The sequence below is a fragment of the Medicago sativa genome, chromosome 6 (assembly GCF_051527215.1).
Source record: "Medicago sativa cultivar Bolivia chromosome 6, Bolivia_mono, whole genome shotgun sequence".
In the NCBI taxonomy this organism is placed as follows: Eukaryota; Viridiplantae; Streptophyta; class Magnoliopsida; order Fabales; family Fabaceae; genus Medicago; species Medicago sativa.
In genome coordinates this window covers 1,519,565-1,578,079 of record NC_140754.1, presented here as the reverse complement: position 1 = coordinate 1,578,079, position 58,515 = coordinate 1,519,565, and the positions used below count along the sequence as shown (strand labels likewise).

Sequence of the window (58,515 nt, the reverse complement as noted above, 5' to 3'; positions counted from 1 at the left end):
TTAAATAGGCCAGGCTAAGGCTTGCAAAAAAGCATATTAAGCCCATAGGGCCGGCCTATTAAGCTTTTCATATATAATATATCTTCCATTATTGATATTTTTGAAGTTTTTTTCCATAAACACAAGCCTTCATATGATTGGTTATTTAGTAGCTGATATATTGGTGTGATTAGACCTTCGTAAGAATTCATTATTTAGTAGCAAACATATTTGTGTGCTTTAAGCCTTAATAAGTTTTGGCCTATTTAGGAGTAGGCTTACATGTGTTGCCAGACCTTAGCATAAAATAGGCTTTTAAATAGGCTTTCAGGCTTCATCAGGCCTTTAAAAAGGCTAGGTCAGGCCTCGAAAATGAGCCTATGACGGGTAATAGGCCAGGCTCAGGCCTAGCATTTTTGAAGTAGGCCAGGCTTAGGCCTTACAAAGCCCGGCCCGGCCTAGCCTATTTCCACCCCTAGTTGCATGTGTTACAATTTGGGGTTCCCACTTGTTTTGTAAGGAAATTCATCATTGTTTTCATGTCATTAGGATGACTTATATTTGGATCATTTGAAAGAACGGAATTTCGGATTTTTTGCATCAAAATCTCATCTAATACATGGTGGATGGCTGAAAGTTCAGAAGCCTTACTTATTTTTTGACTTTAATGTATGGTGGTCTAATGTTGTGTCGATTATTCTATCGAGTATTATGCTTGATTGGGTTGTTTAATCGATATGTTTTTGGCTTCTTAAAGAAAAAACTAAATTATGGTTCATTGAACTATGGCAACCCCCTTGAGAGAAAAAAAACTTTGGCATACTTAACCCCTCCTGCGCTAAACTAAACATGGACCAATAAATTTCTAATTTTTAATGGGTATTATTGTACAAAATTTAATTAATACTCCCTCCGTCCTAGAATATCTGGTCCAATTTGGTTTTTCACACAGATTAAGAAAAATGTATAAATAAAGGGGAAAGTGGAATATATTGTATTGGGAATGATGAAAGTAGTATTAATTAGAGTTATATTGTATTGGGAATGATGCAAGTTGTATTGAAAATTGAAATGAGTCAGTTATTTTGGGACACTTTTTTTTAGTAAATGGGTCAGATATTCCGGGACGGAGGGAGTATGTTATGTAAATATACAATTATTGTACATATGTATCTAATGATGTGTTGCTAGGTCAATCAATGAATATGAAAATATATGTGACAACACATCATTTGATGCATGCGTAAAATAAATTTACAATGTTGGTGTGTAGTAATTAAACTCTTATTGTACTACTTTTTTTGTTCATTATTATAAATTATTAACAAAAGAGATATTATAGATGTGTTTTTAATTTCAATACATTTGGGAACTCTAGTGGTCATATATTTGGAGACCAAATTGGTTATGGGAAATATTAACTAGTGCCCCCGGGCACTGGTTAAGGACCTAAAATAATAATTTTTTATAAAAGTTTGTGTAACCAGTGCATTGAAAATTGAAAATTTTTAAATTTTGAAAGAATAATTACTTTATTTAGCATGCTTAAAGAGTGTCTCGGGGGCACTCGTTAACAAGACCAATTGGTTATTTACTCAATTGTGTATAGAATGTTAGTTTTCATAGTTAACTTTTGCTTAAATTGTTTTTTTTATCAAGAACTTTTGCTTGTGCTCCTATTTAAGTCCACAAATTTAGACATTTATTTTTGTATTGAGTAGTACTTCATAAATGGCTTTTAATGACTTTGAATGACATGAGTATGTGTCAGCATTCTTGTCTGCTACCTAAACACATTGAACTCAATCTACTAAGTCGAGAAATGCCAACAACTGAAGTTGCAAAAAGAAAGGAGAGAAAAATAACGCATAGTTAGTTTTTGCAACATGCAATGTGCCCTCTCAAATATAATGCTTTTATTTTGATTTTCATATGAGTACAATGATAGAAACCCCGGACCAGCAAATTAATTACTCTCTCCACATAAATTTGATACCAAACTGTTGTCTAGTTATGAAATATTATTTGAGTAAATGCATATACCTTCTTCAAATCAGTTAAGAACTATAAACAAGGGATCCCTATCGAGAGTACTATGTCGGATACATTTTGTTAATTATTTTAAAAAACCAGAGATCGAACCAGGGGCGGATCCAGACTTCAAGTATACGTGGAGCTAAAATTTCAAACAAACAATAATGCAAACTATAATAAAAATAAGAATTAACATTATTTTTTGTTGAAACGAAAAATTTTATTCATCGACAAGTTAGGTGTAAGACACACCACCAACTTGCGGGAAAACAGGAAAAAACAACAAAAAGCGCACCGTATATAGGCGGCACGTCAAAATCCCAAACCCTCTACCTATGATGCCGAAGTATAATACAAGAGGCCAAAAGAGAAAGGACACTCCCAACAGCAAAACACAACAGAAGGTACTGCTATAGAGTGCAATACATTACAGAGAAAATCGTCTCCTATACATCTGTTGAAAATGAGCTAAAATAACATCATTGTTAATTGTTAAAAAAACATCTCTTTCTATATAAGTTACAAGACGGTCATTTAGCCATTCATCACCCATTTTATTACATAGGTTACTCTTCACAACTTTCATAGCTGAAAAAACACGTTCAACACTTGCAGTTGCTACCGGCAGGAGCAAAGCCAACTTCAAAAGTTTATAAACCATGGCAAATGTGTTGCACTTATTTGTTTCCACAAGTTTTGCACAAAGTTCTGAAAGCCCTTTCAACTTAGCAAATTTTGGGTCAGATCGAACATTTGTAATATAATTCTTAAGTTGACGACGTAGCACCACTTCCGGCACATCTATAAAATCATTTGGATAAAACTCGGTCATCCTCAATAATTTGTTAGCATCAAAAGCTCCAAATGATTTTGCGGGACTCAAACATGAAACACACTGTACCTCATCTTGGATGTTAGGATGATAGCTTGAAATTGGAGACCTAAGTCCTGGATCCGTTTCCAACAAATTGTAATCAACAACTTGAATACCCTCATTGGCCGAGTTAGGTGTAACTTCATTTTGTGGTTCACTTGGATGTCGAGTATTTGATGGTTCTTGACTAGCCGAAGAACTAGCTTTGTCTCTAGAAAGCACGGGAAAAAATTTCTTCATCCTATAAAAGTAAAACACACAATCATTGTTACAAGTAACAAGAATATCACTAGTAATCATAAACAATTCTTAGTATAGTTTTCTACCTTATGCTCATTCAAATATAAGTATGCAAAATGTGTACGGGAGAAGCTATATTTTAATGTAATTTCAAATTGACAACCTTATCATTATATGATACACCTCTTTATGATGAAATGATTATATAATTGATTGAAAATGAATTTTTGGATACGAAACAGAGGCGCCAGCCTATGTTCTGCTTGAAGGATGCCAACAACAGTGTTCTTGCGATACCACTTATTAATTAGAAATTAACATTGCATACAACACGAATTCATTTCGAAAGGTAATAACATGAATCTGTAACAATTAATTAGTCGAATACCTACTCAAAATCAATATAAAACATTCTTAGTAAATGATTGATGTCACTAAGGAAACCCTAACAATTTTAAAACCCCAATTTTAAAAACCTAAAACAATCAATTGAAGAATGAGGGGGAAATTGCTTACCTTAGAGTGAGAAGTGAGAGTTGAGAAGTAGGAGAAATTTGAAATTAAGAGAGATGGAGAGCTGAGATTGAAAGAGATGGAGAGCTGAGAGAGAAAGGGGCGTGTTTGTTTAGTTACGGTTCAGCCTACAGGAAGGAAATTGGAATAGAAAATGAAAGAGAGTGAGAGTGAGACACACAGCTGTCTTTTGTTTAATATACCCTCCGGTCACTATTATAAGCAAATGTTTGCATTTTAGATTTATTCATTGAATGATGTATGTGACCTACAACAAAGACCATGTATATCATTAATTGTTGAATGAACCTAAAGTGTAAACATTTGCTTATAACAGTGACCGGAGGGTGTATATAAAAAAAAAAAGGGGAAAAGCATGTGGAGCTATAGTCCCACAATGCTCCTACATGCATCCGCCCCTGGATCGAACCAGTGAGATATCTACGTCGTAGTCTATTATGCCTTGATTTTTTTTAATAGGTCGTGCCTATTTAACTATCAACAATGTTATCTGAGGTTGATTTTTGGCATGAACAATTTTTTATTAAATTTTATTTTTAATAGGTCGTGCCTATTTAACTATCAATTTTTTGTCAAATTTTATTTATCTGAGTCGGATTATCAGAGTCTATTTTTCCTTGAAAATCGGAGTTAATATAAACAAATACTAACAATAATCCTAATTATAGCGAATTATGATTTCGCGAACCATATAGTGACATGTGTATTCCACAAAGTCATTTTTTGTTGACTGCCATGTTTCCATAAGTGCCCTTGAATTTCGCTAAGGACGCTTTCTCATTGGTTGAAAACCTTTTCACGATGTGTTTGTAGGATTTTTATTTCACGATTAGTTAAGGTGTGATTTTCTTTTCGGTCGGCTTCGGCCCTCTATTTATCCAAAAATAAAAATCAAATGTGTCCCCTCAAGTAACACATATAATTCTTGTATAAACTTCTATTTTTAGCCTAAAAAATTGGTGATCTTTTACCCCAAAAGTAGCAATTTGGTGTCCAAATTTTTGACATAAAATTACACATGAATGAAAGACAAACGAGTAACAAGTTGCGTCGTTAAGCCTTTTTTATTTTGAATATAAAATACCACTTGAAGTTAAAATCCACCATTTTTAAGTTGAAAAATCTATGTTGGAACCAAAATTATAACAAGATACTTGATAGGAAAAAAGTTTGATTTTAAACTTGACTTTTTATTTTATTTTATAAAACTCATGAATTTATTAAACCAAAAAGAAAAGAGGACATGCAAAAGTTGGGGACTAAAGCAAATACCCAACAAAACTAAAATTTGATTTTAAACTTGACTTTTTATTTTATTTTATAAAACTCATGAATTTATTAAACCAAAAAGAAAAGAGGACATGCAAAAGTTGGGGACTAAAGCAAATACCCAACAAAACTAAAAGAACCAAAAATTTGTTCAGCCAAGAGCATTTCTAACATGAAAGGATTTCATAAAACTAGGTATTTCACTCCACAACATGTCATCTGTGATCGAATGACCATGCTATATAATTTCCCTCTCTATGAATGTGTGAAATAATTCCAACCTTTGATGGTTGCAATGGATGACATAGTTAAACTTTGTCCAAAAAAGTGGTTGATTTTAAAATGGATGGAATATCATCACGCTTTTATACTATTTGCGTTTGACATTTTTGATTGTTTCATATTTTTGATTTCTTAACACTAAATGATATTGACCTTCTAAAAAAAGTTCAACTGATCATGCGTATACGGGATTTTATTTTTTTATAAATTCTTTTTATTTGAGGTAATCTTATATGTGAATACCTCTTTTGGTCAAGATTCAAACGTTGACTCGTTTTAACTTAAAAATTAATTTTTAGTCAAATCAATTCAAATTTATAAAACATTATTTTGTCGTCTCGTATATAATTACTTTAAGTGGAAATAACAATGGGAAAAAAGTTCCTTCAAAAAAAAAACAATGGGAAAAAAGTTGTTACGATTGGTCAAATGTTGACTTAAATTAACTCCATCTTCTGATCTTCATTCAATCCAATTCAATAACTTTAAAAACTTGAAATAATTAGTCAATGACATATGAGAGCTCAAATATATTCATTAATTAATTACTTAATGTTTCTAGAGAAAAAACATACTTGAGATTATCCATAGCCCAAATAAAATAATAGAGGTGTGGCAAGCAATTTTACAAACACCAATGGATAATGTTGAGTCATATTCCTTTCTAGTGGTGAAATTAGACAAGAACAATATTTAGTTTCATTCAGCATGTGAGGTTAATTTGTTTATTTTCTGTCTTCTACTGGTGCCCACAAAACAACAGTTTAACTTAAGATAATTCCAAAGTACTTGTTAAGAGATTTTTCAATATTGACAATTAACTCATTGTCATATTAATGTAGCTTACTCAACAACAAAAATCAATCAATGATGATATTGTACACTGGTTGTCCTTTAACTATAATAAGGAGTAAGGACTGTTTGATTATTGTTTGATTATTAGTTCCAATTAGGAAATAGAAATCAAAAGCTACAAAAATGTACCTTTATCATTTCCCTAGTGAAAGTAACTAGTAGTATCTAAACATGTGAACAAATGTTAATTTGGCGACACAATGTAGACATGTACGTAAATAATATCAAAGTCACTCACTCATGACTCAAACTTAGGTTTTTTTTACAAAAATAAAACGTTATTTATTCATTCAAATTGATAGAATACATTAGATGCAATAACATGGTCAACATCATTAAAAACGTAAAGAGTGAATGTGCGAACAAACTCACAGCACCCAAGTTAATAGCATACAACAAATACCTACGAATAATATGATCAAATCTAAATTACCAGAATATCCATGCTTTCGAATTTGTGCAACGTTGACTGAAACTGGTCTTTCAAAAAGAACCAAACCGAACACCACAACAAGACTCGAAACTAAACAACGCCGCACAAGATGACGAACAACACAATGCCGCACTCGAACGACGAAATCACGAAAAAAAACACAAAAGAAAAAGCTTGATATACGTGAAAATCAGTTATTTAAATTGAAAGAAAGGAAAAAAAAAATGCAAATGAGTGATTCTGTGTCAAAAAATAACCTAAAACAATCCTCTTCGATGAATGAAAGAGAACGAGTTTCTATCAATAAAAAACTAGAGTCGGCTTCCGTCAATCTCGTTTTTCAATAGTTTTAATTCAACAATTGATTCGACTCAAACTAAAGTTGAGATTGCTATGTCACTACAAGAATTTTCCTTATTACTGGTGGAAATAATCCCCCAGTAATGCAAAAAATCCCTCAGTAATACGCATTACTGGCGGATTCGAGTCCCTCAGTAATATGAGCGTCAGAAATGTTACTGGCGGAATTTTCCCTCAGTAATGGGGAGTTAGTTTTGACAAAGCATTACTGAGGGATTATTCCGCCAGTAATTACTGGCGGATTGCATTCCGTCAGTAATTACTGGCGGAATAATCCCTCAGTAATGCTTTGTCAAAACTACCTCTCCATTACTGAGGGAAAATTCCGCCAGTAATGTTTATACAGATTTGCATTAGTGACGAAAAATTCCGCCAGTAATGTAATGGACCTTTTTTTTGTGATCCCTTCCTACTTTTTAATTCTAATTAAAGAAATAAAATTAATTCAACACAAATAAATAAAAGAAATAAAATTTTAATTTAATAAGACACAAATTAATTAATCAATATATCATAATATTTGTACAATCCTTAAATAGTTTTCGTAAAAAATCATAAATATTTAAATAATATTCATACAATTTATAAAACTAACATAATAAGCTAATGATCATAATATTCAAACAATTTGTTCCTAGTCTCCCTCCTGGTAATTTGCTGCTCGTATTTCCTCCGGTGGCATCGGAACAAAGGATGAATGATGGATTGTGAGTTTAGGTCCTCTTCTAGTACAAAACCTGTTACAATGCCTGTTACCTAAGATAAAGTAACAAACTGAATAAGTCAGTTAACAAATTCTAACATAATAAGGAAACTAGATGAAATTACATCAGAGTACAAGTTAAAGCAAAGACGATCAGAATAAAAGCTAAAATGCGCGATCAAGCCGAATAAAGGAATGAAAAAGAATGAATGATGAAGATTGGCTAAAAATGATTCATTAATAGATAGAGCTGACATAATTAATCTTTTCCAACTAAGAACCTTGCCACATTATGCATGTCAGCATTTAAGGAACCAAGTCTGTTAGCAGTTGCTACTGTGAATAAAATGCTTATTATAACAACTTCTCACAAGTGATGCTCATTCTTAAAAGAATGTATGAGTTAGTATAAGCTCTAAATGTGTACATCAAGTTCTATTTATCAACTTAATTTTGGAAGGAAGACGGAAAATCATGAAGGTGGCATGCTGAACTATCAAGGTAAATGACTAATATCTAATTATTAAACAGATCCGAATTGCTAAGAACTTGAACTGGTCAGTCCCTAGCTTGTTTCCTGCTTTGATTTAACACAATAAGCATCATTTGCGGCAGTACCACAAATGTTCATGTAACCATAAATCAATGGATAGACTACATAATTTGCACACAGATGGACTTATAAATTCACAAACCTTTATATAAGCGTAATAGTGACCAGATTCAGGGGAGTATCCTGAATGTACAATAGTACCAAAGAGCTTATATTCTGGTTGCGGATCCTACACACACACAAAAATAAATAAAAAATAATTGTTAGAAAGAAGTGAAGTATAACATATGAATAGATCTATAATCAAATAAATATCACCACAAAGTATCTAGTAGTTGATAATTGTGTAATATTGGAGAGTGTAAAAATCATAAACATGAGCCATATGACTTCCCCTCAATTTGCTTTCAAAAGAAATAGGGGCATCAGGACCAATTAGCATAGCAATAGCAGCAGCTCCTCCGGTAGGTCGAGCAGGACCTTCAGCTCCTCCTAACTAAGTTATTTTTCTACTAAACCAATGTCACTTTAATGATTAGAATTGAAACCATATAAAATGTCTCTAGCCATGACCCTTTCAATTGATTCATGCTTATATAAATGCACATCTTAAATTAACTTAACTCCGACAAGCATGAAGCCTAAAATCCGTCATGCCATGACTATAGGCAAACCATCATCAACTTAACAAGGTGGGCTTCTAATACTTTAAAACATCAATTAGATCAAAACAAACTTATGAACACCGTTCTTTAAAGTGAAGGTAATACTTCAATTAAAATAGAAGGCCAAATTAGACCTTGTAATATCCATTGGATTTGTACCGACCATCTTTTGGAGCTAGAGAACAAGAAACATAAATATGGATGGTTACACATAAATTCAAATGCCCTTACAAGAACAAGAAACACATTTATACAAATCAGTTGACACAACAAAGTCTTGCTTTATTACACATATAATCATGATCATGCAAACAACCCAGATCAGCCATTTCTATTGAAAGTTCAAATCCACTCATAAATACCAAAATTAATTCCAAAAAACAATATAATCAAACATCGTTAATACTAACATCAGAAGAGAGAAGAGGTTTCCAAAGGCTGCGTCGGGCATCTCTGCAAAGCGCCACAAGTGTGACTTCCACAGAAACAGAACCACCTCACCATGAAACAACTCTTCACCCAATGTTTGATTCAATTGCTGAAAACATCATCACTGCCTTGTTACCAAAGAAGAAGAAGAAGAAAATGAAGGGGTTAACATTGCTTTGTTATTTAAAAAGAAGAAGAAAAAGAAGAGGTTAATATATGTGTTGTTAAATAGCAGCTATAGTGGCGCTGTAGCACTATAACGGAGAGATATTTGAACAAACCACTATTATTCTGAGATATGCTATTCAGTACAAAATATCAGCTATAGTGGCGCTATAGCACTATTGCATAGCAGAAGTAATAGAATGTATATGTTGAAGTTGTTTGTAAATTTCATTGAGACGGATCATCGGCAACCACAACAACACAGAAAAGCAACAACACTTAAACCAACCTTATTTCTCCGAGTGTGGATGAGCTTCACACTTAAACTAACAACTAATGAGTTAAAAAAACCTTAATTCTGGGTTTCAAAGGAAGGAGCAGAATCACCTTTTCTCAAACAATAGGCATACAAAAAGAATCTCAACATGGTTGCATACTTAAAAACCTTGCCAATACCAAGACTCTTCAACATATTGTCTGATCTAAAAGCTGAAAGCAACATCACTGCCCCATTGTGTCTTCTATCAAGAAACTAATTTCATACAAACCGTGAAATTCATCTGCATTTTGTGAACAAAGAAAAGAATGCAGTTAGCAAAACAAAAGAACAAAATGAAAAGTATGTGAAGATATAAAATACTGACCACCATTTGCGATTCGATATGGTAGAGCACCAAATAATTATATCAATAATCAACAAATTAAACAAAACAGAGAGAAAAAAACATACCTAGAAGTATCATTATCAGGATTATGACTGATAACAATAGCATAATCACCAGAAGCTCTACAAAAACACCACAGGTCCTTGATAGCTACAACTCGGCAATAAAGGAACACACCCAGCAGCTGACCGAAACAAACTCCCACACCCCACCAACAGCAGGCCGCAACAGAATTCCCACATCAAACCAAAAACACAAAACAGAAAACAACTGAAAATTGTCAGAGTTAGCAGTTATGTGATTGTAATTCGCTATTCAACTCTTTCTTCAAAAAAAAATTCGCTATTCAACTCAGCTACTTACAGGACCATAGCTAAAAAATGACCCCTTTATTTACAAAACAATCAAAAGTCAAATTGTTAATAGAAAAAAACATTCTTAGTTATGAATTAAACATTAACCTTCTAATAAATCTCTAATTAGGGATCCAAATCCCAATCTGAAGTTCTATATCGAAGCAAAAGCAACAAACTCATAAAGAAAAAGCACAATAAGATACGAAAAATAGAAGTAACTCACTGGTTTTGGACCCAGCTGGATGATTTCGAAAAGCTTAAAGCTTTGAAGCCTTCATGAAATGGATCCTTCTTCTCTCTGATTGTTGAAAGCGTTGGATTTGAGTTCAGATTATTCTTTCCTCCTTCACTCGGATCTCATGAATGGTTTTGAAAATTAGGGTTTGAAATTCAACACGAAGTCCGCTTCGAAGGAAGAACGGTGAGAGAGAGAGAGAGAGAGAGAGAGAGGACCTTCTGATTTGGATGAGGTAGCGGAAGAGGGAAATTGAAATTGGAGGAAAGTGAAAATGAGTTCTAAAATTGGGTTTTAGGGTTTGGTTTCAATACTGGCGGATTTGGTTTCAATACTGGCGGATTGTTGCTTTAATTACTGGCGGACCGTATGCGTTACTGACGGATTCGTAAATAACAACATTACTGGCGGATCTTTTGAATTACTGGCGGATTATATAATTCCGTTATACCATTACTGACGGATTATCTCCCTCAGTAAAGCAAAGACATATGTGTTTACATTATTGGCGGATTATATCCCTCAGTAATAATTCGTAGGTTCTTTATTGAAAATACTGACGGATTTATCCGTCAGTAATGTAACTCACTAAATTATTGTGGGATTTTTCCGTCAGTAACTTTATTAAGGGTTTTTTGGATGTTACTGAAGGTTTATTCCGCCAGTAATTACTGAGGGCCTAAATCCCTCAGTAATGCAATTTTGTATTGGTTAGTAGATTGGGGAATTCTTGTAGTGTGTACAGGGCTAGAAAGATTTTATTTTTACTTCTAACATTGTATATAAGATCATTTTTTTTATTGTCATGATTTTTTTAATTCTAAATTATATGTCCATCTTAGAAAACAAGATCATCCCAATATATAGAAGATGCAAAGCTAATAATTATTAATGTTTCTTTGGTAGGGAAAGAATGAGTAGCACTTTGGTGCCATAGCTTTGGTGCCATAGCTTGCATCTCCACCACACACACATCACACACACATCCCCACATACATCCACACACATCAATGACCAGGATTTCCCCAATGGCACCAATGGCACCAAAACTATGTCATGGAAGTATTTCCCGGAAAGAATCATAGAATGTTAATTTTTTGTCAATTCTTTTATAAGTGATATAGTAATTGCTCAAATTATTGAGGCTACCTATTTTGTAGGCTTAATTGGAATTTAAAAGGTGCAGTGATTTTGACAGTTAGAAAACAGATTTATACGTTATAAAGCTAATTGGTTTAATATTTTAGTCATGCTAACATAATTGACATGTTACTAAGAATGTGATTTTATAAATAAAATAGCAAAAAAATCTCAAATAAGTTGTTTCCTAGTAGGAAGCAAAGGGAAAAGTCCCAAGTAAAATGGGATAGATTCTTTTTCTAACAAAGAATCAAGAAACTGCCTCATGTGGTGTCCATTTAGGCCACCATATAGTATAGAAACCCATTGTTAATGACCACAATGTGACAAAGAATGACACTAACATTTACTACTACACCATTACTTTGTGCTTTCTTAAAAGGATCCTAATCCCTAGAAACCTTTCTTAATCTCATATTAGGTAAACTGTATCATCGTAATCTTCTAAACAAATCCCTTTGGTCATGCAAGCTGAATCCTGCCACTTTTATAAAATATTTGTGATTTTTTTAAGCATAAACTATTTGTATTTTTTTTAAGTATTAGGTTATTGGTGTAAAGTATCAAATATTGATTGACTTTATCAATGATTAATCTCTGTCGAACTATGAAACACAAATACACCGACACATATAAATACACTAAATTATGTGATTTTTTTCAAATTATTAGCTGTGTAGGTGTGTCAGTGTTCGTATCGTATCCGATGTCCGTGTCCATATTAGTGCTTCATAAGCAGGGGCGGACCTGGACTTTCAATACTAGTGGGGCAATTTTTTTTCGGTCAAATAATTAAATATTTTTTCTTTATAATATATTTTTCATTTGTTGAAAATGAACTAAAATTATATCATTACTAATTGTGCTAAGAACATTTCTTTCTATATAAGTTACAAGAGATGTCAAATGCTCTAGCAGGATACCCGTGCATACGGACGGGTGAGAGCGTTTCGCTCTTTAGTTGGAAGCAAGTCGCAATTGCATATGTACAAATTGTACAAAAAATTTTCGTATTAACTATGAGTAAAAATATAGACATGCGTATAACTTAAAAATTAAAATCGGTCTCCGTATTAATATACAAGTTAAAATATAAACACATGTATAAATTAAAAAAAAAAAAGTTCTCTTATATGAGTAAAAATATTGACACGTATATAAATTAAAAAAAATATGTCTTTGTATTAATATATGAGTAAAAATATAGACAGTCGTATAAACATAATAAAAATTAGATGTCTGTATTAATATACGAGTAAAAATATAAAGTGAATCGAACAAAACAAAATTTAAAAAAAAAATAAATCGGACCTGAACTGGTGTGGCACTTGCCACACCATGCCTTGTTCAGGTCCGTCCCTGTTCATAAGTGTCGAACAATCTAACCGACTACCTTTAATGAGGTCTCTTCTTATCTTCTTCCATCCACATTTTTTCCATCCATAAGATTCAAACTCAAGAAGTTGCTTAAGGGGTAGAGTATTGTTCCATTTGGACCTATATTTGTTGTTTTGATATGCAACAAATCTTATCTTTATCTACATAAATATAAAATCCAATAGGCAAATGATAACTTGTGCCCTCAAGGGCACATGTTAAGGAACTTATTATAGAAATATATGTATTAAAAGTCATGCAATTAACTTCTTAAAAGTTAAATTATCATGTTTTCCAATGCAAAATTTCTCATTTTAGGTTCCTTAACATGTGCCCTTAGGGCATAAGTTAACATGACCCAATCCAATACGATCAAGCTTTACAGAAAAGAGTAAATGACATTAATGGCATTACATAAACCGTTTCTTTTGGAACAACAATAAATAATCACATAGGATTCTTATAAGTAGCTCTTAAGTATTTTTCTCATTTAATAATGTGGGTGGTATAATGAGGGACTTGACCTTGGCTTAATATGGTGTGGTGTGGTGGGGTCTAAAATGGTTGGAATATATTTGTCACAGTCAATCAAATTTTTGTAGCATCTTAGTCATTAAAAAGATTTTCTTTTGCATGTGTAAGGAAACTTTTGGCTACTTAGTGAAACATTTTTGACCCGTGTGTGTATGATCCTATACACGGTTGTATTGGTTGAGAAAAATTATTGAGTTGAAACTTGAAATTTATGAGTCCCCATTTTCTATTTTGTATCTCAAAATTTTAAATGTTTTAGGAAAATAATGTACAATTAAACATGTTTTCCTTTGTACCTTAAAAAGAAGCAAAAACATGCATTAAATAAATTTTACTCTTATTAAATGAGTTAAGGGTAAAATAGTACTATACATATTTATCTAAATTTATTGTTTCTTTATATGTTTGCACAAACTTTAAAAGACCATGGCAAATGGAGGACAAAGAAATCACATATATCTCGATCATCTTATAGATCATTTATCTTTCTCCTTATTTTCTTCTATTTTTGTAAAATATCTCAATCATCTCAAGTTATCCCATCTTTCTTTTGGTTACTCTCTCTTTTCACTTTCCCTCCATTTTCTCTTTTCTTAGGACCTACACTCCTCCTGGACTCGTGGTCGAGACTATATCATATTAGCGCAATCTCAAGCACATTTAAATGATTTTAGCCTAAGTAGCTTCTATTGAACTCAAGGATTTTAACTACTCCCCCGGTCACTATTATAAGTAAAAATTCACTTTTTAGATTCATTCAATAAATAATGTATGTAGTCTATATATAGACCACATACATCATTTATTAAATGAACCTAAAAAGTCAACTTTTGCTTATAATAGTGACCGAAGGGAGTAATTTACATCACAAGCACACAACTTTGTTGGCGAGTTAAGAGACACAGAATATATTATTATATCAATAATACATGAAAACCCAAGACCCAAGGTTCGAACACCAAAAACCAAAACCCAACTCACTAATTTATTTACATACTAAGATTTTTTTGTGGTGGTCCGGATCTCGCATATAATTATGCATTGTCTCTACCAACTGAGCTAAGCTCGGGAGGACATTTACATACTAGGATTTGTCCGTCACAAAAACAAATTATCTTTTTCTAATAAAAGTACAAGTTTTCCAAAAACATTAAACATCCAATATGCAGCTATTTCACACAATGTTTAGGGTAAGAGTAAAGGAGAAAGATAATTTGTTCTCAAATAAAGAATGGATAAGAAAAAAAGCCACAAGAGAATGTCAAGAGCAATGTAGGTCATGTTATAGTAGTACATATACAAATAGGGCTTTCATCAAAATTTGTTACCTTTGTTAACTAACTCCATCTAGAAGAAATTTTAGGCTTTTTAGCTTGTCCCATGTGAGTGCATCAAGTTTCATATGAATCAATGATTAAAAATAAACAAGAATAAGGTATTGAAATATAAATATTAGGTTGTAAAATTAAACCCTTTTTTGGCTTTTGAGTATACCATTTTAGGTATAGAGCAAAGATAGAGACTACAACTACAATAGAATTATTGAACTAACTAACTTAGCTAAAATGATGTAAACAAAGATTTAACACAAAATTACTCATATACACATTCATCAAAATGTTAAGAAGAATTGCACAAGTATCGTTATCCAAGAAAACAAAATGTTACACTAAAATACTCACACATAGAAATCAGCACACAATTCCAAAACAACACCTTGACTATGACCTATAGCCTCTCAACTCATACTCAATCACTCTCCATGCATAATAAACTAAATTAAATAACAATATTAAAATAAAAAAACTTATCATTAATTAATTAAAAACAAAAACAGAACCAAACTACACTCCATAGTCTCTAATAATCCAAAATTAAAAAACACAAAAACAGAATTAAATTAAATTAAACTAAACTAAACTACATAGTCTCTAATTTTCTACTAACATGTAAATATTGAAATTGAAAATTTTCATTTATACATAGGTTCTTGTTTTTTTTTTTCTCTTCAAAGAGGAACATAACATAACAATAAGAATTAAATCAAACTCCATAAATTATTTTCCTCATAGAATATGAACCCTAATTTCTCAAACTTTGTTGTTAGTTGAATAAACCTCAAACAAATCAAACACTCTTCTCAACTCGAACCTTGAACACTGTTTCCAAATCAGGACACTTGAAAAACTCTCTACCACCAACAACATTGTTACACTTTGAAATTTTCTTCTTCCTTGGTGCCGGTGGACACGACATGTTCACCGGTATCCTAGCTTCTTTCGCGGTCGGTGTAGTTGAATTTTCTTCATCCTCTTCGTCAAAAACTGCGCCATTTTTTGTGCTCATCTTTGTGTTTATAGGCTTCAATGACCTGAGAGAAATTCCAGCAATTACCCATTTCTTAGCTTCAGATTCCAAACTCTTCTCCATTTGTGTTTTCTTCGAATTCTTCGAAAAACCCATTATGAAAATTTTGATAAAAATTGAACCTTTTTCTTGTGGGGGTGAATCAGAATCAAAGAGAATCAAAGAAAAATGAAATGGGGTTTGAGAAAATTGTGAAAAGATTGGATTTTTAGTGAGAGAAACTCAAAGGGTTGTTGAAAAGATTGATTTTTGAGAGAGAATCTGAAGGAAAAAAAAATTGATGCTTGAGAATAATGAAGAAGAAGAAGAACAAGGAATAAGGTAAAAGGGTTTGTCTTAGGTTGTTGTCTTTCTTAGTGAGAGAGAGAGAAATGAAAAAAGTTTGGAGATTGAAATGAAGAATGAAAGAGTGAGAGAAATAAAAAGGGAGAGATTTTAGAGAGAGAGAGAGAGAGAGAGAGAGAGAGAGAGAGAGAGAGAGATTTTGTGTGTAAAAATTGTGAAAAGGGAGAGAGAAAATAAAAGGGGGGAGAGAGAGAAGGGGCTGACCGAGAATTTACGGGCAGGGCAAGTGGGAAATGAAAATTTGGCGCGAAAATTTCATTGAATTGGGAAGCAACGGCTCTAATTCCCGCTCTATGAATTTTGAGATGGGGAATTACGATTTTAGCCTTTGATGTTTTTTTATTATTTAATGAAATAATGATGATGGCAGAGTCTGTGCGACGACGTTTTTGTAGCTGAATGTGTTACTCTTGAAAATGTGTATCTTTGTGGTGTGGGCCACTTAATTTAGTAAATTAATTTCAGTAAGGAGTTTGTTAGGATACACCCACTAGTTTTTATTAAGGTGTGTTTTAGTAAAGATATAACTAAAAAGTTGTTAAATACACCTTAAGGTGAATGTTGCTAAAACACACCTTTTAAAAAAATAAGTGGGTGTATGTTAGCAACTCCTATAGGCATTTGCTAGGATACACCCACTTATTTTTTAAAAGGTGTGTTTTAGCAAGTTATAACTAAAAAGTAGTAAAATACACCTTAAGGTGTAGCTTGCCAAAACACTCCCACATAAAAACTAGTGGGTGTGTTCTAGCAAATTCCTTTAAGTAAAGTATACTATGCTATGTAATATACTATTTATATTTATTTTGTACAATATCATACTGTTTTGTTTAGAGCATGTATATTTTTTGAGCACTGTTATTTTAACAACCAAAAACCAACAACTTTCCACACACCGTATCTTTTCCATTGAGCAATTATGGCTGGCACGCTTTTCAAGATTGTAAAGAATGATTAAAAAAACTTGATTTGTGCCCTTAACAGTAGGAAAATACGGTGTGGACAACCTTTAAGTTGTTCATTTATCATTTCCCATATTTTTTTTGTCAAGGTTTAGAGCGTATATTTGTTCTTGTATAAAAAAATAATAACATGTGACGAATTAACCTTCGAATTTCAGTTGAAAAACATACCTATACTTTTAGTGGAATAAGCATGTGAGAAATAAATAAAAAAAGGAAAAAAACTTTATCAAAACTAGATAACTTTGTACAAATAATTCTATTGGAACATGCATTAGGGTATATGAAATGTCTCAACAATCTCTCACTATATGAACTACATTTGCGTGACAATGCATATAAGAATGCAAATGGAAGAAGAAGAAAATCACACAAAATGTTGGATTCTCTTCGTATGTTGGTATGAATTTTTAGACAAATACACATGCATCTGCCTTATAAGGCAATAGGATGATTCAAGACAAAAATATCTCATGTAACAAAGAAATTAATTAAATCGTACTTTTGTTGTCCGCAATGCGACGGACAAGAATGAAATTGTCGTTAATTTTTTTAATACTAGTAGTTTAATGACTAGATTCATATAAATTAAAATGAGATTATTAACCGTCCGTTGAATTACACTAACAAGACGTAGTTAATGATTTATTTTTGGTATTTTGCAATGTGATAGACAAGGATGAAAATGTGGTTGATGTGTTTAATGATTTACTATTATAAAATGTTCAAAACAAAGAAAGAAATCAAGCAAGAGCTGCTCACATTATGTATCTTTATATTTTAGAATTCGTTCAACAACTAATGATAAATTGATAATTGATTTGAGATTTCCACTTTTTTTTAGAAATTGATTTAAGAACTTAATTCACGTATATTGTAACTGTGAAGATATTTACATATTATGATCATCAGATTATTAATATTTGACTAAAATCGTAAAAACTTTCAAAAACTCGCACAGTTATTAATCTTTCTTATGAATTAATCAAAACATGGAGGGTGAAAACTTTAATGATCTGAGAAGAAAAATATATTTGTAGTCATGTTTGGAAATCAAGCTTTGCGGCATGTCCATGATTTTAGAGCTCATATCTCCTTAATCTTTTAATCTCATATAGCAAAATGGATTCATAGATCGGTATCGTTAACTTTGGAAACCTTGAAGTGTGTGTGTGTTGAGAACTAAGTTTTTAGTAAAAGCAATAACTTTGTGTGCTTTTTACATCAACGAAATTACTTGAAGTATATTTATAAGTACACCACACTGATTAAAATTTGATCCGTACTGTTGGATATTTGTGTATTGGTTTCATTATTGATAAAACAAACATTCATGTATGATGTTGGATACGATGTTCCAACATCTTGGCATGGTTCATTGTGCTCTGTTTTTATGTCTTAGTTTATGCGCGCTCTATCTTATTAAAGAATCCATGCCTTATTTCTTGTTGGCAAGTAGCGTGTTTTTTGTACATAATCGGATGGTTTATTATTTCCTAAAGTTGCGTCAACAATTTAGAAAACTTTGGATGTGTTTGGATTGTTCCTAAAGATGTTCCGACATTTTAGGAGCTGCTTTATTTCTTCCTGATTCTTGTGTAGCGAGTCACCGCTTTGATCTGATTTGTTCTGAAGCCCAACAAGACTTATTAGCCTGTATTGCTTCAATATATATACAAGACTGCGAGACCTTATTATTCATTCAAGCCGTCATTGAAAATTAGAGCTTTTTAGGGTTTTGAGTCATTGTTACTTGCGAGCCTTTCTTGTATCACCTTGATACATGTTAAAGACTGTGTTTTATTGAGTTGTAAGTTGTGTGCTACTCCAAAGCTGTGAAGCATGGAGGTAGTTTGTGTTTGAAGGTAACTTCATCTTATTAATTTGTAATATGATAATCACAGGGGCTGTGATTGATCGAGAGGAAGTGAGATGGGATCTCAGATCTAAGAGTTCCTGGGTTGAAGTCAATACAGGTAGGTCCTAGGTCTTAAGTTGTAAACTGAGAGTTTGCTGAGAACTTAGAATAAGGACTACACTAGTGGATTTCCTTCCTGGCTTGGTAGCCCCCAGAGTAGGTGTGTTTGTCACCGAACTGGGTTAACAATTCTCTTGTGCCTTTTGCATATTTTGTTTGTTATTATTAGCGTGATGTTCTAAACATTTCATTCAACATTCGTAATTTGTGTCTGATGTTGGAACATCACATAGAACATTTGAAAAGCTAACGTGTCAGAATTTCACGTCTGGTAAGGATGGATAATATCAATGGTAACTGCATGAAGCTCTGGTGCGGGGGCGAAGTAATCCTACGGTGGGACGAAAGGTGCCTGCAGACACGTTACCAAACCGACGATTAAGTCTTTATGAGAAATGAAAAGATTGTGTAGGAAAGTATGAAAAAGTGAATCGTACATTTGGGGTGAAGCAAGGTCACCTTTTATACATGTGTGCGTGAGGGATAACCGTCTCCGTGTGATGTGGTGCCTTATCCAGGTCCACTGAGGGACACATGTACGATGCTTAATGCATGGGGCACGTTCTAGTGGACCAAAACGTATCGTTGTTGATGTGGTCTTTTAGGTGGTGCGCCTTAAGTTGGTGGACGTTTTATCCATGTGTCACTGCGAGATTGACCTTATGGCCGGTCCCAAACAAAACTATGTTATTATTTCTCAAAATGTACACGAATAATAACTTACCATTTTAAAAAAATAATAATATTTAGATCGAAATACACAATCAAAATCCATTAAAACATATTTTTAGTTTATCAACAATGAATTGACGAAATGGTTAGAGATTTAGGTTCCTAAAATAAGTTATCAGGGCTTTGGTTGGAAATACCTCATATATTTTACATATTTGTTGACTGAGGTTAATCATCATCAAATGTGGAAATTTTGTACTCATAACTGATAAAAAAAATATGATTTCTTTGTACCATTCTCCTTTTCTCTCTTCTTCTTCTCTCTTGTGTGAGCGTCACCAAAACTCTAGTTTCTTTTCCTTCATCCATTAAAGAGGTGTGATTTAGGGTCAATTTTTGACCCAAAATCACCCCTCTAACTCGTTTTTCTCTTTCCCTTTTATTGAAATAAGTGATTTTCACATCTATTTCGTTTTTCTTTCGTGATTTCGTCGTCTTAGTGCGACGTTGTGTTGTTCGTCGTCTTTGTGCGACGTTGTTTGTCTTTCTTGTTTTGTTTAGATATTTATTTGGTTCAGATTGTCAGATCAGCTTAGATCCAGTGCAGATCCAATCAATGACTTTGGCGTCGTCAACGTTGCAGATCCGGAGACATGGATGCTGTGAGTTTGTTCGCAGATTCATCTTTTTTGTTTTTAGCAAATTTGCATTATATCGATGTACTTTATCAATTTGAATTAATGAATATAATTTATTTTTGTAAAAAAAACTGATAAAAAAATAGTTATCAATGACTTTTATATTAAAAAAAAAAAAAAAAACCTTTCACAAGCAGGCTTTAAAGATTAAACGAAGATATCTTGAATGCCAATTTGCCACAGAAGCAACAAGTAAACAAACATTCAAGTACACGTGCGTGCACTAGAGTTGGTGAATGGTGATAGTAGAAATAAGTATGCTATCAAACCCAATGAAACTTTTTTATTCAAGTGGTCCTATCACGTGTACAATGTTTAATTTTTCTTTTAAGATTTTATTTTACTACCAACTTATTTGTAACATGACACTTTCCACGAAAACAATCTGAATTTGATTTATGAAGTCTAACGTTGTATTAAAAGAAAAATACTCCCTCCGTGTCAAAATATAAGCAAAATTGACTTTTTAGATTCATTCATTTAATGATGTATGTAGTCCATATTATGAACCACATACATCATTAAATGAATGAATCTAAAAAGTAAATTTTGCTTATATTAAAAAACGGAGGGAGTATATGGATGATGTTTGGCTGCCGATTTGAAGATTAGTCACGTAGTTCTTAATTAAAACACGTGTAATTTATGTGTTAGGGTAGTCTTTACCAGGGCCGTTCCTAAGAATCCGGAGACTCGGTTCTGTAAGTGAAAAGATGTTCGTAATAAAATAAAAATGTATTTTTTTTAAAGAACAATGTTATATTTAATTTTTTTAAAAGATAAATACAATGTGTCGTATATATGCGGTACACCCAAAGGTGAAAATCACTACCGTATAAATGAAGAACCTCAAACCAGCCTCCCAAAAAAACACCCACCTAGAACTTAGTAGTACTACAACCAGCCTCCCAAAAAAACACTCACCTAACACTTAGTAATACTACTGAATTATAATTTTTTTTCTGAAGCCTAGCTCCATTGAGCGGTTTGCACACCCAAGGTCCGACCGACCCTGGTCTTTACATGGTTTTGTTGAGATTAATCATTTGAGTAACTTTGTTTATAACTAGCTAGATTGGTATATATCTCACTTTACTATATGTGGATACAATTTTTTACCTAGCTAGGAACTTAAAATGTACTATTGATTATCGAACGTTGTTCATAATTTATCCATATCCAATAAAAACATGTATTGGAATAAACATGTAAACGTGACCCTATATAACTTTCTTGTAAAAGTGAATTGGAGCGAATGCAAAGGTAGGAGCGAATGCAAAGGTATATATAGCTAGACAAAGAGGGATTTTTTTTTAAACTCAAGTGGCAGAAACATCTCAAATAAATTGATACGAAAGGTTGAAATTATAAAATCCGAAATATCACTCACTACATAGAGTACGAGTTTTAACACATTATTAGACAAGTTCAGATTATATACTCCGAACATTTTTAGGATGGTTTCAGATTATATAATACAAATCAGTTTAAAGTGTGGATGGTGGTTTGCTCAACAAGACTAACTCGCTGAAATGATAACAAACAAGAGTATCCATAGAGACGAAGCAAATGTCGGCGTGCATAGGAATAAAACTAACAGAGTTTGTTTGAATGAAAGAGAGCCTTCCATCAAGAACAATAGGATCTCTATGGAAGGAGTCGTGTTGGTATGTGTTCCTCCAACAACGACGTAAGCAAAATGAAGATACTATATGATGAAGATTTGTTGAGTTTATTACAATTAATTAATTCCTTACACTGTCTAGTAGTTTTTAATTAATAGCTTGCACAATTTATTTATTTTTATTTGTTTTTTTATTAGTATTTCTAATTTATTTTAAGAAGTCAAACCAACTCATCAAAGTTATCGTCGATGAAAATCGACTTTGAAAGAAGCAATCTTCAAGGTCAAATGCCAACACCGTTAGACCAACATAGGCAGTGTTTCCAAATATTAGCTGTATTTTAGGGTGGTTTTGAGAGAACACTAATTTAAAATAAAGATATTGGTATTTTTGAGCATTGTTGAGAGTGTGTGGGAGTGAGATTTACAACATGTAGAGGGCGTAGGCAGTAATAGTCAAATTAGAGTTAACATTTAGGCATTGCAACGTTGAAATGAATGGACTTATACATGACCATATTGATAGACCGATATAACTTGAAATTTTAATTGGCACCCCCTCACTTTACCTCCATACACCCCAAAAAATTTCTTAAATCAATTAATATCTTAAATAAATAAATAAATATATTCCTGAAATTTTTAAAACTAAAAAAATCTAAAATTCCAGATTTTCACACTTAAAAACGATGAAAAAATTAAATATATTTGGTTTCACATAATTCATATCAAACAAGGCCTACAATAAAAACGTTGAAATGAAAGATTTAGCAAAAAGAAGTTATTTTTTTGTTACTATCACATAGTGGATCCTTTAAAAAATACATCTCATGTTTCTCAATTGTTGTACATCTTCCCATTAAAGGGAAAAATGTGATATTTTTTTTTTCATTAATATAAAAATTGAATGTAAAAAACTTTAATGGAGAAATTTGAGACAACCGAGACAAAACAAAATTTGGATCATCTCAATTTCTTTCTCTGAAATTTATCAATTGTATCAAATTTCTCAATTGATATGAAACAATCGAGATATTTATTATTTCCTCTGTCCCAAATAAAATTTTGTTTTGACAATTTCATAGGGATTAAATTTTTTAATTAATGTTGTATAAACAAAAATTCATTTTTCAAGTTCATTGAATAACTTAAATAATCAGTTTTTTTCAAATTCATTGAATATTTTTTTTTTCTTCAGGTTCATTAAATAACTTATGTATCTATATACATAAATTATTCAATAAATTTAATTTTTTTTTATAACAGTCGGAACAAATAGACAAATGATTTATAATATACTCGGTCAACATTTGAGTCAAAATATTATTTTTTTCCAAAAACACGAAATTAAAATTCCCGCCAATTCTCATTTTTCTGTAAATACCGCCCAAACTTTTTCACATTAAATTTCCATTTTTCATTCATTTTCACACTCTTCACTCTAAATCTCAAAACCCTAATCCCTTTTCTTCTTCAATTCGATTCAATTTTCTCCCAAAATCTCAATGGCTCCTCGAAAATCTCAATCCTTCTTCAACCTCACAACTTCACGCGAGCTCAATTCCTTTCAAGGTTCGTTAAAATTCATCACTCACTTTACACAATTTCATAATTTTCAAATTTCAATTTTCGATTTTTCTAACATTTTAGGTTTTTTTTGTTGCTGTTGTTGTTACAGTTCGAAAAAGACCTAATTACGATGGATGGGTTCACGGATTCTTCGATGTTGGAGCTGTAGCTACTCAGCATAACGGTGAAGACGTTGTTCCTCTTGCTCTTTCGTTCGCAAAGGTGTGAAAGATTCGATTTTGATTATACCCATTTGTTTTTACGCATAAAATATTATGTGGGTCAACCTTGTTTTTTGATTTTGGGATTTCTTTTTGTGCAGACTTCGAAATTTTGTCATATTCTTGCTTTGTCTAATGAGGAGGGATATGTTAGCTTTTTTGATACTCGTCGAAAATTCAAGGTGCCTCAGTGTCTAGAAAGAAATGCAGGTTTGTTTTTGATTTTTTTGTTTAATTTTGAGTTTTGATCTACTTTGTATTAATTAAATTTGAAGCATGAACACCTGATACGACGTGGACATTGACATGTTGACATTGATGATAATTTGAGAAAATGGCATATTTCAATGTAATCACATGTGTTAGTGTTGTGTTAGTGTTAGACACACCTATGATCCGATTTGTCGATCCTAACACCGTTTATAATTTGAGAAAAAGACACATTTCAATGTAATTACATGTGTCTGTGTTAGACACTTACGCATATCGGACACTTGGCACACCTTTGATAAGAAGTGTTGGTGCTGCAAAGGTTATATATATCAACACACTTTATGGTTTATGATTTACTTATGTGAAACTTTGCCTCTTTTGATATCAGAGGAAGCGAGGATTTGTGAATGGAGTTCGCATAATAATGCAGTTTTTGATGTCAATTGGATTAAGGTAGCCTTCAATTTTTGCAATTATATGTTCATAAAATCTACGAATAGGTTTTTGTTAATTTTTTGATTGATTGTAATTAGCTTGAATTGTTTATTGTCTTAAATTGGTTTACATTTGTTTGCAGGATGACACACAGATCCTCACTGCTTCTGGAGATCAAACGGTGAGTCATCGTGTTGATATTAGTTTACTATTGCCTGCTAAAACAATATACAGATTACATTGTTGTTCTTGCTATGCTTTGTTCCTGATTCTCACAGGATACTTGTTAAATTTTGAATCAAAGTTACCGCATTTTGAAACACTGCATTGAAATGTGATTTGAAGAGTACCCAACATCTGGGACCCCCTTTTAAATTGCAGAGCTTGTTGAACATACTTAATTGAAACATGAGTCAATAGTTATCATTTTCATAGCATTGAGTTAGAATTGGTTTTCATCATTTTGTAATTAGATATAGTATCACATGAGTAGTTTCCTTTAAGCTGATTTTATACTGAATGTTCTTATGGTGCTCATTTATAGGTTAAGGTATGGGATGTTCAAGAAAAGAAGTGTCTTGGAGTGTTAACAGGGCACACGGGAAGTGTGAAATCTATTTCTTCTCATCCAACTAATCCCGGTAAGATTTCTGTGTATGCATTTGTATGCTTCTGCAATGCACTGGATTTTATGTAATCACAAATAAACCCTTTTATCTCCAAACTTACAGATATTTTAGTCTCTGGTTCAAGAGATGGATCTTTTCGTCTTTGGGATTTAAGATGTAACTCCAATTCTAATAGACGTGGAGAAGTTAGCATATGGTTAGTTGCAGTTTTTTATTTGTAAAACTCTTGTGATGATCATTTACTGAACCTGTGAATAAGTTTTTAATGAATTGAATGTTCTCCTAAAGTATATTTACTATCTGTTTGCTTCTCTAGTTCAACAGATGTTGTCAATGGAGCACATATTCTGTATCAAGGACTACGACCAAGGAGGGGCAAGGTAAGTTGCTGGTGGTATGCAATTCATTCACATTTACTGAACCTGTTAATAAGTTTTGACCCTTCTAATAACAACTCTAACCTGTCAGGCTGCTTCCAATAGTGTTACATCTGTTCTTTGGCTCAAGGATCAAGTTTCCATAGCCACTGCTGGGGCAGTAAATAGGTTGGTTAAATGTATTACCATTCAAATTATAATTGAATTTTTTTTAAGCTTTTAGCGGTGTTAATTGATTTTACCATTTAATTGGTTTATTCCAGTGTGCTGAAGTTTTGGGATACCAGAAATTTAAAAAGTATTGTCACACAAGCATGTCCTGAACCAGGAAAGGTTAGTTGGAATGGAACTGAGATGTGCAGTGGTAGTTTTTAGTTTATATACAACGATTCTGGCTTAAGAGTTTACAAATTGAGGTTCCTGAATAAATTGAACTATGATTTATATGTTTAATAAGAGGGTATATGCATTTCTTATGGAAATAAATCTCACATAAAGTTAAACTGTGAATGTGATAGAAAATGTCAGCTGTATTATGCTTTTTTATATGACTGATTTTTGCACTTTGATTTTTAGTAGATATTGGAAAGGTTGAAATGATGTAATCTTCACTCTCTTGACTGTATTCTTCTTTGTCCTTTCAGCAAAGATTACACGGTATATCTAGCTTGTCCCAAGATGACAGTGGACTGTTGCTTTCTGCTTCCTGCATGGATAGCCGGTATCCTCCTAAATTCTATTTTTTGTAAATCAAACCATGGTTGAGAACAATCATCATAACGTAAAATAAACTGTTTCTTCTTTCTTGCAGAGTTTATCTTTATAATACACTTCAACTTGAAAAGGGGGCTTTAAGATACTTTGAAGGAGGTCGTATTGAATCATTTTTTATTAAGGTGATAATTTGGCCTGTAGCTCAAAATTTCTTGCATCAAGTTTCTTTCATGACTCCTGACTTTTTCCCTGTCTTATGTGTTCAATTCCAGGCTGCGATTAGTCCCGATGCATCTAACATCGTTTGTGGTTCTAGTAATGCAAAAGCATATGTTTGGCAGGTTTGCTTTTCTTACTTTCAATCAACTACTCTAAAGTTTGGTACTTTGGTTGCAGTAAGGATATAGGTTAACTTAACTTTTACAAATCAGGTTGACAAGCCTCAAGTGGAACCAACTATTTTGAAGAGTCATTACGAGGAAGTTACTGCAGTTGACTGGTAAATTGGAAATTAGGCATGGTTTTAGTTCTATCTGATCTGATAAGAGATTCTAACTTAATTTGTTTTGCAGGTGCCGGTCTGATAATGGAAAATTAGCAACTGCTTCTGATGATTTCTCAGTAAGTAACGCTGTTTATATGTTTTTATCGCTGGTTTGCAACGATCTTCAGTTCAGGATAGCCCATTGTTTTGTTTTTTTATGCCATCTCAAGTTTTTTTTTCTCTCTTCAGAATTGTAACTTTCCCCAATTTTGCATTTTTAGATCCATATATGGAATAAACGCAGTTATGTTACAACAACAAAGACTCCATTTTCCATCCGAAGAAGGGTTATGGCCATACCTAGAACAGAGTGCAAAATGCTACTAGACAATGAAGAAACTTGTCCTAAGTCAAGTGACTATGGTCTATTATCCAATGAAGAACCACAGGACCCAGTAAAGTCAGCCACTCCAATCACACCACCTAAAACAACTACATCTGAAGGCCACAAGAATCAGCTTTCATCAGAATTTGATCTAACCATATCTCCTAAAAACACTCCAGAGTCTGCTTTGAAGAGCCCTTCGTCTGTATTGAATCCACCGCCTTCCCTAAAGAGAACTATCCGGGACTACTTTGTAGCATCTTCTTGAATCTTTTAGGCAAATTATACCAACTAAATTTTGTTGACAAGTAGTTGTAGATAGTGATCTTGTGATCTAGGTGGTTTGAGTGGCTTGGAATATATTTGACTGTGCTATTGGGTAAGGGCTCCTTTTCCAGGATTTTAAATGCTTAGTTTATTTTTAATTGTAAATTTGTGGTAAGGGATTTATTGTCATTTCTGTAGGTTATCTGAAATGTAAAGTGCATACAAGGATTGGTTATAGCAAGTGAAGAAGCTAAAAGCTAAATACATTGTAAAGCTGGGATTTTTTATTTGTTGCTTCATCTTGCTAGAGACAAGAAGAGGTGTATGATATATTCTACTATTGATAATTTGGCGAGCATGCAAATTCTACTGTCATGTTTTGTTGTAAACAATTAGGCTAAGTAGCGCTGCCGGCTCAAAAACCATGATTGATGTCCATTATTGAACTGTGAATGAAAAGTATGACTAGGCATATAAGATGCTTGGCATTTAATTTGAACACCATAAGTGAATGACTGATGCTTTTGTAGGTGCAATGTACAGAAATGAATGAAAGCACCGACTGATGCTTTTGTTTTGATTGTTGAGTTTGGAATTGATCTGTTTTTATATGCTGCAGTTGCACATTTTCTAAATAGATATAAAAATGTGGCATTGTATCTAGGGGTGAGAATTTTGATCCAAATCACTTCATTTGATTGTGTTGTTTTTTCACCGAGTTTTTTGTTCTTGCTAAACACATCCATAGCTATCATTCCTCATCAACAAACATAGAAACTAATCCTCTCACCACAAATCTTCCACCAACCAACTTCCTTTTTCCTAAACCTTCATCTTAGTGAGAAATACAGTAGGCATACACAAATATTAGCTTGATTTTGTTTTTGTTCATTAGATATTTTTTTTAACATGACATTTGATTAATTGAACTGCATTTGAAAATGCAAATCAAACAACACTTGTAATTTGAATGATTCAAATTTTTTACAAATGGATTGATTTTTATCTTAAGATTATTTGATTGATTTGGATTATCAAAGTAAAGTGTTGTATGCATCTTTCTTAGTTCTTGCAACTTGTATGCAGTAGCGTTCTTCTAATTGAATTGTGCCACTGCCTTTTTTGAATGTAATAGATTTTAAGACGATGATGATAGTATTGGTGCACACCCTCATATAACATTGGATCCACCCTTGCTTATTAGCTTCCCCATACACACGTTTAATATGAACCACCCAGTCTTGAGCAAGCAATAATCTTGTTCTTTTCAAGTCTCCACCCAATAATACTTCCAACCTGTGAATTGTTTAAACATCTTGTGACATCATCAAAGTTCAAATGCAGTTCCAGTTAGGAAATATTTTGAGCGTTAGCCATACTCTAGCCTTCTAATATTCCCCACAGTTCCAGTTCCAAATGCTTGGTGAATCCGCAAATCCAATTACCTACACTGTCTCTAATGGTTCTATTAAAGTACATAAATAAATGAAGCCTTTTATTTGGCACTTTGAATTATGAGGGAATATTGGAAGAAAAGTGATGAACTGGTCTAAGAAATGTTTGGATTGACGGTGAGATTAGTGAACTCAAAGTGAAACTATAATTTTGTTGAAGCTCTTGTCAAAATTGCGGTGGTCCACTGTAACGTTGTCAAACTCAAACTCACTGTCAATTCACAAGCACTAAATCATAAGAAATTGCCGATGAAACTTTGGTGCACTGAAACAACTCTTCACATGCTCCAATGGTTGGAGTAGCAGTGTTTGTAGTTGAAGCTCTTTTAGTTGTTTTCCTATTTTTATGTTTCTTTTGTCTGCTCCAAGTTCCATTGTGGTTCACCGTCAAGATTTATTGTATATCAGCCTCCAGTATCAGTTTGATTCAATGTAGATTATTTGATTCACATGATCTGTATATTAATGTGCACAAGTTTTTTTTGAAAAGTTTCATATTTGCTTTTTAGTTTGGCTTAATTGCACTTTTGGCCCCCTATCTTTCCAAAACTTGCGGTTACAGCCCCCTAACTAATTTAAATACAAAACAGCCCCCTAAGTATCGAATCTTTGGCAGTTTTGGCCCCCAACGCTGACGTGGCACCCTAAATGAGGTGCCACGTGTCATTTTTTTAATTTTTTTTTGCCTTGGGGGGCCAAAACTGCCAAAGATTCAATACTTAGGGGACTGTTTTGTATTTAAATTAGTTAGGGGGCTGTAACCGCAAGTTTTGGAAAGATAGGGGGCCAAAAGTGCAATTAAGCCTTTTAGTTTTTATATAAGTTTAGAGAATGGTCTTGTTTGGATAAACTAACTAAAAAACGAAAATACAACTATTCATGCATATTACGTTATGCAACACACATTTTTGACTCGTGTCACATCATTAGACGTTTATATGTCATATGATGAGTCTTTAAAGATAGGCTCGTGACTTAAGAACAGATTCTAATCATACAAGTATTTTTTTGAGATGTAGCTTGATATGTATTCCTCTGAAAATTAGCCTGGAGATTGGCGTGACTCATACTGTCAGATGTCTTCTAGCATATTTCTTATAGTGCACATATGTCCCTTTTGTTTGATCCCTAAAATTAAACTTTGCATATATGGACTCTCCTCTGGAACTGAGACTTATGGTGGTGGTTCGCCTCTGAAATCATGCATACATATGTCCCTTTTGTTTGATCTCTTTTCTTGGTTAGCATATGGACACAAGTACACAACTCAAAATTTAATGCCATATTAATTGGTTAAACCAAAGACCAACCAACATATTCAACCATTATAATGAGTTATAAGCAGGCAGATCAATTGACTCTTGAGCCTGATCATTAGGCCTGATCTTGTCAGTGGTTTTGTAATCTGAGTTTACAAAGAAATTTCAGATATAGGCCTAATAGCAAGTTGGTGTCGTTTACTATACAAGCTGCTGAAGAAATTTCACTCCCTATTTTCTTCTTTAAGCCTGATCTTGTCATTGGTGGCGGTGGTTTTGTCATCTGAGTTTGAGAATGAAATTTCAAATAAAGGACTAATCGCGGGTTAGTGTTGGCAAGAGCATGTGTTGAAAAACCTTACAATTGGCGGATTCTTAACGCATTGTGGATGGAACTCAACCACTGAAAGCATCTGTGCTGGAGTTCTAATGCTGTGTTGGGTCATTTTTTGCTGATCAGCCAGCAAACTGCAGATATATCTGCAAACATGTTAAGAATTCTTTCACAGTATCTTGAATTACATTATCATGGTAAGGATTCATTTTGTCAAAAAATATTTTTTCTATGTATACTAGTTTAAATTAACATTCTCCAATATCTTATTAAGTGGCAATTTTTGCGCAAAAGTTTTGGATTTTGGTCTTGTGCGAAAGTCTTGAATATGCAGGTATAACCTTGCTTTAAATCTTTTCTTGCTTCTATGGTCTAACTATGAAATAATTGTAGAAATTGAGCAAATCTTGAATACACACAAAACTACACATAAAGCTTACAACAACATCCCTAAGAATGTTGGTAAGAGCCAATAGGGTAACCATCCCGGTTTTGCCTTGAGCTTTCTACACTCCCATTCCAAAAACTCCATGCTTAATCTCCATATCACTAATCTCCACAATTAAATTATCAAGAACCCACCTAGATAAGTAAGATTAGTTCGAAACCATGCATTATAAGGTTTATAGACAAGATTTCTTTTTTTCTTATAGAACTCATTAACCATTATCTTCGGGTGCGTTTGTTTTAGATTATTTTTATTTATTTAAAAAAAAAAGCGTTTTTGTCATTTTTAAAATTTCTTACACATTGCAATCACTCAATTTTTTGTCCATAATAAAAGTTAAGTGCAACGTGATAACCATTTTACCGGTTATCAATATACTGATCTTTTTAAGGAGGAATATGAAATTTACAATTATAAAATTTCGGAATTGGGATCCTGTGTATACACACATGATCACAACTCATAATTTAATGTATGTCTCGGTTGTGTTAAATTTAAATGATATTTCTATATTGTTAAAAACTCGATATATTTTGTAACTTGAAGAATAATAGATAGATAGACATTTATATAAATTACAAAAAAAAATATTATATATAATTCTTTTTTAATAATGACCTATATTTGTAACTTGAAGAATTATATTATATATAATTCTCTGTCGGATATGCCAGAGACTGTTAACTACCGCTGAGGTAATTTAGTCATTTCCATGTGTCAATATCAACTTTTTGATATCAGAAAAACAATTTTCTTTGATTTAAATTGATTCATCTATCATTTTTCTATTGAGTTGATTGATTTTGAACACCTCTACTTATACCAAGGTAATCAAAATCGGACCGGACATTGAACCGGTATAGCTATGGGTTCAGGGTTTAAAGGTTTAACCGGGGTCGAACGGGGTTCAACCGGTTGTAATATATAAAATAATAAAAAATCAAAATAATAAATATTTACAACTTTTTAACATTAAAATAATAATTTTTAATTTAAAGTTAGATTAATTTATAAAAAAAAAAGAAAATTGCTGTTCACACATTAGAGAAGGCTGGGACACACATGTAAAATACGTTTTTGCCCCCTCGGCAGTTAACTGCCGAGGAATTAAAAATCCGGCTGCAGTTAACTGCCGAGGAATTCCTCGGTAGTTAACTGCCGAAGTTTTCTGAACATAATCAGAACGCACAGAAGCAGTTTCCAGTTTCATTCTTTTGCTTCAAACACATCCAAATTCACTCCAAAGCACATTTTCACGAATTGCAAGCCAATCATCACCACATTATCACAAGTAAGTACCCTTAATCATTGCAATGTTATTGTTAGTTTGTTTAGGTTTATTTTTTAAAAAAATTAGAGTAGTTTGCATGTGGTTAGGGTTGATTTTAAAATTGACAATTTAATGATTGCATGTGTAGTTTTTGAATTGATAAACGAATGTAGTTGTTGCCTATGCTGTTTAAATGACAATGTGGCTTTGAATGGTGGCAAATGAACACAATTTGAATATGTTTTATACTTTGCACACATAGTGTTTGATAAAATTCCTCAATGACAATTTTATTGATTATTTAGTTAGTTTATGTTATGAGAATTATATTGAATGATGTTTAGGTTATGATGGAAATGTTGCACACAAATTATATTGAAATGATGATTATATTGGATGGTTTTAGGTTTAGTTATGTTTATGTTTATGGAAATGTGAATGATGTTGAAATGATGATAATAATGATTATATTGAAATGATGGTTATACTAAATGGTTTTAGGTTTAGTTAGGTTTATATGAATGATATTAGGTTATGGAAATGAATGATATTAAGTGTATATTGATTTTTTAGTGTATGAATGATTTTAGGTTATGGATGATGGACATAATGATGATTGTAATGATGATTTTAGTTTAGGTTATGAATGATGGACATAATGATGATTGTATGACTGATTTTATGATGTGTAGATATGGCCGATCAGGAGCCCATTGATCCATCTAGGATGATTGGTGGTAGGCGTGCGATGACTCAAAGCCACCGGAGGGAGAGGCAAATGGGGCACATCCCAAAGAGGGGAAGAGGTCGGAGGGCGGATGGTTCAGGGACTTCTCAGGCATCTGAGGCTTCTCAGGCGCATCCTGAACAGTCGCAGGTGGTTGACCCGACCCAGGAGGTGGAGTACCTGAACTATCAGGATCACCATGATGTGACTGATGGTGGGTACGACGAGCAGCATATGCCAGAGCAGCCGCATATGCCAGGGGAGCCAGACGAGGATGACATTGCTATGGCGGCTGCCCCGGAGGTGTTGCCTACGGACGCTCCCTTTCCTGGAGGACCGCAGGACATATCTTTGCTTCACTCTTATGCCAGTCATGTGGCATTGCCGCTTTGGTATAATAAGGATGACGTAAGTATTTTTTTTTAAATGTTCTTTTTTAAATGTTAACTTTTATATATGTTTTTTTTAATTCCTTTCTTTATGTTTAATTATTTTCTTTATTTTTCCTTTCTTGATTTAAATTGTTTTATTTATATGTTTAGATTATATGTTTTATTTATATGTTTTATTGATATGTTTTATTTATATGTTTTATTTATGTGTGATTTTCTTTAAATTGTTTTATTTATATGTTTTCTTTATATGTTTTATTTATATGTGACTTTCTTTAAATATGTTTTATTTATATGTTTTATTTATATGTGATTTTCTTTAAATTGTTTTATTTATATGTTTTCTTTATATGTTTTATTTATATGTTTTCTTTATATGTTTTATTTATATGTGACTTTCTTTAAATATGTTTTATTTATATGTTTTATTTATATGTGATTTTCTTTAAATTGTTTTATTTATATGTTTTCTTTATATGTTTTATTTATATGTTTTCTTTATATGTGATTTTCTTTATATGTTTTCTTTATTTTTATTTTAGCATTTGTTAAGTTTAATATTTATTAGTTAAATGTTTACATTGTTTAAACTATGTTTATTTTTCTATTTTTGCAGTGCCGCAAGAAGCGTTTTGTAAAACCAATTAATCATGGCCCCAAGATTTTGAGTCTCGGACGTCCAAACCCCAATCAGAGATGGTTTTGGGATCCGCTTATGCAGAGTGGCTTACATGATTTGGTATACTTGGGCTACGCCACTGTGCCTCACGCTTTGCTGATGACTTTATGCGAGAGGTGGCATTCCGAGACCAGCACTTTTCACATGCCTATGGGGGAGATGACTGTGACTTTGGATGATGTCGCATGTCTTATGCATGTCCCGATTGAAGGGCGGATGTTGGGCCACCGGAAGAAGATGCTGAGACATGAGGGAGAGGCACTACTGATGACTCACTTGGGTGCGTCGAGGTCGCAGGCAGAGAAAATCTGCAATACTGAGTATGGTGGATACATTAGTTATCCTAAGCTGAGGGAGTTTTATACGACGCACCTTGGTAGAGCCAACCTTTTGGCGGATACACAGGATCCAGAGGAGCTGGAGGAGTTGGAGAGGGTTAGGACTTATTGTGTGAAGTCCTACCTTCTATACTTGGTTGGATGCCTGTTGTTTGGGGATAGAAGCAACAAGCGCATCCAGTTGATTTATTTGACGACTATGGCGGACGGCTACGCGGGGATGCGTGCTTATTCATGGGGAGGGATGGCACTTGCATACCTGTACGATGAGTTAGCTCAGGCTTGTTTGCCCGGAGACAGGCAGCTTGGGGGAAGCGTGACACTGCTCACTGTAAGTAAAAATTAAATTTAAATTTAATTTTTTTTGTTAACTATTATTATTTTGTTATATTTTGTTATATTTTTTCGTTAACTTTAATTTTTTTTGTTAACTATTATTATTTTGTTATATTTTGTTATATTTTTTTTGTTAATTGTAAATTTTATTTTTTTAGTTAACTTTAATTTATTTATATGTGATTTGTATGGTTTATGCAGGCATGGTTTTTGTCGCACTTCCCTAAGTTTTACACTGTTGATCCAAACCCGGACTACATTGAAAATTTACCGGTTGCGGCGAGGTGGACTCTTCAGAAGGGTCATGGAGAGGGGGCCACGTATCGGTCATTGCTTGATCGCATTACGTTTGATGACGTATGCTGGAGGCCGTACGAAGGGCACAGGGAGTTCCGGCCTTTCGAGGAGGTATTTTGGTATTCTGGCTGGATCATGTGCGGCGACCGTAGGGTGTACCGTCACCTGCCGGAGAGGGTATTGAGGCAGTACGGATACGTCCAGTCGGTACCTAGACCTCCGACGGATGTTCCAGCGCTGACACCGACTGAGATTGTGCAGGCCTTCTCGGACTTCCGCACTCACACACTTAAGGAGGCTGATTGGGGTGAGCAGGCAGGAGAGCAGCCATGGCGTATGGCAGAGGGCTATGTACGATGGTACACGCTTATGTCTCACCCTCAGATTTTGCCACTTCTTCCGGGAGAAGTTCCGAGGCCTCCAAACGAGGAGCAGATCGTTGCAGAGCAGTGGGAGCGGTACGAGGCGAGAAGCTCCCCTGACACCTATGACATGGTTAGCGGCGCTGTTGCCCATGCTGATGAGTTTTTGGGTCAGGAGGTGATGAGCATGACCCCTCAGCAGTTGTATGCGGCCTTGCAGGATGTTAGGCAGCAGATCGCGCCGATCATTACCAGGAGGAGAGCCTAGAGACCGAGGAGGAGGCACCAGCAGCACCAGCATGACCAGGACCAGCAGTAGGATTAGGACTGCTAGTATTTTTAGGATTTATTTTTAGGACTTTGGTGTATTTTCATGACATTTGACCGTTTTGTTAGTACAGTACATTTGTTGTTGCTTTGTTTGGATGACATTTTTTTATGACAATTACTCGTTTCCGTATTATATTTTCAATTTCAGTTATGTATGTAATTTGATTTGACTAACTTTATGGTTTGGCATCGAAACAATGTGTTTACAATGTGTAAAAACACATGTAACAGGTTCTGCCTTCAACCTGGTTCTGCAAATTCTGGCTTCAGGATTACTCGGCAGTTAACTGCCGAGGAAATGATGAAACCGGCGGTAGTAAACTGCCGAGGTTTTCCTCGGTACTAAACTACCGAGGTATTCCTCGGCACTTAACTGCCGAGTTTTTTATTTTTTTTTGTTTTATTTTGTTTAGAATAGAATTGTGTTAGAAAATTATTAGGAATTCTTTAAAAATTATTTTATGTTATTTAAAATATTGCGATAGAGTGAATTCGAATAAATATTGCGATAGCGTGAATTCGAATAAATATTACAATAGCATGAATTCGTTCGAATAAATATTGCGATACAGGTTTCGTTACATTACATAAATGGGGCATTCCAACTACAACAATTGTCTTACCTCTGAAATGGGGTAAATTCAAACTTGCCAAACAACAAGACTCAAGCTTTTCGCTCCGCATTCATGCTTTCCTTTGAAAAGAATAAATTTTTGTCAGGCTTGATTTAGATGATGGTATTCAAGTGCCAACGAAATGAGGTCCATTCCTTGACACTTAATACCATCATCTAAGCAAGTCTAACAAAAATTTAATCTTTTCAAAGGAAAAACATAAATGCGGAGCGAAATGCTTGAGTCTTCGCCGTTTGGCAAGTTTGAATTACCCCATTTCAGAGGTAAGACAATTGTTGTAGTTGGAATGCACCTTACCCTAACTAAAGACGATCTTCTGGCGGAATCAAGTTGTTGATGATATCTTCAGTTGATCTCAGCAACGTCACCCGCATATCGATCCACTGGAACTTTGTGTGCTCCCAATACATGCTCGTCACGTTTTCGTCGTTCTTTAACTCCACCCAAGTGAATGATACGCTCCCCTCGTCGAGCTTTGGACGTTTATACAAAATATTTTGCACCCTCCTTGTGTCTCTGGGGTTGACTCCTTGGTAGAATTCATTCAGTTGATCCTTGAGACCTCTTAACGCTACATCAAGGCACCGAACCTTCAACCTATGAGTTTCTCCGCCGTTGAATGTTGCATGAACGTCGATCCATCCGGCCATTGTTTCAAATCTACACACATAGAAATTTAAAAGAATCAATGAAAAACTCATTCAAACATTGCAAATTATACATAGACTCTAAAAATCATAAAAATAACCCTAAAATGTAATTGTCTAAAAAAAAAAATTAACGTAAAATATAGCAAAATTATTCAAATTATATTTACTCTTAAAATAAATCATATAGTCTTACTAAAATAAAATTAAAAATATAAAACACCAAATAAAAAAATAATCCTAAATTTTTTAAATTATAACATAATCATCATGCAAACATTTTAACAAAATTAATCAACTAACATCTAATCTAAAAATGATTTATAACATGTAAATCTAATTAAAAACTAAAATAAAAAATTAATTTAAAACACCAAATTAAAATATAACCAATAAACTTTAAACTATAACATAAACATCATACAAACATTTTACTCTAAAAATGAATTATACTATGTAAATCTACTCAAAAACTAAAATAAAATAAATATACTCAAAAACTAAAAAATAAAAACATTTATAACAACTAAAATTTAAGTTAATAGCATTATAATTACTTACTTGTGATTTTGTTGAATAAATTTGGTTGGATTTGGTTGGGTTTTTTAGAGAGATTTGTGAGAGAGATTTGAGACAAAAAATTTGAAGATGTGATGAATAATGGAGATGAGAAAGCTTCTGCCAGACTTGTAGCAGAAAACTTCGGCAGTTAACTACCGAGGAATTCCTCGGCAGTTAACTGCAGCCGAATTTTTAATTCCTCGGCAGTTAACTGCCGAGGGGGCAAAAACGTATTTTACATGTGTGTCCCAGCCTTCTCTAATGTGTGAACAGCAATTTTCAAAAAAAAATGTTGGAAGTAAAACATCTTTGGTGTTAGCCCACTATAAACCCTAATTCTACCATTTTTGTTTTCTACTCTCAGCAGAACAAGAACGCGTGCGTATTCCTTCAGAATTCGATCTCCTCTCCTCTCTCAGTCAGTCAGCCATCGCCTCTCTTCTCTTTTAGGTCAGTTTTGAACTTAAATTGAAATTGAATCTTAAATTGAACCAAGATATTGAAATTGAAATTGAAATTGAATTAAGATAATGAAAGTATTAGTGATTGCAGTACTTAAATTGAAATTGATTTTAACTTTTAGGGTTTGGTTAATTGTTACTTAAATTGATTTTATTTATAGGATGTACATTGTAAATTGTAATTTACCTAATGACCATGCCTGTTTTTGATTCCTTTGATAACCATAGCAACTAGTTTTACATTACAGGTCCAAATCAGTAGCATTGTTTTTGATTCCTTTGATAACCTTAGCTGTTTGGATGCTTGTATTTTGGTTTTTGGTTTGATTGCCTCTAATATTTTGTTTGTTGTATAATTGAATTAGGATGAAGAAATTTTTCCAATGGTTAAATGATCGTCTTGTAACATATATTGAAAGAAATGTTCTTAAAACAATTAGTAATGATGTAATTTTAGATCATTTTCAACAAATGGAAAATAGAGCATTTGCTTTTTAATTTTGGTTGCTACAACCACTTTTAATATAACTTCTTATTAAATTAATTTTGTATTATTTAATCATTTGACGGAAAAATATTGCCCCATTGGTATTGGAAGTCCAGGTCCGCCCTTGGCATCGAGGTTAATCAGGTTTCGCACATAGTGAAGCACCAAAAACCCTAATCTCTTAAAAACCCTAATTCCTATTTCCTTCTCCTTCAGATCCATCATGGCGACGAGAGCAATTGCATCATCCTTCAAACGCCGCCTTCTCTCCACCACCACCTCCACCTACACCACCACCGTAGCCGGAGCACTCTCCAAACCTTCATCTCTCACATCCCCTCGATTCATCATTCCAATGTCCCAAACCATCTTCCAATCACTCCATTTCGGCGGGATTCACCGCGCCGGTTACTGCAACTACTCGCCGCTGGTACCGGGGTCCAACAACTCCTTTAGTGACCGTCCTCCTGTTGAGATGGCTCCGCTTTTCCCGGGTTGTGATTACAATCACTGGCTTATTGTTATGGATAAGCCTGGTGGTGAAGGTGCTACCAAACAGCAGATGATTGATTGTTACGTCAAAACCCTTACAGCAATTCTTGGAAGGTATAACATTTTCTTACTCTTGATTTGTTAAATTCTTAATTTTGTTATCGAAATTTATGAATTTTAATACACTTTTTGGATTTTTGCTTGTTGGGTCCTCTGGGTTGTGATAAAAATCCTTTTTTTGATTGTGGGATATGATATTTTTCTGTAATTGAAATGGATGTTTTGAAACCTTAATTTTGGTTTTAGTTTTATGGGTTTTATTGTTTCTAAGTGGTTTTGGCTTTCTATTTTTGTTGTTTGATTCTATGTGATTTGATGGGTGTTATTGGTTTTAAGTATATAAGTTGATAAGTTGATTTGATTCAAAACTTCTATGGTTTGGTGAGAGTGTTTTGAAGTGACTGCTAGTTAAAAAACTAAAGGAGTTAGCCTAGAGTGGTAAGATATTATGCGGATGTGAAGCAATAATTGGAAGAATTGATGTTTTGAAACCCTAATTTGGGTTTTATGGGTGTAATTGTTTTTTTCTAAATGATTTTGTTTCTAGGCTGTGATAAAAATTTAATGTTTTTGTTTTGAAACCCTAATTTGGTTTTAGTTTCATATGTCTTATTGTTTTTAAGTGATTTTGGTTTTTGTCTTTCTAAATTTGTTGTTTGGTTTTCAGTGAAGAGGAAGCTAAGAAGAAGATTTACAATGTGTCTTGTGAGAGGTACTTTGGATTTGGCTGTGAGATTGATGAGGAGACTTCTAATAAGTTGGAAGGTATAAAGGATCCATTTCAATGAATTATATATATTTTTTATTTTACTGCTGCTTAATGTGTTTTGTATTGTTGTTTCTCTTTGAGTAGGGTTACCTGGAGTTCTGTTTGTCCTTCCTGATTCATATGTTGATGCTGAGTACCAGGACTATGGCGGTGAGGATTTAATAGTTTTATATTTGAGTTGTTTTTTCTCTTGCCTTTTTTAGCTGATAATAATGGCGATCTTTGGTACTGATTTTTGTTTTATTGCTTGAAGACCACCATTTTTGATGCAATGATTTGTGACATTTACCTGTCCATAATTATAATCCTTGTAACAAGCTCTCTAACACATACATCCCATTTCACTCTTATTGGTTGAAATTCATATGTTTCCCACCAAATTATGTGGGTCCCATACAAATTTTGTGGGCTCGTATGAATTTTAACGAATAAAAGAGAGTTGTTTGGATGTGTGTGTAGTGTTGTTAGGACTCCTCAACTAAGTAATAGAATGTTTATAGAGCACTCTTAATTGTAAGCATAATCGAGGGGCATTGAGGAAAGGGTGTTCAAAGTTTTTACTATAGTTTGCATTGCAAGCACTGTTTCCTTCTTTCTTTTCTCCCTTTATATCTTTAGTCCATCTCGGCAAAGCTAATACCTCTCAATGTCATTTGGGTAATGGCTAGCTTTGAATGCTAATGGTCTAAAAATTCTCTTTTTTCCTGATCTGTTGCTTAACATATCTATGGAGGTTCAGAACCACATAATGTGTTTCTGCTGTTTAAAAAAAAAAAAAAAAAAAAAAAAAAACATAATGTGTTTCTGAAAAATCTTCTCTTAATAACATAGAATGTGTTTCTTGATAGTCCATCTTGGCAATGCTAGTAACTCTCAAAGTAATGTCCAGCGTTGAATGCTAATGGACTGATAGAGAATTCCCCTCCTCTTTATGTTCCTGCACACGTTTATGGAGTTGCAGAATCATTGGAGTTGATACATAAATTAATTAGCATAAAGTGTGTTCACTAGAAGACCATCTTGGCAATGCTAGTAACTCTCTGAGTACTGTCTAGCTTTGAATGCTAATGGACTAATAGAGATTTCGCCTCCTCATGTTCTGCTCCTTCATACGTTTACGGAGCTGCAGAATCATTGGAGTTGATACATAAATTAATTAGAATAGAGTGTGTTAATAGAAGTCCATCTTGGCAATGCTAGTAACTCTCCGAGTAATGTCTTGCTTTGAATGCTAATGGACTCATAGAGATTTCGCCTCCTCATGTTCTGTTCCTTCACAGTTCACACGTTTACGGAGTTGCAGAATCATTGGAGTTGATACATAAATTAATTAGCATAGAATGTGTTCACTAGAAGTCCATCTTGGCAATGCTTATAACTCTCCAAGTAACGTCTAGCTTTAAATGCTAATGGACTGATAGAGAATTCCCTTCTGTTCTTTTACACGTACGGAGTTGCAGAATCACTGGAGTTTATACAGAAAAAGTTACTTGGCATCGAATGTGTTTTTGTTTGTATTCCATCTTAGTAAAGCGAATAACTTGAGTAATGTCTAGCTTTTAATGCTAATGGATTGACAGTGATAGTTAACTTCCCTCCTGTGTTTTTTTCAATCATATGGAGTTGCCGAATCATTGGAGTTGATACAAAAGTTACCTATCAGTTTCTTGTCCCAGAGTATTAGTGCATTCTGTTTTGGCGTTAAATCAGTGCTTATTAGTTGAATTTGACATTTCAGTATTTGTTATATAACTATAACTATGATGCTATTTAATGACAATCGATGGTGGCTCATGTATTTTCATCTTTTCTATTTGGAACGTCTGGTGCAAAGAAGTCTAGTTTTATACTATTGTTCCTGTCCACCCTCAGTAGATTCCAGTTAATGTCATGATTTTCTGTGAATCCATCTCTCGGTTGTGTCTAGCTTCAAATGTTAGACTGACATGAATATCCCAATTATCAATAATTTACTTGTAGTCACACATTCAATCTTCTTCATGACAGTTCACTTGTTTCATTTGTTTGTCATTTTAGTCTCTTTTCTTTATTATCTTTTGTTTCCATTTGTTTATTAGGGCTGTTTTTGTTCTTTTAATTGTCATATTCATGCTTCTCATAGAAGCACACTAAAATTGATTAAGTTGGTTGATAACAGAGTGTAAGGTCTAGGCCTAGTTATACAATATAAGGGAATGAATGCTTTTATTCTTGTTTAATAATTATCTCTTAATTATGTTGGTGCAGCTGAGCTATTTGTGAATGGAGAGATTGTGCAAAGATCACCTGAGAGACAGAGAAGGGTGGAGCCACAGGCACATAGGGGGGACAGCAGACCAAGATATAATGATAGAACAAAGTATGTCCGACGCAGGGATAACCAGAGGTGAAGTGCTAGTTTAATAAGGAGAGGGACCTGATGTACATAATGTGGAAGTAGTGCATTATATGTCAACTTCCTTAATTCGTGCCTATGGTATTCTGGTGGAGTGTTGACTGACTGTGTTTGTAGTTGGACCTTTATCAGGTTGATTCCTCTGTTATTGTTTTTATTCACAAGAATATAATGTTATATTTATTCATGAACCTAAATTAATTTAAGATCTAGAACAAAAGAAGAACCTGAGCATGCAATATTAAATGTTTTAAGTTGTCGTAGCTATTGCAATGCACAATTCGTTCACCGTAATTGGTTGCTATATATTTTTCACTCATTTAAGAAAGGACCTAGCATGACTTTGATGATTGTTGAGGCTTGAAGTTGGCAGTCTAAGAGTGATATTCTTGTAAACCATAGACATATCCTGCCTGATATATGAAATCATATCGTGAAAACTACTACATGGAAGACTCCAGGCAATTTAACAAGAAAATGCTGTTCATTCTTTTTTCAATACATTTTTACACTTAAGAAGTCCTCAAGCAAATGAACAGGGGAACAAAAGAATCAAATCAGATAGCAACAATGTCATATGTGCGAAACACCATAGAGATTCCCATTTTTATAGCACGTCTTGTTAGATTTTATATCTAAAAGCACCTCTTTGTTCATTGTTTTAACGTTTCATTTTAGTAATGTTTTTAATTTTTTTTATAAGGAAAATCATTTGACGATAAATTTACCAGTATTGGAAACACTCGTTAACAAGACCAAAAAAAAAAAAAACATGAACTCCTTCGCTTATAAAGTTGTAAAAACCTTTTCCTAAAAAAGAAAAGTTGCAAAAACCTACTTCAGCTGTATCTCACTATCATCATCACTCATCAGCCGCCGCTTCAACTCAACCCTAACACGACTTTGATGATACATTACTTCTTCTTCGTTAGATCCGATGATCCCACTCTCCTCTTCTCTCGTTTCATTAAAGATACCACGATGCTATCTTTGAGGGTTATTTTTGTTTCGACCGTGATTTTCTTGATTAATCTTCTAGCAACTGGAAGTTTGTCATGTCAGGTCACAAAGGTAGTTTTTCACTTCATGCGTTTCGTTTCATTTCTTTTCCCTTTTATGTTTCATGTCAATTTCAGCTTCAGATATCTTTCTTGTTTTGTTTCTCAATTGTGTTCCCTAATCTTCTTTTTATTTTTAATATTATGTATTTTGTTTATTTTAAGCTGAACCGCAACTGGATGTTGCGGTCTTCTGATGCGTCCGATGTATCCAGTCAGGAGGTTATTAGAGAGGTTTCAGCCTTGACAGGCCTCTGATAACTGATAATGTCGATGAGAAACACAAAGACATGGGTTTTTTTTTGGTAATCTAATGATACACAAGAGCGGAGTAGGTATGTACCTACTTTTCCTTATGTCGTTGAAGCTTTCCTTTCCTTGTGGATCTATCATACTCCATGATATGTAATTATGTGTCTGCTTGCTTGATTGATTGGTTGGTCAATCTAAATATGTAAAGGGAGGGAGGCCCTCAGTCCATATCTCATTTTTCTGTTTGTGCAATGTATCTAAATTATATCAATAAATATTTGTTTGCTCTACTACTACTACGTTAGTCATCCTTTTAGATACCAAGTAGTGTATCGGCACCATCATTATGCACTGCTTGTTTGTGTTCTCGTCTTATCCTCATGTCAGTAATAATAATGTATCCTTGCAGGATTGCCTTGAAGAGTACAGGAGGTGTCTTGAATCAAATTCTTGGTTATTCTTGAATCCGATGTTTAGGCATTATATTGTTACTATAACTTGGCAAGCAGTAAAAACTAGTTTTTTAGTTTATATTTTATGTTACAAGAGGTCTCAGTCATAAAGATAAAGTTTTGTTTTGTTTTTAAACATAAAAACATAAGTATAACAATTAGTTGTCACATTATATACACTTTATTGAAAATCATTATGTAATTATTCTTGTTCGTACAGGAGACAATTTTCATTTTAGCCATGCCATTCTTTTCCTTTGTCATTATTCTTGTTCACAAAAGATTTGTCCAAACTGTGGCTCTAAGAAAGTTCCATATCCTTTGAGCACAGAACCAAACTATTGGCTTTGTTATGATCCTCATTCTCAAAAGCTTTACTTTGACACTCTTAATGGTAATTCCTGTGTTGTACTCAATCTAGCACATGGTGGTGAAACCACTACCTTGGTTACCTGGTTCATTCATGTGTCACACAAGACATGCCGGTTAGCAACGGTCCTTGGTTAAATCGGTCACTCTCTTCAATTGTTCACCTCACTTTTGGTTTAGATGTACTTTGACATAGTTGCATATGTTTGGCATTGTCATTATTGTTCTAGATTAATTTTAATTGCTTGTAATGGCTAATGAAGAAGTAGTAATAAAACAAGCCAAAATCCAAAGTACCTCTTAAGTACCTCAAGGCTCTTTTAGCAATCTGCATGTGTTCTTCCTTTGGATTAGCCATGTAACATGAAATCAAACACACTACGTACATCATATCTGGGCGTGTAGCTGTAAGATACATTAGACTACCTACCAATTTGCTTGTACAAAGTTGAATCAACATCTTCTCCACAGTAATGTTGACGGTGAGATTAGTGAACATAAAGTGAAACTATAATTTTGTTGAAACTCTTGTCAAAATTGCGGTGGTCCACTGTAATGTTGTCAAACTCATTGTCAATTCAAACAAGCACTAAATCATAAGAAATTGCCAATGAAACTTTGATATTTGCACCCATGTGCGCGTGCACTGAAACAACTCTTCACATGCTCCAATGGTTGGAGTTGCAGTGTTTGCAGTTGAAGCTCTTTTAGTTGTTTTTCTATTTTTATGTTTCTTTAAGAACAAGATTTAATTGTTTTTCTATTTTTATGTTTCTTTAAAAACAAGAAAACCTCCTTGCATGCTCCAAGTTCACCTCGAGATTTGTATGATCCATACAATGTAGTTAAAATTGTTGTTTCAAGCTACATCATTGGAAGCTTATCAGAAAATACTGGGCAATGGAATATCTTATGAACTACGCCGTTGTGGATTTAGAACTGCTAGAGCGATGGAATATCTTCACGGTCTTAGCGAGACCTTTATTCACAGAGATCTTACGTCTTCTATGATCTACTACATGGTGGACATTTTCGCGCAAAAGTTTCGGATTTCTCTTACTTCTATGGTCTAAATATGAAGTAATCGTAGAAATTGAGCATTGACAACAATTAGATGAAGTAGGACACCCTTTTGAATGTGTAAATTACAAACTATATGTATATGTAGTAGCATGTTAAATATACTAATCTAAGCCAAGTTTATTGTATATCAGCCTCAAGCCTCAGTTTGATTCAATGTAGATTATTTGATTCACATGATCTATATATTAATGTGCACAAGTTTTTTTGAAAAGTTTCGTATTTGCTTTTTAGTTTTATGTAAGTTTAGAGAATGGTTCTGTTTGGATAAACTACTTATTTGCAGCTTATAGCACAAGTGCTTATCATGATAAGTGCCAAGTTATTTCTATAGCAAAATAATAAAAATAAAGTTAAATTGTTTTTGTATAAGCTATGCTGAAAAACTTAGGAACATTCTCACAAAACTTATGCCAATAGATAAACTCAAATCAAATGGAGCAAAGAATGTCTGCTCTTGATCCATCTTTGGAACCAAATGAAGAAACACGAAAATGTATCTATTGTAGCAGAGCTTGCTGGACATTGCATTTTTAGGGAACAATGATGAGTTTAGCATCACTCTCCCTATAAAGAACTATCCAAGACTACTTTGTAGCATCTTCTTGAATCTTTTAGGCATATTAGACTAACTAAATTATGTTGACAAAAGTAGTTGTAGATATTGATCTTGTGATATTAGTGCCATGAGTGGCTTGGGATTTTCTTCAAACTAATAAGGTTCCTCTTTCCTGAGGTTTTAAATGCTCAGTTTATCTCTACGGAGGAATTTATGATATGAACATAATAATTAGAGCTTTCTAAAAGAAAAAAACTTAGAAGAACATGTTTTACTTAAAACACTAGGATTTTATTTGATTTTCGTTGTGAGGAATATGTTACAACTCTTCTCCTTTTATAGCTAAGGAGGTACACTAAAGACAAAGAAACAACTATTCACACACATGCCACTATAATCATTATTGAAATGCTTTACAATCATGGAAGACATACTGATGACAATTTTGACTAACATGTCACATTATTTTCACACTAGACACTAAAAAACGAAAATACAACTATTCATGCATATTACGTTATGCGCAACACACATTTTTGACTCGTGTCACATCATTAGACTCTTATATGTCATATGATGAGTCTTTAAAGATAGGTTCGTGACCTAAAAACAGATTCTAATCATACAAGTATTTTTTGAGATGTAGCTTGATATGCATCCCTCTCAAAAGTAGCCTAGAGATTGGCGTGACTCATACTATGAGATGTCTTCTAGCATATTTCTTATAGTGCACATATGTCCCTTTTGTTTGATCCCTAAAATTAAACTTTGCATATATGGACTCTCCTCTGGAACTGAGACTGATGGTGGTGGTTCACCTCTCAAACTCTTACCATTGAGTTTGTGCTAACAACTTTTTAATAAAAAACTGTATGTCTCAATAGCATTTTTTAATCTTCCCTGTGCAATCTGAATCTTAGCTTTAGTTCTCAACAATTCTCCTTGATCCCATTTTCCGGTTTGATCTAAAGCAGCATCAATAACAATCTCCGCATCTACAAACTTTTTTTGAGCTGATAAAATCCGCGCTAGTAGTACATATCCGCTAATACTTGATCCACCTTCCAGCTTAATCAGTTTCTTTGCGTGATCATAAGCAAGTCTCAACTTTCTATGCTCAGCATTTTCTAGACAAAGATTAAGAACAATGTAAGGATCATTTTCCTTCATCAATTTGTCGGAAGCTTTTAAAGCACTGAATGCTTGAGATTGTATCAAAACTTTCTCTGTTTCAGAAGTAACTGACTTCGATTTTGCTGACAGTAGAACACCTAGTAAACAATTTGCAATAGCTTCCATTTGATTACACTTTCCATGCATCTGAGAAATTGCCTTGCTTGAAAACTTGATTCCGTCTTCGACACAAACATTGTTGTCTGCACAAATTTTTGAAGCTAATAGCAATTCCTCTATGCAATCTGAGTATACCGAGTTCTCTCTATTTTTCAAAAAGTTCCTCAAAAGATCCAAAGCAACTATATGCTCACCTTCACCACAGTAACAAAGAGCTAGAGTGTAATATCTTTCTCTTCTCTCCATTGTTTCTGGAAGTAATTCTTCAACTTGTTGAGCTAGTGTCATGAATTCACCACAAACACTCAGAGCGAAAGAAAGGTGATGAATTATTGAGCGATCTTCAGAATTTCTCAGCAAAATCATTGCAGTTGATTCAGTGTCAAGATTCCAATGATAAAGCAAGGCTTTCCTAAATGAAAAGATAACATCTTGAGGTGAGCCTGCGAGGTTCCATAACTCCGGAAGCAGTTCTACAGCATTTGTTACTATCTCTTGTAATTTACAATCTGAAACAAAGTGTTCGGGCCAACCTTCTGGTAATGCAGATTCAACTGTGTCTAAAATAGTTTTGCAAGATTGAGCAGCTTCTGCAGATTAATAATTTACTGTCACAATAAAAATCATGAAGTGCAAACCAAATGTGTTGTAAACTACAGTTTATAAAGCACTGTTACATGAACACCAACATGACATTGATATTGACACGTCGACACAAGTATTAATTTGAAACCTTACGCCAACATACTGATTTTTGCGAGAGAATAAGTTCTAGAATCATAGATTTCAATCTTTTGTTTTTCGTATCAATGTGTCAGTTTCGATTCAAGTCTATCATAGATTTCAATCTTCTGTTTTTCGTATCAATGTCTCAGTTTCGATTCAAGTCTATCTTTCAGAAAAGTCGAAGACGATGTTACTGCTTCAGTAGAAATACTCAGACAATATTCCGGATTGTAAACACCACCAAAAACAAGAGATTGGTGTTTCCGGTAGCTAGAGTTATAATTCTATTTTGAATTGAATGGCAAATTTTAAATCTAGCAATAAAATTCCTTATTGCAGATTGAATTTGAATATAACAATAAATAATAATAATAGTTTGTATTGAAAATTTAAGACAAGGCTTGTGTCTTCTCTAGCAGTTTGTTTGTGCAAGTCAACAACAGTCCAACTATGGATTAAGACAAGGCGATCCTCTAGCTCCTTTTCTTATTTTAATTGCGGCCGAAGGGCTGACTAGATTAGTGAATAAGCAGTGCAACAAGGGAGCTTCAAATTTTATAAGGTCTCTGATAATCTAAAGTTTAATATTCTTCAATATGCAGACGACACAATTTTGTTGCGTGAAGGGTCTTTGAAAATTTATTGACCGTAAAAATCATTTTGAGAATTTTTAAATTGGTATATGGATTGAAAGTTAACTTTTATAAAAGAAAATTGTATGGAATCGATTTTTAGTCGAGTTTCTTGAGTGAAACGTTTTCGTTTCTATAATGCAATGTCAACATTGTTACATGTATTACGTGACTTAAACTTTATTGATGATGAGGTTCAATTATTTATGGAAAACTAATGTTCCCTTAAATTCAAGCAAAGAGAGGTTCAATATCAAATATACAAAGTCTACATTCTGATTTTTGCTTTAGGGAGGTTGAATCATGCACCCATATATTTTTTCATGTGAATTTGTTGTAAAGTCGTGGCAGGACTGTTCCTAGAGTTTTACGGGCCTTAGACATAATATAAGAAAAGGGTCTCTTATATAATACGTCATAGAATTTTTTAGCTCATTGTTGTGATTTTATTGGCTCTTCATTTTGTTTTTTTTTTCCGCTTTTCACTACCAAATAATTTTTTTTAGGCAACATCTGAAAATAAATCAAATATTGATCTTGCAATATCAAATTCAATTTTGCAATCCTTTCAATCAATTCAAGAAAGTTGACATTATAATATTGATATAATTTATTTTTTTGGAACCGTAGAAAGACAAGATTAAAATTAATTTCGTAGGCTCATTTTAAACTAAAATATAATTTGTTTTGTTATGAAAATTATCCCAATTTCTTGAATAATAAATATCACCAATATTTTTCATATTAGTGAGGCACGTTATTAGGAACAAAGGCCCAAAAAAATATCGTCAATTTCTCCGATAATAAATTTTTAGGCACATTATTCAAAAAAACCAATTTTTTTATAAGGAGGGTGTATATAGAAATTTGTATGTTATACGATGCTATATATAGCAAATCTGACAAAAGGGCCTAAAACTTTAACAGACTTGAGCCCAACCCTTCAACATGTAAATATTTGGGGCCTTTCAATGAACTTTACTATATAAATCCCCAATAAACCAAATATTTCGATATACCCCCCTCCATAAAAAAAAATTAGGGGCCCCTAACAGCATGGGCCCTAGGCCGTTGCACCCCCGCCTATGCCTAGGGCCGGCCCTGAGCCGTGGACTGGTGTTTATAATTGGATTAGGGTGAAGGCTCAAGTTAGTAACACTAAGCATTAAATTTTGTTGTTGTTTAGGAAGGTGATCAATGGAAAGAATTGTAAGAAGGTTAAAGTATTGATTTGGCTTACCATAACATGGTGGATTTAGATTATGAGAAACAACATCATGTTTAGCGGTGAATTTGGAAATGTGGAGAAAACCTTAATTGCAGGGCCGGCCGATAGCCCGTCGAGGCTGGGCTATGTCACCGGGCCTCAATTTTTTTGGGGCCTAAAATATTTTTTTTTATGTGTAAGACACTAAAATAACTGTTATATATCTATTAAAAGCAATTTATATATAATTTGTTTAGCACGCTTCAGTGGCATGGCTTGTTTTTGTTGAGTGCAAGGTCATTTGTTCAAGTCCCACCAAAGCGTGTTTTTAATAAGTTTTTTTAAAATGACTTTTTTTTTGGGGGGCCCAGCATTTAATTTTTTTTGCATCCCTTATAAAATTAAAACTGGGCCTATGAATTTGTTAAGACGACCCTGCTTAATTGGTATCAAGACTTTGTCATAAGTTTAGTTTATGCATAGAATGAATATTAATCATGCACTTGTTTTTGTAAATTGGTTTAATATCTCATTGCGATGTATGCAAAGTGGTTGATTGTATTTTGATTAAACTTTTGTATTTATGTTAGAGTACCACTTGTACTTCCATTATTCAGATTGCTTATACAAAACACGACCATTTCACTTTTTAAGTTGAGCTATTAACAACGTGCTAACTAGTCACCCACCCATTCATTTATTACGAATAAGATTCTATGATTATGTTTTTGTTTTTTTATTAAACAAAAACACAAATTTACAATAATCATTATTTTTATTTATTTTTTTAATGTGCAATGGATACAATGGCAGACAACAATGTTATCGTGCAGAACTGTTGAGTCTAAGTTTTTTATTGAATGAATATACAATAATCAATGTGGATACAGAGATAAAGTTTGAATGTAGAAGTCGAAGAACATGAGATCCTTCTAGAGGTGGCGCCATTGGCGAGAAACGAGACTCATCCACGGAGGTTCTTCTTGTGTGCTCATTTGATTCCATGCTCATTCACTTCGCCATCGTTGAGTGACTCTCTCAGAATCATTGAAAGAATATAGAGCGTGTATGTTTTTTTAGACAAATCAGTTTAAGTTACCGAAAAAGTTAACAAACTTATAATGTAATCCAAGATCAACATTCTATATCTATATATAAAGAAAATACATGAATTTGGGAGGGTCACTTTCTAATTTTACCCTTCATTTAAAGTATTTTATTTATTATTTTATCTATTTTATAACATCACTTCAATTATTAATTTTTTTAAGAAAATTTCAATTATTAATTAAAAAAATAGTTAAATGCAGTTAAAATATGATCCACTTTGCTAGAATAAAAACCATATTATCTATAATAAATATACAAGGGTAATGAGAGATTTTAGGTTAGATTTTTTTTCTTCCAATTATACCCTTAAACAATTTTTCCTATAAAAATGATATACCGTTGGTGTCATTGAAAATTATAAGAGATTAAACGTTTTTCAAACATTTATATATACAATTTTAATCAAATATAACTTATTTTAATTAAAATATAAATTTCATAACAATATTGATCATAATTTAAATGTGTCAGCGCAATTAAAAGAGCAGACAAACGGACATGAAGTGTCTGTCTAACGCTAATAATAGTAGTAATAATTTTTTGAGTGATATTTACTTAAGTATAGGTCGTCCACTCGTCCTGATATGTTTAACCTCACCTAGGAATATACTATATAGTATACCCTTATAGACTAATCTAACCTATTTCCACTCTATTAGGTGGTAACAAACATGACCATTTTGTATGTAGTACCAAGAAGGGATATTTTTTTTTAATAAGCAGCAATGGAACTATTAGTTTCTCTTTATTCATTTTTATTACAATGGGCGAGTGTTTGTTTGAGAAATGATATCTTAACATTAAAATTTTAACAACTTATGCGACAACCTATAAAATCAATTGTAATTTGGTTAAGAGAGGGAAAGAAAAATTATTATAAAACTCTCATGAGTTGTTATTAATTTTTTTTAATCACGATAACACATTGGTGTATATATATATATATATATATATATATATATATATATGAAAGAATATATATATGTGTATGTATATATGTATGTATATATGTATGTATATAGATAGAGAGAAATAAAAGATCAAAGAAATAATATGTGTTCAAGGTCAGAGTGATAACCACAAGAAATAGATTGTGATTGTTTATAAAACTATGAATTATTTAATAAATAATAGATACATAATATATCTTGTAAAAAATAGATACATAATACATACATATATTGAGTTTTAGAATTTACAATCATTTTGTTATAACTAACATATATAATATTCATTATTATCACATGACATGTATGATTTAAAATTCGTATTTAATACATGACAAATTAAGAATGAATTCAAATTCATGTGTATTGGTGACTAATGTGCATGACACTAGAAGTCGTATTTAATAGGAGTATATGACAATGATGAGAAATAAATTGTGTACGATTTATCTAATATTTAATTTTTTTTTAATTTAAATGTAATGATATGCTCTATCCGTTTCAAAATGAGTGTCGCTTTACCAGATTGCACACATATTAAGGAATGAAATGAAATAATCATTAGACATAACACTTTTACTAAACTGCCATTGTTTTATATGAAAAAGACAAACTTAAAGTTGCATTGAAAGTTGTGTGAGAAAAAAGTTGGAGTATTTATTGAGGTTAAAGTTGGAAGAACAAAATTAAAGTTGTATTGAAAATGTAAAGTGACATTCATTTTGAAACAATTTTATTTTGCTAAAGCGACACTCATTTTAAAACGGAGGGAGTATTATTTATGATTTCATTTTTTCTTTAATTAAAGCTTTAACACCTAAATTTCTAAATTAGAAGTAATTTCTCAATTTAGATTAATTTCAACGTTAGTTCTTAATCAAAATTATATAAGTTTGATCTATACTTAGAACAGTTCCTGGTATATTTTGTTTACCTCCTTATTGAATATCAAATTACTATAATCTATTTTCTAATAAGAGTATACATTTTAGACAATATAAATACATACTTATTTTATTTTAACTAGCGAAAAGACGGACACTCATGTGCAATCTTAAAATATAAATATTTATTGCTTTTTTTTTTGTTACAATATTTATTGCTTTAAAATTATAACAAAACAAACTAACGATAATTATCTATTTCTATAACATCAAGAATATAAAAAATATATATATATAATTTAAATTTTTATCTTTTTAAGGAAAAAAATAAATTGTCTAAATATATAACAACGAAAAAACAAACCTAGGAAAAAAAACTAAAACCAGACACGATTAACGAACGACACACAAAAAAACGTATATCCCTTATATGTTTTTTTTTGGAAAGTATATCAGAAAATTAGCATGGACATTTTAGAAAATAAACAAGAGACATAATAGGATAATATTGTTTTAACATGCCACTTTGTTCAACAAAACAAAAGAGAAAAAGAAAGAGAAAAAAAAACAATAAACAGAGTCTAAAAGACAGTCACAACAAGTCACTTCCTCATACAATAAGAGAAAATAAATAAGAGAACAGGAAACTCCCCATCTAACAACTTAACCACTCAAAGCTTGAAGTTGAACAATACAATCATTAACCTTTTGAGATGTGGAATCAATCTTTTGACAAACTGTTTTGCCATCCTCCTTCACCAATCTCAAGATATCACAACAAGAGAAATTCCCTTCTCGAGAGCAGCACACTCGGCTTCAAGTGCAGCAGCCTCTGTAGTTACTTTAAGGAGATCTTCAGAACGAGCAGATCGCTCATTTGCAGCTGCTTCTTGTGCTGCCAACTGAACTTGTAAAGTTCGAGCTTCATTTGTTAAATTCAAAAAATCCTCATTTGCATTATTAAGTTCAATCTGAAAACAGCCATGGCTAAGGTTTGTGCTTCCCTTTGATTATTTCTCCTTTGCTTTTGACTATCTTCATCATGAAGGATATCAACCTCGTCAGACAGCAAATTTTCCCCAATTTCGGATTCAGGATGCCTCTCCATCAAATGTCTTATATAAGCATTCTCCAAAAGGACCCGATCATCTTTGTATTTGCCAAATTTGTGGTCTCGCTCAATCCGGTTGGTATGATTCACCCCAATTTCAAGGATTCCTTGATAGTAACCAACATTCTCAGAAATTTTCCACTCTCTAGCCATCTGAGAGAAGGAAAAGAAGAAGGGAGACATAATCACAATGCTAAGTAAAACATAATACAAAACACTCTTATGTTCTCTCTTTATTTCTTTCTCTCTATTCTTATATACTTTATAATATCTTGCAATGCTAATGATCAATTTCGTAACAATTTGATAATTCTCATTCATTTACAAATTTATAGCTTATTTTTATAAACTTAAAACATTTAATTAAGCCTTTAATTAATATTAACAATTATTACATTACCCTTATATAACTCGGATTTGCATGTAAACGCAATCCAACTCAATAATAGTACCAAAAAAAAAACAACAATTCTTCAATCACAATCACAATGGCTTCACGCCGATTCCTCCCCGTCGATGAACCCGCTCGACCACCGACCACCTCGCGCAACAATCTCCGCTGGCATAGATGAATCAACTGACACAGTCTCTCGTTATACAACTTTGAGCTTTTCTGGTTAGCTTCTCGATTCTGACGTTTAAACCCCGTCAAGAATACCAAAAGATTTCAGATATTTGTGGGTTTCTATTGGTGTGGTTCAACCTAGCTTCATCGGGAATGTTCCTGAGTATGAGCATTTCCAAGTTTGGTAGATACCGTTTTACGGTTGTTATCTTCTTAATCTTGAATATGATCATTAATTCGTTTCCGGGTTCACTAATTTCTTGGGTAGCAGCTTTGCTGGTTAGTATCGGTCGGGCTATGAGTTTTGGTGTTCTATTGATTGTTGTTAACCAAAACAAAATTTGTGGAGACGACGTTGTGATAAAATGTAGATCTAGATTCCTTCTCTACGCCGGAGGTGTGTCATACACCGGTTTTAAAGCTGCTCTCAAGGAGTTCCCATCATTTTGTTTTGGTGTTCTATTGATAACATAACAAATTTATAATTTAATCTAAAATCAAAATTTTATATCTATACTACATATAAAGAAAGTACATGAATTTGGGATGGCTTTTTCACTTTTTAATTTTACCCTTCATTAAAAGTATTTTATTTATTATGTTATCTTTTTTATAATTTCACTTCAATTATTATTTTTTTTTGAAAAAAATTCAATTATTAATTAAAAAATAGTTAAATACCATTAAAATATGATTCATTTGCTTGAGTAAAAACCATATTATCTATAACAATATAGAAGGGTAATGAGAGATTTTAGGCTAGATTTTCCAATTATACCCTTAAACAATTTTTCTATAATAATGATATATAATTGGTGTCATTGAAAATGATAAAAGTTTAAACGTTTCAAACATTTATACAAACAATTTTAATCAAATATAACTAATTTTAATTAAAATATAAATTTCATAAAATATTAATCATAATTTACACGCGTCAACGCAATTAAAAGAGCAGACTTTGTGCCAGTCTAATGCTAATAATAATAGTAGTAATAATTTTTTTAGTGATATTTACTTAAATATATGTCATCCTGGTATGTTTTAAAAGTCTTTATTATGCTATGTGAAATGTCATTTTTAACTAAATAAACATCTAGAAAAGTTTTAAAAGTCTTTATTTTTATCATAATGGTTCACCATATATATATATATATATGTGTGTGTGTGTGTGTGTGTGTGTGTGTGTGTGTGTGTGTGTGTGTGTGTGTGTGTGTGACATTTCGTCATCCAGGATGATAACTCGATTTAAACATTATTTTAATCAGGTTACTTGAATATATAACCAATGAAGAAGTAACCTGACTAAAATATTGCTTAAATTGAGTTATGATCCTGGAAGAAGAAAGGTCACAAGGTGTGACCTTTCGTCTTCTAGGATGATAACTCGATTTAAGCAATATTTTAGTCAGGTTACTTCTTCATTGGTTATATATTCAAGTAACCTGACTAAACTGTTGTTTAAATAGAGTTATCATCCTGAAAGACGTTTTTTCAATAGTACATGTGAAAAGATGAAAGAAAGGAAAAAGGTAAGATAATAAAAAATAGATAGAGAGAAATAAAAGATCAAAGAAATAATATATGTTCAAGGTCAGAGTGATAACCTCAAGAATTATAATTTTTTTTGAAAAAATGGAATATTGCAAAATTTTATGCGATTGTTTATAAAAAAAAATGAATTATTTGATAAATAATAGATACATAACACATCGTGTTAAAAATTAGATACATAAATATAATGAGTGTTAGAATTTACGATGAGTTTGTCATAACTAACATATATAATATTTATTATTATCACGTGACATGTATGACTTTAAGATTCGTTTTTAATACATGACAAATTAAGAAGAATGAATTCAAAATTCATGTATATATTTGGTTGGTGATGTTATTAGTGACTAATATACATGACTCTATAAGTCGTCTTTAATATAAGTATATGACAATGATGAAAAAACAAATTGTATATGATTTATCTATTATTTAAGGAAGATGTCTCAAACATAAACACAACGAAAAAAACAAGAAAATTACCGTTGACACGTTTGGTTTTGTAAAACCCCGTTTTCCCAACATATAAATAGTATAACATATATCAGAGTTCATCACAAACAGAATGTCACATTTCTTTAAAACAAATTATCATCAATATAAGTAGAGTTTAAATCTACTCTTTATTTAAACCAATTCCTGTCAATAAATTCAAACATATCGTAGTGGAAAAATTCTTAATATTTAAACAAGTACTTGGCACTAAAGGCCTCAACATAAACAACTTATTAAACAACTCATTTCAATGGTTCATCAAATAATTCATAAAGACACGTAACAAAAAGGAAGTAATGCAAAGATCCCCATCCCGTTACGTATCAGAGCAACCCTAAGACGACGCGTGAGAGAGTCAACTTACTTCAACAGCTATTCCTGGTTATCTGCACGTTACCCACGTAGAGCAACATTCAAATAGAAGGGGTAAGATTCACATTCAATAATAATAAGCATATAATTCATCAACAGAATTTAACAATATAGATAACAACAAATTTGCATCATAAATAACAATTATACAACGTTAATGCTTCACATAATTACTTAGTATCATCTCATTAATTATAATGACAACTTGACAACACAACAACGACATCGACAACTCAACATCAACTTAACAACTTGACTTCAACGACAATGCAACGACAACTTCATCAACTTGACAACTTTATATGCATGTGGTACCAATCAGGGCTTCAAGCCCCCAACTTAATAGAGCATAGGCTCTCAACGTGGTATGAATGATTAAGCATTCATCAGGGCATCAAGCCCTCAACTTTATACGAATGATATACATTCAACAAGGCATCAAGCCCCCAACTTTAAAATATGAATGATTAAGCAGTCAACAGGGCATCGAGCCCCCTACTTTATTTATGAATGACAATGCATTCAACAGGGCATCAAGCCCCCAACTTTATACGAGTATGCAAAGACTCAGCAACAACAACCAACAACTTAAACGACTTCGACGACAACTTACAACTTCAACAACAACTTACAACTTTAACGACATTGACGACAACAGCGACAACGACGACAACAACATCGTTGCATTACAATGTTATAATTTATTAATCATAAACAACATCATATATTCATCAACATATACATTCACATAATAATACATCATCAATCATGAACAACATATAACATCATATCCATCAACATATACCTTCATATAATAATTCATCAATCAAAGATATTAACGTCAAACTAAGTTAGATTCATCACAACATAGATTAAATACTTTAAAACAGCTTAATTGAACACATAGTACACAAGCTTTGACGTTTGGAGACAATCCATAAGTTTTGGGTTGACTTATAAATAGTTATGCTGAATTTTTATAAAGTTTTACTAAGACCTCCTTGGAGTATTTTCATCATAACTCAAAAACCAAAAATCATTTTCAAGTCACACCAAAGCCACTGGAACGCTAACACAATTATCTAAAACTTTCATGTTTACACCAAAGGACAATTCAAAACAGAAATGTGTAAAAAAGACTCAAAAACATGAAACATGGTATGTTGTCACTGTGCAATTTCGTTAAGACCTCCTTGGAGTATTTCCATCATAACTCAAAAACCAAAAATCATTTTCACGTCAAATCAAAGTCACTGGAAAGCTAACAAAATTATCTAAAACTTTCATGTTTACACCAAAAGCCAATTCTAAACAGAAACGTGTGAAAAAGACGCAAAAACATGAAACATGGTATGTTGTCAGAGGTAGCTCTCAGGAAAACTCTATTTTTCACCCAAAAACCCAAATTTCATCTACCCAAATCCCAAATTTGATAGGAAACTTAACCTATGATTATTCTACAACCTGAACATCAATTATACACAAATTCAA

At 32.9% G+C, this 58,515-nt stretch overlaps 3 protein-coding genes, 1 long non-coding RNA gene and 1 pseudogene across 10 annotated transcripts; 2 read left to right on the top strand and 3 right to left on the bottom strand.

Moving 5' to 3' along the window:
• Positions 1–7,333: 7,333 nt before the first annotated feature.
• Positions 7,334–10,934, bottom strand: LOC146911914 (uncharacterized). 5 transcript variants are annotated; one of them, XR_015014884.1, is made up of 6 exons: positions 10,620–10,934; positions 10,106–10,310; positions 9,763–9,935; positions 9,192–9,338; positions 8,259–8,345; positions 7,334–7,616 (listed from the first exon to the last, which is right to left on the bottom strand). It is a non-coding gene; the product is annotated as an uncharacterized LOC146911914 (long non-coding RNA). The 5 variants fall into 5 exon arrangements; XR_015014885.1 differs by having other exon boundaries at positions 9,192–9,334; XR_015014887.1 differs by having other exon boundaries at positions 10,106–10,224; positions 10,620–10,891.
• Positions 10,935–15,636: 4,702 nt separating this feature from the next.
• LOC146911913 (cyclin-dependent protein kinase inhibitor SMR6-like) lies at positions 15,637–16,500 on the bottom strand. Its single transcript, XM_085718300.1, has one exon. The coding sequence runs from the start codon at positions 16,143–16,145 to the stop codon at positions 15,810–15,812; it is 336 nt and encodes a 111-aa protein (XP_085574426.1). The 5' UTR covers positions 16,146–16,500; the 3' UTR covers positions 15,637–15,809.
• Positions 16,501–23,759: 7,259 nt separating this feature from the next.
• On the top strand, positions 23,760–28,121 carry LOC146911912 (Transducin/WD40 repeat-like superfamily protein). Its single transcript, XM_085718288.1, has 17 exons — positions 23,760–23,900; positions 24,007–24,119; positions 24,220–24,328; positions 24,720–24,784; positions 24,909–24,947; positions 25,311–25,407; positions 25,498–25,591; positions 25,712–25,775; positions 25,864–25,940; positions 26,036–26,105; positions 26,417–26,493; positions 26,584–26,668; positions 26,759–26,827; positions 26,918–26,985; positions 27,059–27,107; positions 27,252–27,734; positions 27,821–28,121. Exons 1-16 carry the CDS (start codon positions 23,834–23,836, stop codon positions 27,621–27,623), a joined length of 1,515 nt encoding a protein of 504 aa, XP_085574414.1. The 5' UTR covers positions 23,760–23,833; the 3' UTR covers positions 27,624–27,734; positions 27,821–28,121.
• A 9,881-nt stretch (positions 28,122–38,002) lies between these two features.
• On the top strand, positions 38,003–42,683 carry LOC146911911 (multiple organellar RNA editing factor 2, chloroplastic-like). Of its 3 annotated transcripts, none has more exons than XM_085718307.1 (5): positions 38,003–38,141; positions 38,756–39,245; positions 39,859–39,956; positions 40,045–40,110; positions 42,208–42,683. In XM_085718307.1, the coding sequence occupies exons 2-5, from the start codon at positions 38,863–38,865 to the stop codon at positions 42,348–42,350; spliced, it is 690 nt and encodes a 229-aa protein (XP_085574433.1). In that variant the 5' UTR covers positions 38,003–38,141; positions 38,756–38,862; the 3' UTR covers positions 42,351–42,683. The 3 variants fall into 3 exon arrangements, with proteins under 3 accessions (XP_085574433.1, XP_085574434.1, XP_085574435.1); XM_085718308.1 differs by having other exon boundaries at positions 38,010–38,141; positions 38,751–39,245; XM_085718309.1 differs by having other exon boundaries at positions 38,011–38,141; positions 38,856–39,245.
• Positions 42,684–46,902: 4,219 nt separating this feature from the next.
• On the bottom strand, positions 46,903–48,015 carry LOC146911910 (protein NPGR2 pseudogene; annotated as a pseudogene).
• Between the last annotated feature and the right edge of the window lie 10,500 nt (positions 48,016–58,515).

Bases quoted from the DNA above. Each gene is read 5' to 3' on its own strand.
- LOC146911913 (XM_085718300.1), bottom strand. From the start codon at position 16,145: ATGGGTTTTTCGAAGAATTCGAAGAAAACACAAATGGAGAAGAGTTTG.
- LOC146911912 (XM_085718288.1), top strand. From the start codon at position 23,834: ATGGCTCCTCGAAAATCTCAATCCTTCTTCAACCTCACAACTTCACGC. The intron at 24,329-24,719 runs GTTTGTTTTTGA...TTTTGATATCAG, and splicing joins GTGTCTAGAAAGAAATGCAG to AGGAAGCGAGGATTTGTGAA. The intron at 24,948-25,310 runs GTGAGTCATCGT...GCTCATTTATAG, and splicing joins CTGCTTCTGGAGATCAAACG to GTTAAGGTATGGGATGTTCA.
- LOC146911911 (XM_085718307.1), top strand. From the start codon at position 38,863: ATGGCGACGAGAGCAATTGCATCATCCTTCAAACGCCGCCTTCTCTCC. The intron at 39,246-39,858 runs GTATAACATTTT...TTTGGTTTTCAG, and splicing joins CTTACAGCAATTCTTGGAAG to TGAAGAGGAAGCTAAGAAGA. The intron at 40,111-42,207 runs GTGAGGATTTAA...ATGTTGGTGCAG, and splicing joins TGAGTACCAGGACTATGGCG to CTGAGCTATTTGTGAATGGA.